The sequence below is a fragment of the Lipophrys pholis genome (genome assembly GCF_963383615.2).
Source record: "Lipophrys pholis genome assembly, chromosome: 15".
Taxonomy (NCBI): domain Eukaryota; kingdom Metazoa; phylum Chordata; class Actinopteri; order Blenniiformes; family Blenniidae; genus Lipophrys; species Lipophrys pholis.
The window spans coordinates 5383920-5455462 of NC_137642.1; the positions used below are offsets into that span (position 1 = coordinate 5383920).

At 43.3% G+C, this 71543-nt stretch overlaps 4 protein-coding genes across 4 annotated transcripts; 2 read left to right on the forward strand and 2 right to left on the reverse strand.

Annotated features, from left to right (window-relative positions):
- The first annotated feature begins 253 nt into the window (after window positions 1-253).
- Window positions 254-1857, forward strand: borcs7 (BLOC-1 related complex subunit 7). The gene is made up of 5 exons (XM_080481545.1): window positions 254-389; window positions 1142-1204; window positions 1340-1383; window positions 1535-1555; window positions 1652-1857. The coding sequence occupies exons 1-5, from the start codon at window positions 258-260 to the stop codon at window positions 1701-1703; spliced, it is 312 nt and encodes a 103-aa protein (XP_080337671.1). The 5' UTR covers window positions 254-257; the 3' UTR covers window positions 1704-1857.
- Window positions 1858-11258: 9401 nt separating this feature from the next.
- LOC308120733 (uncharacterized protein) lies at window positions 11259-27922 on the reverse strand. The gene is made up of 8 exons (XM_080481516.1): window positions 27685-27922; window positions 17255-17400; window positions 16617-17169; window positions 15293-15836; window positions 14438-14499; window positions 14279-14366; window positions 14075-14193; window positions 11259-12181 (listed from the first exon to the last, which is right to left on the reverse strand). Exons 1-8 carry the CDS (start codon window positions 27835-27837, stop codon window positions 11645-11647), a joined length of 2202 nt encoding a protein of 733 aa, XP_080337642.1. The 5' UTR covers window positions 27838-27922; the 3' UTR covers window positions 11259-11644.
- Window positions 27923-28858: 936 nt separating this feature from the next.
- On the reverse strand, window positions 28859-48080 carry fam98a (family with sequence similarity 98 member A). Its single transcript, XM_080481525.1, has 8 exons — window positions 47950-48080; window positions 44535-44683; window positions 42136-42270; window positions 37871-38052; window positions 34883-34963; window positions 34677-34793; window positions 33298-33465; window positions 28859-31204 (listed from the first exon to the last, which is right to left on the reverse strand). Exons 1-8 carry the CDS (start codon window positions 47985-47987, stop codon window positions 30566-30568), a joined length of 1509 nt encoding a protein of 502 aa, XP_080337651.1. The 5' UTR covers window positions 47988-48080; the 3' UTR covers window positions 28859-30565.
- Window positions 48081-57990: 9910 nt separating this feature from the next.
- On the forward strand, window positions 57991-59608 carry LOC308120382 (E3 ubiquitin-protein ligase TRIM21-like; the record flags this gene model as incomplete). The annotated part of the gene is made up of 2 exons (XM_080480980.1): window positions 57991-58005; window positions 58055-59608. 2 exons carry the CDS (start codon window positions 57991-57993, stop codon window positions 59606-59608), a joined length of 1569 nt encoding a protein of 522 aa, XP_080337106.1.
- Between the last annotated feature and the right edge of the window lie 11935 nt (window positions 59609-71543).

Below are 71543 nucleotides of genomic sequence, written 5' to 3' on the forward strand. Positions count from 1 at the left end.
TGATCATTTTGTTATATATCACATTTTTTGGCTTTACTGTGGAGGCATATCTTAAATCAATTCAAAATATAAGGTATCTTTGAGTGAGCTCTCAGTATTACTGAGTATCTTGAGGCCGTGTACTCTGTTTTAATAATAGAAACGCGGCCGGATTGGAAACTTTGCTGTTCGGTTTTTGGCTAAATCTGTGTTTTTGCGCTTCGCGGGAGGAGCTACTTTTTGTCCTTGGCCACTCGCCGTCCCTGTCCGGACCCAAAATGGCTGCCGTAGAAAGCCAGTCGCGCTTCGGTCAGTCCGTCAAAGGTCTGCTGTCCGACAAGGTGGGCTCTTGCAGCGGGGACGTGATGGCTCTCACCCGGCAAGTGCTGAAGGGCTCGCGCAGCCAGGAGGTAAACGGGTCATCAGGGCGGAGGGAGCGCCGTGCTGCGGCCCCTCCGCCGCGGCTCCCCTCCTGAGGTGGAGGTGCTTCACTTCATCACAGCCTTTAATGTCAGGGACGGATTTTACTTTAAAATAAACCGTCACCAAAAATATGTGTCGCATATCCCCGATTTTACTTGCGGTGATGAATCTCTTGGTGACTGACAATGGATCTAGATAGAAAAAGGAATTCAACATCAACTCATTTGTGATGTTTCATATTAGTCCATCTTCTACTGCAACTGTAGTTATTATTTATAAAAAAACAGTAGTTTTGTACAATTCACAGTCCTGACATGATCCCACTGAGTGTGAATGCAGGTTCACACACACACACACACACACACACACACACACACACACACACACACACACACACACACACACACACACACACACACACACACACACACTTAAATGATAAGTACATTGTTGTGAATGTGACAAACCACGGTATTGGTGCATATGTAGCATAATAATAATAAGAATTAATGTGAAAATGTACAAACTCTGTTGTAATTTCTTAGATTGATTTTGCAGCCACAGATGAATTATATTTAGAGCTGACTTGGTAAAAACGGTTGTTTGACTCCTGAAGGTCTTCTCAGAGTGTCTGTCGTGTCCCTCTGGTGGGTGTCGCTGTGTCCTCTTCTTTATGTCTCTAACCGTTACTCAGCCTGAAGAGGATGAAGTCAGTCTCACTGCTGACATTGTGTTGCAGCTCCTGGGTCAGGCAGCGAGGAACATGGTGCTTCAGGAGGACGCAATCCTGCACTCAGAGGACGTGAGTACAGCTGCTCAGCAACAGCTCACAGTTTTTGTTGTTGTTGTTGTTGTTTTTTTTAAGTCTGACACAAACTACAACAAGACACCACTGGTTACTGATGAAGTTTTCTGAACTCATCCTCCTCTGTTCCAGAGTCTCAGGAAAATGTCTATCATCACTACACACCTACAATACCAGTGAGTATCAGTCAGTTCGAGTTCAGTCAGTGTTCCATGAGCTCTAAAGACTGTGTGTGTGTGTGTGTGTGTGTGTGTGTGTGTGTGTGTGTGTGTGTGTGTGTGTGTGTGTGTGTGTGTGTGTGTGTGTGTGTGTGTGTGTGTGATGCAGACAGGAAGCCATCCAGAAGAAGTGAGTCTAAACACCTCAATCTAGCAGCAGCCGACACATGAAGCCATAACAAACCCTGCTGACGTGCTCTGTGTCTGTGCCGTGTCCCTCCTGCAGCGTGGAACACTCCAGAAACCTGCAGGAGCAGCTGAAACACCTGCTGAAGTGAGCAGGACGCCTCAGCTCTTCTCTTCTATGCCCGTCTTTATTTGTTATTCCCAAAAGAAGTCCTGTTGAGATATGAAGATTGGTCTTTTTTCTTCCTTTTTTTTCTTTTTTCATTTCTGTGATATATTTTGAGATCTATTAAACAATATTTATAGAACAAATTGACCCGGTGTGTTCCATGAGAAACTAGTGATGCAGACTGAGATCTTCTGTGACAAATCGGACCGCCAGCATGACGTCTCACTCTCCTGCAGGACAAACCCAGGAATGAGACGCACTCTTGCTTAAAGCTAAGACTTCTTGTGGGAAAGTCAGAGTGTCCAACATGCAGCCTGTGGGCTGAAAATGAAGCCCCAGATGATCCAATTGGGCCCGCAGGATATTACAAAGTGTTATATCAATATTTCACTCAACATTTCTTTCAACAATAAAACCTCGAATATAAACACAAACTGCAGCAGGTGCTAATGAAGCTACGTCAGCCTGAGTTTGCAGTGTGAAGAGAGTCGGTGAGACGATCGAGCCTGAGAAGAGACGGGTTTAACTTTAACAATGAAAATAATGTATGTGTATGTATTCATTTAGTTTCATTGGATAAAGTCTTCAACAGTTATACAGCTTAAAAACTCAACAAATGCTCCTGAACTTCATAAAATCATGAGCCGGTTGTAGTAAATGCAGCAACAGTATATGAACAACTTTAATGAGTCGGGCTAAAATGAATAAAAACTAATCTGCTATTAAAGAGGAAAAACAATTCAATGTAAAAAAAAAAAAGTCTGCTGTTCAGATTTAAATCCATGAAACGTCAAAAAAATCTGGGCTACAGCTTTTGTAATTAGAGCAAATCTGTGTCTTAAGTTGAATTCTTTTTTTGTGATCAAATTATTTTTTATTGATTGAGTCAGATTAAACAAGATACAACAATTATTTTACATAACACAAAAACAATAATTATCTTAAATTCAGCAGCATATGGTGAAAACAAGTACACAGAGCGTTAAGTTGAATTCTAAATGTTTTGGCTCCAGATCAACTGAATTTGTTTGAAAAGTTTGAAAACAGCTCTCAGTTATCAAAGTTTCAGTTTTCTGTTCGATAAATCTGCTGTTTTAATCAGTGGTGCCTGGCCAGTAGAGGGCGCTAGCCCCTCTATCCCCCCACCCAGAAACAGAAGAAAGTTACAAAAGAATGAATAAACTGTGATCATGTCCGATATGTTAATGCCATGGCGGGGTATAGATTATCTACCATCAAGGAACAGATCTCTGTGTGTATAAATGGCCTGGGGCTGGAGAAAGCGCCCCCAGGAGGTGGGCTTCAGTAGTGGTTTCACCAATTACTGATTAACAATATGACTTAATGATATAAAATTAAACCAATCATTTGATGTCCGTGGCTCGGGACGACGTTTGAATCCTTCGTTGTTATTTTTAAACCCACACAAACAGAAGTATCTTCAGAATTGAGCAAACATGCGCAGGTTTGTTATGGTTCCTAAATGTTTATATATTCAGTCATATTTATTAATGACAGAAAATCGAAGCATAAAAAAAGCGGCGTTTAGTCTGCGAGTCTTTTTTGAGGTTCAATCCTAAAATCCTTTGAGTGATGGATTGACGTGTTTGTGGAAATATACCTGAGGTTGGTTTGAGTTTTCATTTCAGGTAAACCAGCACCAAAACACATTTAGTTTTCTAAAGAGCATCAATAATGAAGCATCTGCTTGTGTTTGTTTACAAGTATGTTAATAAAAGTTTTATCTTAATAAGTGTTTTCTATTCACTGCTTAAAAAGTATAATACTTGTCATCACTGGGGGGTGTCTCTCAATCTGAAAAAAAAAGAAGAAGCAAGCTTGGCAACACTTCTAGTTTTATAAAAACTCTGTATTCACACTCAACAAATCAACTCCCGGCCGCCGCTGGCTTCAATTTATTCCTTTCTTTCTTCCTTTCGTTAAGTCCACGAGGCCTGAAATCCTTCAAACATGAACACGATGCTGCTCTTTAGTTTGTGAGCGAACAGTTCATTTCCAATTACCATTCCAATAAATTTCACACGTGACTGAAATGAAGAAAATGTGCAGGTTGCGGCAGGAACACGGCGTCCACGGATCTGCCTCAAGGCCCGAAGCTCAGAAACGTGATCCAAGTAGCTGCTGAAGCCCGAGAGGACAGAGGGAGGAAGTTATCAGCAGGCAGAAGGCCAACAGCTGCTTGACCCTGAGTCCGGCCCTGAGGCCGCCGTCTCACCATTGCCACGCAAACAAGAACAAAACTGTGTGGAAAGTGAAGCTGCAGATCCTGATTGGCTCAAGAGAGACATGAAAAGTCTTTGTTTAGTTTTTTTCTCTCCATTGGAAACACTACAAATGTATTTACAATCCCGTGGAGAGCGGCTTCAGCCAGGAATGCAAACAGAGGCACAGCCCGTTATCGTGAACCTGACCGAGGAACGTCACGACGGTTGTTGTTCTTTCCCTCTTTTATTACGCTGATATTTGTAGAAATGATTGGTGTCGCCCTCACAGTGAGAGATTCCCTGCTTCAGTCGCTTCAACGAGGCCAAAATCACATTTCTATATAAAAATGCTCGTAACGCTCAACAGAAATCTTCCTCCTCACAAAGGCTTCTGATGGATTCAGGTCGGTTTGATGGAAGTAGTGCTGAATCTTCCAGCATCTCGGGGTCCTTTTCATGTAGAGCAGGTCCCCACCAGACTGTCCATTCTAATAATATTCACTCAATGAGCAACGGACTCATGGCTTCTGACTGTGAGGAGCTCCAAGACAGTTCCTCAGTTATGTGGCGTCGCATCGTACTGTTATTTAAATTATATAGGTCATGTTATAGGCCACAACGCCACACAATTCATTGATTTGATAATTAACTTGAGCAGTGGTTTGCTTGTAATGTTTTTTTAAATTGGGAGAAAATAATTCTAATTTCAGAGGATTGTGTGTATTTGAAAGAGGTAGTGCGGGACCCAACGTTAAATATAGATGTGTCTCCTTTCTGGGACTCATTTTATGGAATGGACTTAGCGACAACTTAAAATTGTATAAATCTTTGTTGAACGTCAAAAAAAACATTGAAAAGTAAAATAATTAATGGCTACGATGAAAAATGACTTCTGTTACTTTTGTGTGTTTTTTTCTTTTGTATTACTTTTGTTATGTTCTATTTATCTGTATTATTTTCTCTCTTTCGTATTACTTCTGTTATGCTTAGTGTTTTATTTTTTGATTATCTTGTATCACTGGTGCCCTTGGTAACTTTCTGGGTTGTTAAGGGATAGGCAATAATAAGCCTTGGCTTCTGCCTGGACCCATTTCGGCTACAGATATTGTGAGAACAAAAGAAAACATGTGCGTGAACTTCAACGCACCATAAACATCGTAAAGATGTTTAAAAGTCACATCTTATGCAAAATTCACTTTATAATAGTTTATAACAGTAATAAATGTCCCCATGTCCTTGTATGAGGCCCCAGAAGTGAGGATTTGCTTGCTCCACCTTTTAGCGGCTGTGTGCTCCTGCAGGTGAATCAGGGATTTCCACAGGCGGAGGTGTCCAGTTGATGTCTTATTGACTTCCAGCAGTTTCACCAAAACAATGCACCACCTGAGCCCAGCGGGGCCCGGATGTTTTCCCATCATGCTCCCACGCTGCCGAGGGACGGAGGACGCTCGGCCTGTTCCGTGTTGGACAGCTGGGACAGACGGAGGAGCTGGGTCTTGAGAGCGGGTCCCGTAGCAGTCCCATCACCCTGCGACTGGTGATGGAGGCATCCAGTGCTGCAACAACATGAAAGTGTTTTGTGTCATCCACTGTAATCAGCAGGGATGGAACTGTACTTCAGCATGCCGGCTCATGTTGCCAAAACTCTGGCAATTTGACAGAAGCAGCACATTCTGAATAAACCATCAAGGAACAAATGGCAAAAACAAAAACAAAAAAACGAGCCCAAATCACAACCTCTGTCATGTTGAAAGCGTAAAACTATCATAAAGAACTACGTCATGAGCACACAACTGCAGGTAATAGACAAAACCTGCCTAATCTGGTAACACTGTCTGGCTTGGGACAAACACAGCTCAGAAACACACACACAAACAGTCCGTTGTCAACGGCAACCACCAGTGGGACTTTTTGACTGGCTGGAATTCAGGGACAAGACACTTTTTGCACAACTTCTGTTTTCTGTTTTTTGGGGGGGAGTGGGGGGGTGACATCACTTTCATCTTCTTTTTTCCACTTCAGTCAAAAGTTTATTTACACCTTCGTTAACCCTTCCTGTTCAGTCTCCAGACCGAGGCAGGGAGACACAGGAGAGACTAACTTCTGCTCGGGGACCGAAGCGGTCCTCGGCTTCAGGGTTCACACACACACACACACACACACACACACACACACACACACACACACACACACACACACACACACACACACACACACACACACACACACACACACACTGATAACACCTGCCTTCTAATGATGTATCACTGCCCCAAGTGGTGGGAAGCGGCATTGCGGTCCCACGGCCCACAGGAGTAGAGTGGAAAGTTTTTCGCACCCCAGTAGTTGGTGCTCGCGGCGAATCATTACCTTACAGCACAGGGGGGGTCATGGACTGGGGGAGCTGAGACTGGAAGACCTGGGTGTGGGACTAGAGACTGGTGGACCTGGGTCTATGGAACTAGAGACTGGTGGACCTGGGTCTATGGAACTAGAGACTGGTGGGTGTGGGTCTGTGGAGTCAGGGATGAGAGGACTTGGGTCCGTGGAGTGGTTCTGCCGACCCTGGCCCTTCTCTCTGGGCTGGTGGGTTAGGGTCAGAGTGGTTTGTGCTCTTATGAAACGTAAACAGAACGAGGCTAAGAGGTGGTGGCTTTCTGCTCTGGTCATGCTTTTTGTTTCTGCTGTTTTCTACATATATAACCTGTTGAAACATGAAATCAATGAAATAATCAATGAAATTGTAAAATGTTTTAATCAGACAAAGGTGAAAACATCTAAATAAATTCTGGAATTTGCAAATTGAGCATGTACAGTATACCTTTTTCCAACCAGGATAAATGATTAACTTTAGTATGATCCTGCCTGATTTCTGAGGTTTTGTATTCAGTCCTGAGTCTAAATAACGTTCTTTCCTTGAAAGCATGAAATCTTATCCAACGTCTGCAATGAACAGGTCCAAGGCCAGCCGCTCTCCAGGAAACATCTTCAAGAGTGTCCTCAGGACTGCAGGCTGTGCAGGATGATGGTAATCCCCTGAATAACTCAGGTCTGTTCAGCGAGTGACCCAGAACCAACGCCCCAGCGGGGCCCAGCCTGTGGTCCAGCCAAAGGGTAGCCGAGTAGCCGAGGCTAGCAGTGAATTATTTTGAAGACAGCCTGCTGGGGGTCTGAACTACAGTTATGTAATATCTACTAGATACTGAGTTTAAAACAAGTCCTTTTTGACACTGACATTGAAGATGAAAACCAGCAGTTGGATCATGTCTGCACAGTCAGGTACTTGTTCATTTCAACTCTAAACCCCCGTGTTTGAGTTGCCATGAGTGTGGCTGTGCTAAAGTCTGGAGGCTCGAGATGGAAAACATTGGACCTTCAGGACGAATGTCCCAGAGGACTCTCAGCCACAAAAGTGCATTCTCTAACCTGAGCGGATATGCACAGCTCAAGAGAGAGCGACAACTGCGTTTTTCCTGGATTTTAGTGAAAAAAAAAAAAAAAAGGCCATTTATCGACTCTGAAACCGTGGAAGCTTTTCTGCTGGCCGTTGTGGATGAAGTCATAAATGAACGAGCGGCGGTATGACGGTAAATGAGTCCACAGACAGAACTAATGCTGCACATTGAAAAAGAATCTTAAGAGAAAATGTCAACATTTTCCAAGACAACAGCTGGAGATGGGGCGTGTGCATTCTTGTGACCGATGGGGCTCCATCCATTGCAGGGAAAGTAAGCGGCGTCTGATAAATAGATTTGTTCCTCATGAAGTCTTCAAGGGAGCCTATCCTGCAAACTGCTGTCAGAAATATCTGCTGAGCACCATGGCCTGCCGCTGCGTAAAGACACCAGGTGGCTGTCCAAAGGTAAAGCAACGGAGCATTTACAAATGACAACTTTTCACTTAAAACACAAAGTGGATGACAACTTCATGTCCAACACCTGTTTTCTTTGTCACATATTGTAGTGATTTCTACAATTGTGCACATTTTATTTCTATGCACTTTGAGAGACGGCAGCGTGTGACCAAAGTGACTATTAACAGTATTTATTTCTTATTATAATACTTTATGTTTGAGTGAGGAGGCATTTGTTCTACCTCAGGTTCTGTTCAGTTCCAGCTCCTACTGTGTTTTATGCATGTACCTTTGGTATGTTACCAAATCCCAAACGGAGAATATTATTAAAAAAGTTGAAATTTGAGGACAGTGAACATATGTGCCCCGTCTACATTTCTTGAGTTCAACATTTGTCCCAAATAAATTTCACCTGAAAAGCCCTGGCATGATGTGTGGTTATAAAGCTCTTCTGCTAAGCCAGTCGGTGTTCAGCGTGAAGTGAAGGATATATTATTATGGTGGAATCGGTGTTCCAGAGGTGTGTTGTGGCTCCCTGAAGCCTTTAGAGAGCAACACTTTCAAGGGTTTTGGAGCAGGATTGAAAACCCATGTATTTGGTGATTCAGAAATGCCAGAGAAGGTTTGTTTTTGTTTTGTTTATTTTGCTTTCCTTTCAGATTGTGGTGATCTGATCATTGGACTATTTCCTCCCCCAAAGTGCTGAATGCTGAATGCTCGATGTTCCATTTCAGGAGGAAATCAGGATTAACAGTGGTTTCCTACAGTGTCAGCGTCCTCTGCTGGAGGCCTCTTGAGGCAGGAGGTGAATCATTGAGACTGGCCGTGACCTATTAATAGAACAGGCACTAATATTCACTACAGAGCCACTATCTCACAGACTCACTTTCAGAAATCGCTGACTCATGTCTTTATTTGTTTACATGACTGCAAACAGTTGTTCTTGCTTGTTGACTGTATGTTTCTAAATGTGGATCTAAATATTTTGGTCTTATTTTCTGTGCAGTGCGTCACTTATTACAGTTAAGAAAGTAAAAAGAGAGTGCGAAGACAACTTTGTAGAACGTGTGTGAACGACAGGATGAACTGTTTTCTTGTTGCATTGAACTGATGCACTGATCAGGGCCTGACGCAGAGGTTCTCCTTCTGCAGGGCCTCTGGTCTGGATCAGACCCAAGATAAAGTCGCACGGTGGCGCAGTGGTGAGCTCGCTCGCCTCAAAGCGAGAACTTCAAATACTGCCCAGGGATATTCTGTGTGGAGTTTGCATGTTTTCCCTGCGTGTGAGTGGGTTTCGTCCAGGTACTCCGGTTTCCGCTCCACAGTCCTAAAAACATGCAGCGTGGGTCGCTGAGCAAGACCCTCGGTCCCCTCCAGCTCCCGCTGTGCGCTGCTCTGTCTGGCTGCTGCCGATGGGTCAATTCGGTGAAAGAAATTTCCCCTCTGGGGATTAATAAAGTATGATGAAATAAAAATAAAAATACCAAAAAAAAACAACCAAACCCTTTACTTACCATTACCTCGTTAACTTACGTGTCATTTCCGTAAGTATGGCGGCCATCTTGACAAATGCAACCGGCAACCTCTCACTTAACCTGGAGTCTGCCCTGAAGCTAGATCAACCTGTGCCCACTGTAAGGTGCTTGATCAAGCAGCTTTTGGAAGTCATGCAGAAGTCTTACATTGACCATGTTGGTCAATCTGACACCCAGAAATATCCCTGATAATAACATTGTCTAGATCGCCCCAGAAGATCGTCCATTCATTTTACAAACGATTATAGACCCAGTAAAAATTACAAGACACAGCAGCCCATTAAAAAATAAAATTGTTCATGCAAAATGTGTCTCGAGGCCCCCTCAACACACACACACACACACACACACACACACACACACACACACACACACACACACACACACACACACACACACACACACACACACACACACACACACACACACACACACACACACACACACACACACACACACACACAAAGAAGAATAGAACGTATTAATCCCCTTGGGGAAATTTCTTCACTGAATTGACCCACACAGTTTATATATATATATATATATATATATATATATATATGTGTATGTGTGTGTGTATATTACAGTATATTATTGCCACTTTGTTCATGTAAGTAATAACTTTGTTTCTGGAAATATTCAAATTCTCAAAGTGTTCTCTAACAAAACCCAGACTTATGTTAGATGTTTATTAATTAATTAACTTGTTTGTATTATTTTGCTAATCTAGGAGAGAAACTGTTTCATCAAAAGCTAAAAGGACATTATAAAAATATCAATTTAAATATAGTCTGTGACATTAATTCTTGGATTTCCCTGAATAAATATTCATAAGAAGCTTCAGTCTTCAGTAGAAAAACAAAGCAATTAATCGCCATTAATTGCAGAAAATTGTGCAATTACAAAAAAATGTTTTTAGCGATTGACAGCACAAATATACTGTATATATATATATATATATATATATATATATATATATATATCTGGGTGAGGAGTACAAACACAAGTGTCTTTCTACAGTCTAACACGGTGGCGGGAGCATCATGGTCTTGGGCTGTCGTCACTGGGAATCTTCAGTTCATTGAGGGAACCATGAATTCCAACGTGAACCGTGACATTCTGAAGCAGAACATGAGCCTCTGGCTTCACAACCTGGGAGAGGTTTCTGGTGCAGTACCGTTGGAAAGATATTCACAGGTTTGGGAAACTGGGAAACTGTAGCGAGTGGACCTGCAACCAACCGTTGGACTCACGCTTACATGACTTACTGTTTTAAAGGATAACAAGGGATGATTTGAACATATCGTTTTAAAATATTATTTTTATTAACTTGGTTGTTTAGACTTGCATTTGAACACATCGTGTAATTCCCATACTTGTTCCCATACTTAGGTAATATTACCAGGTAAAATATTAATGGAATCATATGTTGTAGTCTTTCGATTTCTAAAAGAGAGTTTAAAATTTTGGTAAGAGACGAGGATAATTTGGGAGGAAGCATATTTCTATTTATTTCATACAATAAAATTTAATTGAGTAAAAATAAAAGATGAACACACATAAAAAGTGAGTTAGCTTGACTCCTGCAGTAAAATCTGTGGTCTCCCCTCCTGAGGGACTGAGACGAACCCAGAGGACACAGTGGAGTCAGGAAGAATCTCCACACCAGATTCCAAAACAAACATTAAATTCTCAAACTAAAATGCATGAATGAGGAGCTGTAGTTTCTAAGTTGAACCAATGCAGTAAATCAAACATTAAACCTTTTACAACACAATCAGTATTATTGTACACGTCTCAGTATTTGTTTTCCCAACAATGTTCTCAAAACAAACTGAATGTAACGCTGAATAAAAAAACAAGATCAATTGAAAAATAATACAGATGAACACTGATGTTGGTTCTCAGAAAAATACCCAAACTATAATTGAATTGACAAGAAAAAGTCTTTATTCTGCCTTTGAAAGAAAAGCATGAAATCAGGATGTAAGGACACACATTCGGTTACATGTACAAATAAAGAAACCACACGCTTGTGTCGTCTGTGTTCATCCAGCTGAGAAAAGCATCGGATGCATTTTTATGTTAGTGAAGCGTCGGACTCAACTGGAAACAGCCTTGTTGTTGACAAAAGATGAAAACCTGCATAAGTACGACTGGACTCTGTACAAAACAAACGTGATCTCCTCGTACCAAAGGACAAACCGTGAACTCTTTCAACTGTCAGAACGAGGAGAAATTAATGGGCAGAAACGAGGACAGTGTGGCTTCATGGAAAAGCTTCTGTCTCAATGACATTTTAATACAACACTTACGACTTATCCCTTTTCTCCTTCTTCTCTTTCTTCTTCTTTTTCTCCTTCTTCTTCTTCTTCTTACTGCGTTTGGATTTGGGGGACTTCTCATTGTTGTCGTCGCTGCTGTCGCTGCTATGAGTTTTATCTTTAATATCTCTGCTCTCCTCGCACGACTTATCTTTGTGTTTTGGTTCTTCTACTTTGACAGCGCCGTGGTTTCCACCAACCCGCTCCCTGGACACTTGGTCGTTGATACCAGAGGCTGGAGGAGGCCGTCCACGAGGCACCGTGATCAACATCCTCTCTTTCTTCATTTCCTCTTTTAAAGAGATGCTCTCCTTCGAGGCTTGGTGGTCAGTGTTGTAACATTTCCCTCTGTGGTCTCGCTCGTGGGTCCGGTTGTTTTCATAGAACGCGCTGTTCCTTTGCTCTTCTGAACTTTTATGGTAGTCATAACCCTTGTGGTCTCTCCTCTCGGAGACCTGAGAGTGTTTGTGATTCTGCGAGTTCCGTTCACTCTCCTTTCCATCCTTGTTCATCTGTGGTTTTTGCTAAAACAAATAATATAAACATATTTTTTTAGTCAACTGGCATCGTCAGTAATAAAAAGCTGAAGGAAACAAGGGACGAGGTCACACCGATCAAGCCTAACCTATGCAAGAACAAAACAAGAAAATCCCTTTGATAGATTATAGTTTTCAGAATGAATCAGTCTAAAAACAATCTACAATGATGTTACTAATATATTCATGTTCTACTGAACACAGTCATTAAACCGTTTTAAGAAACAATTCTAACAGCAACTGATAGCAAATAAATTAAACCCGATCAATCCAACTCCAGCTGTCACAAAGTCATTCTCAACCCTTCTGACGGTTACCAGGCCACAATTATGGATAAAAACACTCCTGCAGGTTCCTGACCATCGCCAGCAAGAGGGACGGAGGTGGATAAAAACACTAAACTTAATCAAACAGAAGGATGGCAGGTCTGATAAAGTTTCTGACAAAGAAGGCAGAGAGTCGGAGTCTGTAGTGAAACATGTGCTGAAGCCCAAATCAGATATCTTTGGTTTAAGGCAGTACTCTTGCTCACTTCAGAGTGTGTATAGGTCAGGGGTCGGCAACCTGCGGCGGGCTGAGACAGTACGGTAAGGCAAAGCGCACCCAGACCCAGTTCTGTAGCGGGTGCGAATAAAATGTAGGTGGAGTTGTGAACGACGCAGGTATGTAACGTCATTACGCAACGGTACTCAGGACGTAGACTCGCGGGACCAACACGGAGGTTGTGGCAGTCCGAGTGACGGCATTGCCAGACTGAGAGAGTTGAACAATCTTTCTTCGTCACAGCCTCTCACACTGCACGAGTAGAATCTAAATAATCATTAAAAGCATTCTAAGTTAGCATCTCCTGCTGTGGTCTTTCATTTTCCAACAAAACACACTCTGTGTAAACCAAACAGTTTGCTTTGTGCAGCTCACAGCAGCAGCTGCCGCTTTGACTCCCTAAATATCAGACACAATCCGATAGAGGTCGCAGGCTTCCGACCGGACCCTTGGCCGTCCCACACCCGAGCACAAAGCCCGGCCGATTTGAGCCGCGACCGTGGATTTTACTCACGATTCTCCCACGATCCAATCTTTTATCTCAAGCCGAACGAAAATCACACTGTTTGTGTCGTATGTAAACAATAACGGGAAGGTTTACGGCCGATGAGATATTTTAACATTGCAGGCGTGTCCAGATGTTCTGTTCAGTAGGAAACGGGTCCAAAAAGCTCTGAGTGTTGAAGGTTGCCGACCCCCGATATAAGTAAATAGCAATTCTAGCAAGAGAGGACTGAAACTGACAACGTCGCACCTTTGAATAGATTTTCTTGGAATTGGACATTTCCTTTCACAAGGAAACAGGCCCATGTACAGCGATGAAGTGAAAGTAACACACAGTGACGGCTACTGGTCAGAAATCAACTGGAAGGAACTACTGCCCGATTTCAAATGAGGTTCAAGGTTTCACTAAACCCTCCCAATGGTATTCCAGCCCTTTGTAACTCATCGTGTAAAGCCTGTTGAGCTTCCCGAAGCTGTACAAATGAATCCCAATAACCAAAGCCCATTTATTCGAAGCGACTGGAAGACTTTTGATACGGGTTTTCTTCTCCAGCACTGTGAACTTATAATGGCTGTTTCATAGAGACTCAATGTCTCCAGGTCCAGTGGAGTGAATTTATGAGAACTTCCCACTGTGCTCATTTAGAATGTGACGTTCCACAGACCAGGCTCGAGGTGAGCAGCTCTGTACATGAATGAAAACAAACTCATTTACCAAATTTGTGATGTTTGAGTCGCTGACAAGCAAGGGGTCGGGCATTTAATGAAATAGCCGGCAAATGGTTACCAGATCTATAACTTATCCACACTGAGAAAAAGACAGTAGATACTCACACTACTAGAATTGCTGCATTTGTGGATGGTGGAATGTTTTTCAGCAGCATTAAAATCTCCAATGAACTCCTCACATTTCTGGCAATAAAATCCAATGACTGGTGTCAAAAAACTCAGTCCTGCAAACAAACAGAGTGACAAAGTGAAGCACGTTGAGAGGGGTGAACATTCTAAAGGAAACATAAGAATCTAAACAGGAGTTACCCTCTTGTTTTAACAAATCCTCTAGTTCCTTTTCCATAGACGCCATTTTCTTCATTCTGTCTGGTTTCCGTTGCTCGTTGTCGCCTGCCTGAGAAAACAAGTCGCAGTTTGAAAATCACGGCCCTTCGTTTTCATGTGTCCTACCTGGAAATCTCTCACCTTGTATTCGTCAGATGATGTTTGAGAAAGGCCTTCACTTTTGACCCGTTTGTCTTTTGTGGCTAGGAAAGAATAATAAAAAAACAAAGAGAGTTTTCACCCAAAATATTGAAAACAAGTTTAAAAAAATAAAGAAAAGTCACAAAAAAGGAAAGAACACCCATGAGTCCTTTAACATTTACAACTTTATAGATTGTTCTCTACTCCACTAGTTCCATCATTTTTTTTTCCATTATGAAGAGTGAATGAAATACAGTAGAACCTCTGGCAAGGGGACTCCGGATGAGTGGATGCCCTGTACTGAGCGGCTGAGTCGACAGGCTTTTACCTGTTAACACACCTAAATGAGCAGACAACATGCCAAACACACACAATGGACAGGAGCTGACACCAAAACCTTTCAATGTCCGTCTTACTGATGTCCGCCATCATATTGTTGCAATGTTAAGGGTTATGATGTTGTGTTGGTTCTGATTCTTTTGTGTCACCTGAATGCATCGTTAGAGCCAGCTGGCCTGTGATTGGCTGAGAGTCGAGAAGGGGGCGAGTCAGGTGACCGTGCAGAGACGGACTCTGTGTGTGTGTTGGTGTGTGTCTCCGGTTGGAGGAGAAAGGAGTGGCCCGGTTCTATTGAGTAATACAGCGGCTTTACAGACAACAAAATCGTCTTCCTTTGCAACGTCCGGCGGGACGGTACAAAAGTAACACACAGTGACTTGGAGAAATAACTTGAATCCGATTACTGGTTTGGCAATAGTAATAGTATACCGGAGGTTGGAAAATGAAAAACGTAGAGCTCAATGATTATAAATACCGTATGAAACTGTTTGGTTCAGTTTTTGAGAAGCAGCTTACCTTTGATGAGAGACTGCAGAGACTCCAGAGCTTGCCGCACGTCGGGGTTTCCCAGTGCCGGTAACGCCAGGCAGGCTGCAGCGTCTGAACTGAGGCGGCCAGCGCACGGCTCCTTCGGCCTCTGCTCCTTCCCTGTGGGCTCGCACACGTCCGACAACGTGCCGAGGCCTTTTAATATGTTCTTCACTTTCTCAAACTCCATGCTGTCCAGGCAAGAGGAGGCTGACGCTAATAAGCGTGTGTGAAAGGGCTGCTTGTGATGCAGCAGGCTCTCGAAGCTCATGACCGGGGGCTGGAGCTGCTGGCTTTGAGAGCACAGCGGATTCCCATACAGGAACGACTCCTCTTCCTCCAGCTCCTTTGCTTTTTGGACTGAGGCGTCCTCTTCGCTCTGGCCTTGGAGCCAGGAAAAGTCACTACCCACTCTTTCATGGGGAAGCAGCATGTTGTCATTTTCCTGTGTGGACAAGTGCTCCTCTGTGGCAGCCTGAAGACTTTTGGATTCACGAGACAAACTCTGCACCTTTGTGCTTTTATCTGAGGCCTGCGCAGGAAGAAACAGACAATAATCACAGCAAGCTCATCCTCATGTTACTTGAGCGATTGTGGTTTCAAACATGCAAATACACCCCACGTAAAGTTAGTTCAGTGCTTGAATCATGTATATGACGTCTAAAGAAATTCCTTAAATTCAATTGTTTGTGTCTGACACAAATAAGCTTTGTAAACAAATTAACATTGCACATTATGGTATCGTGTTAAAATGAGCGAGTGTGTGTGTGTGTGTGTGTGTGTGTGTGTGTATAAAAATCAACTGGTGAATCAGGCTGAAGTAGGCTAAAACTACAGTTTTTATAAAAACAGTAGTTTTCTAACTCCTGAACATTTCCAAGGCATTGTGTGCAAAAGATCCTGTTTGTACACTCGATGTTGCACGATCTCGATTTGCAACTGGAGAAACGATCAACGATCAGTTTCACAACATTTTGGACTATTCTGGTCTGTTTTTTTCATTTCGGGCTGAATCGGTCAAATTGAGTTGATATGTTTGGTGGAGCGGCCGCGAAGCCATCTTTGATATCGCGGAAACCAGGTTTCCCAAGATGACTTCAGTTTGCGAAACATAAACACAGTTTGATGGATAAAAATGATATTTTAAAGATTTCTTTTGGTAGGGTAGCTTTAACATTCATGATCAAGAGAGAAACTTTAGTGACTTTACAGAAAAATACTTTAGTTGTATAATAGAACAGCTTTATGGCATAACGTCCAAAACACACAGTGGGATCGACAGTAGCTGACAGATTGATTAGATTCGCCCTACCTTAGTATTCAGGATGGCGTTTTTGAGACAGGGCAACCGCTCCTCCAGATCTTTACTGCTCATGATCATCTTCAGCCCCTCCAACAGACTATTTGCTGTGGAGTTATAGATGCTGCTCACACTGCTGCTGCCACTGTGGCTCCTCTTCCTCTTTTTGACTTCGCTGCAGCTGGTCTCACTGCTACTGCGGGATCTGGACCGTCGAGCTCGGCTCTTGCTCCGTGCTCGGCTTCTTTTCCTGCTCCGACTCCGACTCCTGGCCCTGCTTCTCGCCCGACTCTTGCCCCGAACGCGACTTTTGCTCCGCGCTCTGCTTCGGCTGCGTGCTCTGCTTTTGGCTCGAGATCTGCCTCGGCTCTTGCCGTGGCTGCGGCTTCGGCTCTTGCTCCTGGCCTTTTGCTTTTGGAAATCAGGGTTTGACTTCACTGCCTCTTTTAGGATACTTGCCGACTTTAAAGCCTCAGCCAGGTCAAAAGCCATGTTCTTTTTCAGATAGTCTGGGAGAGGTTTGTTGTCTGCAATGCATCTCAGAAATTCCTCACCAGCTTTTTCACTGTAAGTTAAGGAAATGGAGGTTTTAAAGAGCAGAAAAAGCTCAATTTAGATAACCGCTTCAGAAAACAAACAAATAAATATACCTGCTGTCAGGAGGAGAATGCTCCAGAGGAGTGGGAGTCCAATGTGGGACCTGAAGGTGTACTACTTCTGCTGGAGGAATGGTCTGCTGGCTCCCTCCCAAAGCAATTGCTGTATTACGGGCTACGGAGAAGCTGTTACAGGGGGGCTGAGAGGATTCAGAGTTCATGTTTACGTGCTTGACAAAACGGAACTCGTAGAGCACAGCAATACCCTTTGTGTGGGATTCAGCTTTTACCAATTAAAAAGAAATGAACATTTTAGGTATGGTAACAGAATACTTTCCATTGCAAAAAGTGACCCAAATAACGACCGATTAAACTCTTTCGATATTATTTGGAATACATGTGAAAATTTCAAAGAAAAAATGTTGTATTTTAATGCTTGTCTATGACATTATATTTACTTCTATGATGTCCTAATGTGGACGTCACAAACACCATGAAAAGGTTCAAATTATTCAGTATTTAAATACATTCAGTAAAGTGAGGAACATGACTAGATAAAAAAAATAAGTATTTCAGGGATGCAGATGTAAAGCTGGAGCCTCTCAGATGTAAAGATGGACAGAGGTTCACCAATCAGCAACAGACTGTATCTACAAATGGGAACAATTTCAGAAAAATGTTCTCCAATGTAAATTGGGCTGACTTTGAAGAGTCCACCATATAACATTGCCCAAAGACACAGACATTTAGGAGAAATCTCTGTACATACAGGACAAGGACGGAGCTTCAAACGGAATACTGGTGATCTTGCGGCCCCGAGGCTTACTAAATATCACTGCACGGTCTCAGGGACACTTCCAGAAATGTTTGTCTAAATTCAAGCTGTATCATGCAAAGAAAAAGACATTTGTGAACACAATCTAGATTTTAGAAAGAAGCGAGAATGCTGAAGAATGGTAAACATGTCCAAACTTTTCTGAGATTTACTGTTCTTTTTTGTATTTTTGAAAAAAACAACAAATGCACATTAAGAAAGCTTAAATTTGGCAAAAAGCATGGAAAAAATAAATCAATAATTAAAATGAATAAGAATAATTAACAATGTTTTCTCATGAAACACAAGATAAATATTGTGTATATTATATTGTATGTAGTTGATTGCAAAAGTATTCACACCTCTTGAATATTTTAATCCACATTACATTACGTACCTCAAATGTAAATGTATTTAATGCAACAGACCAACACAACGCGACACATAATTGTGAACTGGAAGGAAAATAATACAGTACATCAGTGTTTTAGACAGTCAGCCGTCATTTTGACGGTCAATTTTTGAAAAAGACGACCAAAACAATAGCGCACAGGTTGTTGTACAATGGCCATCACTACTTGTAACCATCTAATTTTGTTAAATACATCTTTTTTTGTCAAAATATAGCAAATTATTGTCTCGAGTACACAATGAGCAACCAGCTTCCATTTTTGCATTACGCCCAGTACCGATCAACGTGACTGGTCAATTGATACCAGGTGGTATATACCTTTTGAAAGGCGGCCTCTGATTGGTCCATAATTCTCTCACTCATCTTGATGCCTTCAAATGCTGAAGCAGAGGAATCGAATCGAATCAAATCAAATCAAGACACTCTGTTGCCTCTTATCAAAGAGACTTGATCAGCTAAATCGACTTGCATACGGGAGAATCCCATTGGGGGAGTTTCCCTTCCAAGATGCTGTGGAATTAAAAATGCAGAATCAACACAGGTGGTATTTTAATTAATCCTTGAGATTAGGATGGATATGGAGCACATCAGGACATACAAAAACGTCATGACAACCATACTCGAAACCCAGCGGGAAGTCCACCATTGGACTTTAACAATAAAACGTATTGAACTCTAACAGGGTAAATCCAAGAGACCTAACATTTGGCCTGTATATACAACAGTCCATGGCAGCTTACCAAAAATGTGATGTTTTACCTTGAAACAAGTAGTGTGCAACTGTGCTACACACTGCAAAGAGCCTGAAACATTGATATGCTTGATCAAATCCATATGCCAATATCCATTCCCAGACAGTGACTTTTCATCAAAGGGCACATCTGAACTTTGTGTTGGGTCTGACAGACGCTGTGTGAGCCACACAATTTGACATTTTTGACACATTCCCACATGTCCATCGCACTCTGACGTGCACCAAATCTCAACATGCACCACGTTCCAATGTGCCTGGGTACGCGAGGACCCGTTCAATGCTGCTTGCACCATTAATTAAGAATCTAACTCTGCTTCAATGGCACAATCGGTCTGATATTCCTATCCTCTCGATCGTGCAGACACACACACAGATACAGAGAAATCCCTCTCCCACTCTGCTAGAAGTGTCCTGTGTTTAGCTTTATACTCTCACTTGACCACACGTTTCTTCCCTTCCATTATCTGTGTTAAAGTAGGACTACTGGCGTCCTCTCACCTGCCATGCAGCACTTGTCTCTCTCTCGCTCCACTTACACCCGTTACATTTCTTAAAGGGCTACACGCACTCATAACTGAAAGGAAAGAAGCCGAATGTTTTATGACAACATGAAACTGAGTGACGGGGTGACCTAACCTTGGTAGGATTCTTGATAGTAGCTGGCTCACTGGTAATGTCGTGGTGGTGTTCTCACAGGGGGCTTGGGTTCGACTCTTGATCAGCTATACACCCCGTTAATGGACTGAAGAGCTGCACACTGACAGGCAAAGAGCTGGCTGGCCATATAAAATCCCAATAAAATGCATTTTCATTTGTGGTTGTAATGTGACAAAATGTGGAAAAGTTCAAGAGGTATCAATACTTCTACAAGCCACTATATATTGTCAGGTGTGTCTTGAAACTTTAGGATTTTTCACACTGGCAAAACCCCTCATAGTTTCAGTTGAGATAAGAGCAAAACGAAATGCTTTCTCAGTAAACTGATTAGGAAAATCTGACAAAACAGACCAGGAAAAAGAAAGACAGTGAACAGGTTTTCTTTACCTCTGTGAAATATTGTGTAAATTGGTGAGGTTGCTCTGGTGACATAGCACAAAACACAACACACACAAAAAAGCTTCAAAGAAACATTGAGAAATACATTCAGAATTTGTGGCACTATTACATGAAATCTTCTAATTATCTACTCATTTATTATTGTGCTGCTAATGTCAGACAGCATCAGCTCAGTTTAATCCCTAAACAGTGATTTTATTTCAACAAGAAACTCAAAATGTAAAAAAATCAATATTAAACAATTGGCTATAAACAATAGTAAAAGATAAACAGAACACAGCCTTTTGTCCTTCAGTTAACTGGTGTATCATCTGTTTTCACTTTGACAATCACACTGAACAAAAATAGAAACACACCACTTTTGTTTTTGCTCCCATTTTTCATGAGCTGAACTTAAAAATCTAATACTTTTTCTATGTACACAAAAGGCTAATTTCTCTCCAAAATTGTTCACAAATTTGTCTAAATCTCTGTTAATGAGTGCTTCCCCTTTGCTGCTGATGAGACACAATCTCAGTCTGAAATGACTTTAAATGATTCTTCCTGACACCACAGGGACTTGTACTCTGGCTGGAGAATGTGCTAAGAAAGGACCTGCTGAAGAAAAGACAGGACAATATTGAATTAGAAATCCACCACTATTTTCTTATTTGAGTACAATCTTGGTAACATCTTTTTGTTTGTCAAAAACTGTGTCAAAGAAAATAAAGCTTTAAGAAAGGTGTGTAAAAATAACTTGTATCTGTGCTTGATTTATAAATGAGCTACAATGCATCTGGCTGAACAGTTAATAAAGCATTTGCTAAATATTTAATTTGATTGCTTCCAGTTATTTTGGTCGGGGATAGTTTCCAGCATGTCAGCAACAACATAGTTAAATCATAGGCGCTGATGCTGGAGAACCCACTGAAAAAGTTTGGCATCCAATGGTGGATAGCTGAACCCCCCCCCTGAAAAAACAAACAAACAAAAAAAACTAAACATAAGGGAATTGAACTCCAGACCTTCTAGGCTAGCAACAATAAACGGCCACTCTAAAATGTGTAGTTTTACCATATTGTGGGGGTCAGAAAGCCACTCAGTATCTGGTGTGACTACCATTTGCCCAATGCACTGCAAAAACACCTCCTTTGCATAGACTTGATCATGTTGTTGATTGTGGCTGTGCCAAGTTGCTGGACAACGTTTCACGTGACAACACCTAATCCACTAAATAAAAGCAGTGTGTTTACACTGCAGCAGCGGACACAGAGACAACGGTGTAGTTAGTATGCCGGGCCACTGGAGGGCGCTGTTGCTTGATTTTGTAATGAAACTACACAAACGTGTGCAGAGAACAATACACTATAAACGTGAAGAAAATGAAGACCACCCGACATCCGCATGGACTGATGATGCATCGGATGCTGACGAACTACTGATCTGGACGATAAAACTAGAATATGGACCGCGAGTCATACCACTACGCGGCCGCCATGTTTGTTTACAACTGAATGAGCAGGAGGGAGTGAGAGATGTGCATGCACAGTAGCAGGCTCTGTAGCCTTCATCAGTCTCCGCAGAAGGGATTTGCGCCGTGAAAGAATCTTTCCACCTTGGGAGCTGGATACAGTGCATCCGCAAACTGGTGCCATGTAAACGGACCCCCCAAAAGTGAAGAAAGTTTTGCAGATACACTCAAATTTGTTGTTGCGCAAACGGGGCCTGAGACATTTATTAGTGGCCGAGATGCTGGATGTGGAGGCTGGTGTGGTTCCACGTGGCCTGGGCATCTGAGGATGTACTGCCAAATTCTCTGAAATGTCACTAGAGACAGCTTGTGGTAGAGAAATGAATATTCAGTTCAGCATTCCAATTCCGCACTCCCACAAAACTTGCAACATCTGTGACAATGTGCTGTGTGATAAAACTGCATCTTCTAGAGTGAACCTTTATTGTGTCCAGCCAAAGACACACCTGTACAATAATCATGCTGTTTAATCAACATCTTGATACAACATCTTGATATGCCACAGCAAAGTGATCACTAACACAGATTTAGACAAATATGTGCACAATATTTGAGAGAAGTAGACCTTTAGTGTACATAGATATACATACATTCAGCTCATGATGACAAATGGGAGCAAAAACAAAAGCATTTATATTTTTGTTCAGTCTAAGTTTTGTGTATACTCTTCTGACAAAAACAGTGAATGTTCAAGAGGGTTTCAATCTAAATATGAGCACTGATAAGATAAGCATTTTCTTTTTTGTGAATCTTCAGGATTCTTCAACCTCCTTCAGCAAAAACACCTCTGGTCCTGTACACAGCCAATCATTTAACATTTATAATCCATCCATCCATTTTCTTCCGCTTATCCGTTTCCGGGTCGCGGGGGTGGCAGTCTGAGCACTGTCACCCAGATCACATTGCACCCATTTATAATATAACCTGCAAGTAATGGGAAACAGTCAAAAACGATGCTTCTGAACAATAATAACCAGAGGTAAGACCTATTCATAGTCCAAAAGGAAGAAGAACAAAGTTCACTTCTTGATGTCCCTTTTGTCGGGACATTTCATTCTGTGAGAAAAAACTGGGAGTCCTCTGGCAACTTTTCAGTTGCACAGCTTGTTTTCATCCTCAAATGTTTTCAGACATGCATTTCACTCAACTGTTTCAGTAATAAGAGAGAACCCTTGTGTCTGAGCGACCATGTTGGAGCAGACAGTCCCCGAGACGCGTTTGCCCAATCAGGTGCACAGGGGTGACTGGTCATAAGGGGCAGGTGGGGCTGAGCTCTACCTGGTGTCAACAGTAAGGACTGCATGCACAGTATGTTGTTAATTCTTTAAGATTATCTACAATATTTTCTTATCTGAATAAAACTTCCTATAGAGCACAGAATTACTGTGTGAGGACTGTACTTCCTGGTTATTGGTCTCCTCTTGCTGCTTCAGGTTGTTTCCTCCTGATCCACACTGATGGTACATTAGTGAAGCTCGCCCCTCTCTCACCATGCAGTGTGTATTGCATGCAGTAAAGTGTGAGTGCTCAAGCTGTGGCTCCGTTCATTCAGATCACATGATTTTGATGCCTTGTTGGGCTTGAAGCCTGATGCCCCACTAACAACGTCATTTATAAGCTCAGAGCTGATTGGCTGGCACTGATGGAGGCTCTGCTGCACAGAACCGGAGCGAGTCCAACAAATACTAGCTTGTTAGCAGCTAAAGCTAACAAACACTTAAGAATCGAAAGAAATTAGGTTGATTATTGACGAGTACAAGTACGAGTTTGAAACTTTTACTTTAGTGGAGAAACTGAAGGTAACTCATGGTAAAATGAGTGACGACGTGACCAACAGTTTCTAAGAATCTCACAAATTTGCAGCTTTACTGGCGTTCCAGCGGTAGAATTTTTGTCTTTGAAACAGCATGGCCTAGTTCAGGGGTGTCAAACTCAGATCCTCGTGGGCCACAGCCCTGCACGTTTTCAATGTCTCCCTCCCCTGAATGTCCTGATGGTTCATCACCACATTCAGCACAAAGCCAGATAACGAGCTGCTCATTGCAATCAGCTGTGTTGAAGCTGGGAGACATGCAAAACGTGCAGGGCTGCGGCCCTCGAGGCCTGCGGCCCTCGAGGCCTGGAGTTCGACACGTGTGGCCTAGTTCGATTCCTGTCATTGACTGTTTTTCTTGTCGGCCATTACCAAGGCTCAACATTTTTACGGGATGAGCGCCTTTATGGTTTCTATGGTTTATGGTTTCAGATGCGTGCAGAAAAAAAATGACAATGGCGTAGAGAGTGGTGCATGAGTTGATAAAAGACGAGAGGAGGTAGATAAACAGGTCTGAAGCTGAGGAAGATTTGGTATTGAGACATGCTATAGCAGAGCAAATGAAGAAGAAGAAGCGACGGAGGTGGCATCAATTTTGCCTCGTGAATGCAAAAGTAAGCAAGAAAAATGAGACCAAACAACAGTTTGGCCAAACAACTTGGCCGCAGATGAGGGAGCAAGGTGGTCGAACGTTTTACCGACAGACGAAGCTGAACGAAAACATTACGTCACTTGTTCTACCAAAACCCCCGAATGTCAGAATTCTCTTCGTCCTTCTCCTGGAGTATGAATAGGCCTTAAGAAAGGTTGCATCGCAAGACAATAGAAAACGGATACAAAACTAATCTTCAAAGAAAAAATAATGACAATCAAATGATGTGTTTAAAGTTGTCATATTTAGCTTGGAAAAAACTGCTACCTAACAACCTAGCTGCTGTTTTTTAAAAAATATTTATTAAAAATGACCATTCGACTTACCTTCGATGAAATGATGTGACGGATCTTCATGAATCCAAAGTCACAGGTCTTGAACAGAAGGAACTCAAATGTGTTGAAAAGGAATGTTTCTGGAGAAGTTTCTCTGTCAACTAAGTCAAAACTTTTAATTAGGATTAGTCCAACAGCACCCCCAACCCCCTTTAAAAAAAAAGAACGTGTTTGTGTTTCAAGAATTTTAAGACACAATTTAATGCCCAAGTCGTCGCCCCCAATAGAATCTGTGTCCCCTGCTGCAGAGCAGGCATGCATTGGCAAGAGTGGAGCCACAATTACGTGTTTATATATCAGCTTCACTTATTAAGAAAACACAATGTGGATCGTTAATATCAAGATGTTTGATCATGTAATGTGACATTTCTAGCTAAATAAATGCTTTGCTATTCCGTATGTTCGCTGCATGGTAATGTCTAATCCGGCTCCTTCTGGTCATAAAGTGAAACATAGGCTAAATACTCTGTAGGTACTAGATTCAAACGTGCAGTACTTCAATCTTTAGCGTCAATCTGTCAAACTCCTGAGACGGTAAAGTCAACACCACTGAGCATTTTAACACAATGACAGACTCAAGTGCACCTTTGTAAAGGAATCATTGATAAACTTACTGCAGCACCGTCTTTAATCCCCCTCTGTTGATCATCATAACTTCATAGCAATGATTCAGAAGTTCTCAACACAGATGAATGAAGATACAGGACTATGGACTGTCTTGCATAAAAAAGGTAATACACTTTAATAGTGTAAAGTTAAAACAATGACGGCACCTCTGAAAAGTACTTATCTACCAACCATTTATAGTAATAACAATGACTTACCAGTTGTGATCGTGTTGGGTGACTTATTCTATAGATACAGTATTTCTGATCATGCATAACAAAACTTGTGAGTTTTTACGAGTTTAATCAATCACAGCTGACTGTGTTATTAATAACAATGATTAGTAAGATAAGTACTTTTCAGAGGTACTTCTACTGTTTTAACTGAATAGTATAAAAGTGTATTACCTTTTTTCAGCAAGATGGTCTATAGTCCTGTATGTTCATTTAGTAAATGTGTTAAAGTCATGATGATCATGAGCGATATGAAGACTATTAACATGAGAAACACGTAACGTACAGAATAGCAAAAGTGCTTATTTGGCTGGAAAGTTCCCATGTCACATCACCAAACATCTTTGACAAGGAAAGCAGGATCGTAACCATCCACATTTTGTAGAATTAATATTTTAAGTTGCAGCTCCAGTCTTATGAATGCTGCAGCAGCAGCAGGCGGTGCAGGACACCCACTGGCAAAAGGAGCAACACAGAACCTCTGCTTTTAGGCTCGGCGTAGATCCAAATGCCATCCGGCTGTGGATTTCTGTAGCTGCTGCTGGACATGGCGTGCCGCCTGGTTACCGGACGAACCCGACGCCGTCGCCAACACAGAGATGACAGGAGTTTGTTGTTTAGCTTCAAGTTATGTTTCCACGACTGCTCGCGTCACTTCAACGTCTTGATTCCCATTAATCAAGTTGAATTGATTTCTTGCACGAGGTGCAGCTTCTAACACGTTCCTCTCTACTGCTGTCAACCACGTCGAGGATGATTTATATTTTTATCCAACCAGGCATTATTACATTTGCACTGAACTATGTGATTAAAAAAAAAACTGGTGGTGTGATAGCGGGAGTCCAACAAAGCGCACTAATGGATCTGAGCAACAGACAAATAATCAGGAAGGCCAATGCTCCTCTCTGTCAGCTCCCATCCCGACACACTGAGTTTCAGTTCTTACCTTCTGGTTTTATGCTCAGACTTCCTCGCATGAAGGGCAACAGGTGTAAGAACTATTTCATCTCTAAAGCCATTTCCCTCCTGGATTTGGAACAGGTCCGATTGGTGGCATGATCTTATTCTGGGATGGTATTTTTACAACCTCGATTTCAAGTTGTTATTGTTTAGGAGCCTAAACTGTTTTTAGTTCATTCCAATTCAGTTCTACTGATGTGTTGTTGTTTTTTTAGGCGCACTGTCTTATTTCTTGGATTTTTTTTTTTTATATTATACATCATGTATGTATGTTTGTAAGTGTGTTATTCGTGTGTGTTTTTCACTTGCTGCAACACAAATCGCCCTATACAGACACAATAAAAATTAACTGAACTCCCCATGCATTTTGCTTGCAGTGAGTTCCATAAGGTTTCCTAAATCAGCTTTCTCAGGCAATTCGCACGTGCTGAATGTGCGCTCTGCCAACAGAGATGCTTGACTGAAGATATACGATTCCCTCCCACAGCTGACCGCAGAGTTAAGTCACAAAGTAGTAACGATGTTGAGTGTTACGCCAGAACGACTGATGCGTGGTCAAGCAGAATGGCCGACCGTGTCTCAGTATTACTGTGCGTTTTATTAACGACGACTTTGGGTTCAACAGTCGCTGCCTGCAGGCGGCAAACTTTCCCACTGATCCCGAGAGAATAATGGTCTGGGACTGAGTGTCGGTCGAGCTGGGGTCTGAAAGAAGAAGATCAGACGTGCATCGCAACTGACAATGGAGCAAACACCATTGAATCTGTGCAAATTAATCAGTGGATCAGACTTCAATGTTTTGGCCACAGGCTGCATCTTGAGATTGTTAAGTGTTCGTGTGTGTGTTCGTGTGTGTGTGTGTGTGTGTGTGTGTGTGTGTGTGTGTGTGTGTGTGTGTGTGTGTGTGTGTGTGTGTATTTGATGATAGAGCTCCTTCCTCTCACTAACTGATGCAACTTTTAATATCCACATTATAGAGCTTCTTCCTCTGACTAACTAATGTTTAATTTAGTTTGGTATATTTCATTCATTGACAAAGGAAAAAAAAAACAAATTCTGCCATACAAAACAAACAAAAAATGACATACTATGCCTAACAAAAAAAAACGTGTTTTTTTCAAAGTTATGAATGAAAGGAAGCAGAATTTAAATATGAACTTCAGATAACATCCAGGACAGGAATGGGCAGTATTTCTAATACATATATTAAATAAAATGACCTTGTCCAACAGTGTGATCATTCTATAACCCAGCTACAAACACAGCAACATGTAAACATTTTAATACAGGTTTATTAGGCAGATTATGTCCTACTATCCGGTGCCAACTGGGTACATACCGTGAAGTGAGGCGGCGGAGGCCGGCCCAGCGGGAAGAGGCTGTCCGGAGCGGAGTGCACGAAGGGCCCGCTGAAAGGAGCTCCGTGCTGAGGTGGAGGAACGTACATAGGCGGCGGAGGCCGGCCGTGCACAGCTTTATCCGGCCGGTACATGATTTAAGAGGAAAACAACGAGCGAGTGTTGAGTTAAAGACGCTAACAGACCTGTTTATGCTCCGCACGGAACTTACTCGAGAACAACATCCGGGTCAAATATTTTCAAAATAAAGCCCCAACACGGAAACGATCCGATTCAAGAGGAGCAAAAAAATGTTCATTGTTGTTTAAAGGTACACTTTTCGTGTACGAGTAATTGGTATTATTGACATGTTTAAAGAAAAATATACATGCAAAATCTGTGTAACAACAGTCTAACAAAAAGCAGATTTATTTCATGGACAATATCGCACACTTCCTGTTGAGAGGTACTTGTTGAAAACAAACGCACGGTGTCGCTGTGTACAAGGGACACAAAGCACCGATTTGATTTTTTTTTCTTTTTCTTTAAAGAATCTGATTGAGAAAAAATATGCCTGAATCTTGTGTTGCTTCTTATGGAGCCCGTGAGGGGCCATAGAGGAAAAAAATACTATCACAAGGTAGCAACTAACGACATGTGGGAACGCGACAAGTTCTTACATTAATATCTTGTGGTCTCAAATTAAATTACCTCATTAGTTATAAAGGATTGGCTGTTCTACGTAGCTCCATTTTTGAAATATTGACCTTTAAACTTTTAATTTGGTGCATATTGTAAGTCCTATACCTCACTGAAACACAAGCATGAAATGAAGTGTTATACAAAGCTCCTGACCTAGTCTACCCTGTGGGCTGTGGATTGGCACGCTCATCCAGAGGGGGCGTCACAAAACATGATAAAAATCGGATTTCCCCTATTTGTTAATGTCAATTTACAACTTCTAAGCAAACAGCTGTATTTCTTCCCCAACCAACCCTCTCAGGACACCACAACTTATATATTGCACATCCCCATTTATGAGAAACAGCCGTTTAAAAAACAAAAAAAAACTAACTACAATTCCCTAAAGCTCCTCAAGTCTGTGACAGCAGAGACTGTGAAATATGTAGTTCTTCTGGTATATACAATGTTCACAAAATATTAATGCTCGTTATTGTGGATGCACACATCTTTATTGGGAACTTTATAGTCATTAGACTGACAATACAGTAAAATTAATGATTATAGGGAGAAAAGAAAGAAAAAGCATGACCCAGACACAAAAGACTATGAAATGTATTAGTTTGAAACTAAAAGGGTGCAAAACGTGTCACTGAACACAAATCAATAGATCAAGTTTTGTGACCATTTGATGATCTGCTGTGAGACTGGGTTGATTATTAAAATGACGAGTGTTTTTTTCTTTGAGATGAAGTGAGATTAACTCCCAGCATACACAGAGAGAAGGTGCAAACCAAGTCTGGAGTCAAACTTGAGTTTCCTCACTGCACGGACCTGCAGCCATTGAGCCAACAACCACATGGATCCCACTTATTTAGTTGCATTTGAGAGCTGATATCAGTTAAGTTTACATTTTTGTCATGTCATAATATAAAAGTAATTAATTCCAAATGTAAAAGACTGTACATTGTTAAATCATATCTGCAACAAGTATTGCTGAACCTTTTACGTACTATTAAAGACACTTCGCGCTTAGATGTTTTGCTTCTTTGGTTCGGCTGCACTGCCAATTACAACTATAGAAAGACAAAATAAACCACATTAATTTCTCCATACTTGCTCTTATGTACGGCAATGAGGGGCAACTGCTCACTGCCAACGCTACATAAAGGTCGTCTCATTAATGTTGGCAATGAACGAGATGGATTTTACTTCATCGCAGTTAAAATTAAACAAGATTCAATAGGATGACTGAATAAAAGCAGACACCACCGTGGTTTCAGCTTTTATTGGTCACACACACATGCAAACCATAAGTCCAAATATCTCTATACACAATCTCAAAAAGGTCAGCAGGCACCGTTTGTCAAGTTGAGCAAAATCAAGACTTGAAAAAAGAAAAATTCTAACAAGTGTTTGAATCTTATTTTATTTTTTTCATTGAGGAAAAAAAAAAAAAAGAACAATTCCATCCTTCATTAACATCCTGATGGCTGCAGTCCGGGCTGCGCTAACACACACAATCATGCACACACTCAATCACATGAACAGACAATTCAGACTTATTTGCCAATTAACCAGCCCAGCATGTGACTTTACTCTGGAGGGTCAGCAGGAGTACCAACAGGCTCAGGGAGAACATGTCTGCTCAGATTCCTAACCTGCAACCTCCTCATTCCAGATCCTGTAAATACTGAAAAGTAAGTAGTGCTTTTGTCTTTCACTGATTAAATGTAGGCAAAAGTGTTTAATCACTTGATCTTTTGATTGGAGAAGTGCACACTTCACTCCATCAAACAGAGACACTGAACTGAGACACAATGGCGCCTCTAGTCAAACCAAAATGAACAAAGTGGAAATTGTTTTTTTTTTTTTGTTTTCTTTAGCAACGAAAGTTGATAAACTTAGATACAATAAGGTGCACTGCTCCCGTCAGACGTACAGAGAGTGTGCCACTGCTGAAATGGATCAGAAATAAGGCAAAGTGCACATGAAGCTGAGGTCAAAGCAGCAGCGCAAACAGCTGCTTTCTGCCGCGACACCAGGGTAGTACAACAGAGAGGTACTTTACAACTGAACAGTGTTGTACTGCAGTAACAGCGGGTCTGAGGTGAATGTGTTGTTATGACAGTTTTAGATGTGCTGAGACTTTGCGGTTTGTACTTGATGTGAACTCTGGTGCGATACCCCCACCCTGCGTCTTCAGCTGGTGTAGTGTCGGCCCTGGTTGAAGCCGGCCTGGCTGTAGTGCTGCCCGCCATGCTGGAAGAACTGTTCAAACTGTCCTTGGTTGAGATTCTGACCACCTCTGCCTCCCCAACCGCCTCCCCGACCTCCTCGTCCTCTCCCTCCTCGGCCGCCCCTGCCTCCACTTTGGTGGTAGTTGTCGTGGTAACCGCCTCCGCCGCCGCCTCCTCCTCCTCCTCCGCCGCCTCCTCCTCCTCCTCCGTGGTAACTGGAATCCTGGAAGCCTCCGTGGTTGTTTCCTCCTCCGTAGCCACCTCTCCCTCCTCCGCCCTGATGGCCTCCATCTTGATAGTGGCCCTGGTTATAATTGCCTCGCCCTCCTCCATCTACCCACCCTCCTTGCACCTTCCCCCCTCTGCCCCCTCCTCCTCTACCTCCTCTGTCCCCGTGTCCTCCTCTCTCGTAGCCACCACGTCCACCTTGGGAGTGGTGGTCGTAGCCTCCCCTGCCACCCCCACTGTGGCCGCCACCTCCTCCGTAGTGCGTCCCTCCTTGGGGAGTGTCTTGACGCTTCTGCCAGGAGGGCATCTCTGGAGGAGGAGGCTCAATCTCACAGGGTCGGCCCCCCCGGTCTGGTACTCGACCCATCAGAACCTGTGGAAGACGCATGAATTTCAACGCACTTAAGTTGGAATGCTTCCTCCCAACAAGTGTATTTATGGTTGCCAATAGATAATTGCATGCAGACATGATGGAAACAAGTTCAAAGTGAGCATGAGAATGAGAAGAAAGGTGATTTAAGTGACTTTGAACATTCATGGTTGTTGATGTCAGATGAGCTGGTCTATACGTTCACACAACAATCTCTGGGGTTTATTTTAGACAAAGGGCAGAAACAGAATCTATGCATCAAGTGGCGGCTTTCAGAGGAGAATGTTCAATCTGGTTTGGCCTGATAGAAAGACAACAGGAACTCAAAGAAGCACTGGTTCCAGTCTGCAGTGTAGAGAATAGAATCTAGGAGGTGAAGCTTGAAGCTGATGAAGACCACCGAAGGTGTCGCTGCAGTGAGCTACAGTTCACACAGGCCCGGGTCAAGCCCGTTTCTAATGCAAAGCAGCATTAAGTTCTTATTTTGGCCTTGTCCCTGATCAGATTCCTCTTGATTCTCTGAGGCTCCATTTACAAGAAAATCTTTTCAAGTGAAAACACCACAATTCTAAAATATTCAGAAGCCGATTGCCTGAAGTCCCACAGTCCAGGATATGTTAAGGACCAATGGGAGAGGGAGGGGAATCTATTAAAATCCCAAGAGGGTTATCTTGACATTTGCCAACTCATGTGTGACCAGAGATCGGGTGGAAGTGTATTGTCCGTATCTTCATTACACCAAAACAAAAGGACTATTTTTGTGAAGTTGAAGCTTCGTGCTGGAGACGGTGCGGCAGGCGGGAAGCCAATCGCTGCCCGGTGACCAAATCCTTCTGGATAGAGCTTCACTAAGTATTAAGAGGGATATTTAACATCAACCTACCAATGCAACTTTCACATTATTCTTTAGCAAATTTAGTTTTACAGGTCAGACAAGCTAATGAACATTTATTTAGTATTTTGATCATTTCTGGTTAAAAATAAATCAATCAATTACAAGGTATTGATTGCTTCCTAACTCACTCAGAATGCATGAGCTGATATACATAGTAAATGATATTTAACTTATGGAAAGGATTACCTTCTCCCTTCGCCTTCAGAAAAATGCATTTACTAAACTTTGGACCAAATGGGTATGTTAGTCCCCTACAGAAGGAAGTACTAAATAAATGATAATGTAATGCTGTTTTTACATTTTATTGATAAAATACAAGTAATACAAGACTAATTGTTCAGGCCCACAGAATATCTATCTCAAAACTCCTGGAAAGACCTTTTTTCCCCCTCATTGGCTCTTTTGTACCCGATTGATTTCCCAATGTGTTCAGTTGATGCGTTAGATTTTCTGTAATTTGGTTCTTATTTTCGTACAAAATAAATCAACTTAAACTGTGAGCGGCAGAAGTACATGTATGCATGTACAGTAAGCACTGTATTTATTGTATTATGATTTCACAAAATAAAAAAGTAAAAACTTTCACTGAAAATGCTCCGTCTCCGTGGAAACGGGAAAACGCAACTTTCTGAAAACGCCCCACGTAGATGGCGGAAACGCTGCTACTGTGCGTCACAGCCGTAGTGAACAGTCCTACTGCACATGCGTGAGGAGACGGTTCACGTTGCCTCCATGGTGTCATGACTCCATATTCTACTGCTACTCGGTAGTTTTATAGTTGAATCGCCTGTAACAGTGACTGAACTTGGTTGTCTGTTCATGTATTCGCCATTATTATTGTTTATAGCACATTGTTCTCTGTGTGCGTGTAGTTTCATTCCACTGTTTCTGCCATTAACCCTATAATCAGACAAAGGAGAATGTGGTGAAAGAGAACACAGAACTACACTGAGGAACATTTTTCTAGAATCGTTTTGATTTTTTTTTTTTTTTTAACTATTCTAAACTATTGTCATAATCTCCCCCAGTTGAAGGAAGTTGCTCCCATCACATTTTTAAATATTCCATTAAAATAGTAGAAATGTCTCCGTTGTGCTTCATTAGATTGGGAGTTTGTGTCCCACCTTTTGGGGACAGGATTTTTCCATTCCAGTGATACAAAACAGACCACACAGACGAGCCTTTCGAGTGACAAACGCACCTTATTGATGGCGCACGCCGTCTTCTCTCTTATCCGGCCGCTGCTGGTGCGCAGGATCTTGGAGAAGTCTTGCCGAGCAGCCAGAAGGTGAGAAACAGAGATTTTACTTTTGGTGAGGAGAGCAGAGCGCAGTGGCTGGTAAACTTTGGCCAACTTCTCAGTATGCGTCTGCAGTCCAAAACAAACACACAAATCAAGTATAATAGTCAGAACATTTGGCTCAAGTTGTGCAACAAAAACATCTGCAGAGAGAAAATTTTATTTGTGGCGTCTATAGACGCCATCTTCAGAGCTTTGGTATTACTCTAATGCAGTGTTCTCCAAACAACAAGTCGAAACCTAAAGAGGGTCACAGTTCTGAAAAATCATTGTGGATTCTGCAGATATAATTCCACATCATCTTGGAGAGGAAATCCCTCCTCCCCACCTCAGCATTTGAACACATCAGAATGAGTCAGAGAATTACGAGCCAATCAGAGGCCGCCTTACAAAAGGTATATATCACATGGTTTCAATAGACCAATCACGTTGCTCGTTACTGGGCGTAATACACAACCGGAAGTCAGGTGCGAGTTGTGTACTGGAGACGATAATTTGCTATATTTCAGCGAAAGAAATATGGATTTAGACAAAATTAGACGGTGACAAGTAGTGATGGACATTATATACATATTTTAGACGGCGTTGAGCAACCTGTCAGCTATTTGTTTGGTCGTCTTTTCCAAAATTTGATCGTCCAATTGACGGCTGGCTGCCAAAGACCATGTTGCAGAGTGATCAGACTTGGTGACGATGAGCCCGTTGGAGGAAAAGATCTTTTCTTTTGTATTTCAAAGACGTTATGACAAAAACAAAATCTACTGTGCAAATTCAAAGTGAAATTATAGGAAATTAAATGTAATCCATTATGCAATTAAATGAGCACATTTGCTTCCATTACAAACTCAGTCATATTGAATCCTGCTTGATTACCGTTACACCAAGTTACAGCCTTTTGAAATACTGATTGAATAGTCTCCATATATAAAAAAATAAAAAGTATTTCTACTTCCATTGAGACTCCTTCATACATTTCATAAGCAGTCAGCAAGTTCTTCCCTCCACATGAACCCAATGTGTTGTTTTTACCTCAAGGCACAGAATTGTTGAAGTGGCAGAATTAGATCACAGTTGCTGTTAAGCTTTGCTCCCATGTTTTATTCCCACATTAAAATGGTCAGAATGGAAACAAAACAAACTTTTGTTTTATTTTCATTTTGGTCCAGAACAGAGGATAGTAAGGACACTTTACATGTGTCTCTCTGTGATGGACAGATGACATGTTTGTGGCTGCAAGTCGCCGTCTCTCCTGTGCTGGCGTGGGTGTTGCTGCCACATACCTTCGCTCTGTCAGACCAACCAAATGACTGCACTGTCACATCCAGACGTTTCAACAACATCTTCCTTCGCACTTCGTACTCATTGACCAGGGCTTGGTTTATCGCTTCAATCTTTTCCTGAAAGAAATGGAGACAAAAGCAAATAAAACTAAATATAAGTCATTGACTGGAGCCATGTTCCCAACCTGTGCCTTTTCTATATTTACCAAGTGCACCGGTCCAAGTGTCTTTGCCATCAAAGGCTCGCCAACATGAGTTGGCGGCACCCGACTTAAGGCCTCTTTCAGCTGAGGGAAAGAAAAGGAAAACAAACATGTGTATGAGCAGTTAGTGAGAGGACAAAAGATCCAAGCCGTCACTACACAGCACGCATGTTTGAATATAAAGAGTGGAGATGGCATTTAGAGATGGTTCAAAAGTTTCAATGCACAGTACAGCTGTTCCACAATACCTTCAGCCGTGATTCAAACATGCTTGCACAGTCGGATTTAAAAAAGAATTATTTACCGGTATCTTACCAGGCAAGTTAGTTGAGAACCAGTTCTCATTTTCAATAATGACCTGTTGGCTCTTTTATAAAACACTGCATAGGATTCATACTAAAAGTGTACGTGCATCCAAAAGCTGAAGATGGCATGTGTCCAAAAAATAACCAGATTTATAAAACCTTGCGCATGCACACCTGCATGCACTTTTCCCTTCATAAATCAGTCCAGCTAGAAGGTTATGCAGTTTATATCCCACCCTCTAAACACCCACATTCTACCATGAATGGTCAAAACAAAGTACCTCAGGAATATTTTTGCATTTAAATAAGCCTGCTGATCGATGGCATCTTACAATCAACCACTCAGAAGACAAGGACAAAGAGTGTAATACGGCTGGGGGGCAGGGAAATTAGATCATTATTTGGCCAAGTCAAGTCCTTTAATTGTCACAAACAAATATACACAGGATAGTGTGTCGCCAAATGTTTATACTAGTTCCACACTGAAACAACAAACTTAATAGTAACAGTAGAAAAGTAATAACTTAAAGCACACAATAATGTTCTAATTATGAAAATTAAAGACCGCCTGCCTTGCCTTGTCCTGCCCTTCGTGCCTGTCTGTCTTCTGGGTCGACCCCAACATGGCAACAGCTTTGGGCCCTTCCATAATTTCGCATTGCGTGTCCGCAGACTGTGTGCACACCGAGGGTGCATTCACACTACACTTCTGGATTCACTCTGGTGCCACGTTCCATAATGTAACATAACGATCCCCAACATATCTCCACCTCTGCTGCCCGGCGTTCTCCTCCTCTCCTAAAGAAGTTTAGGAGGCTCCAGGAGTTCTGAGACGTCTGGTTATCTTTATTTGCTTCCAAATTGTGATTGCTCAGACAGGGAGAAGGCGGACCTCCTCACACAAGTGCCCAGCAGCTCTGGCGCATGCGCAGTCGAAGCACACAGTCCGCGCAGTCACGACATTTGGGCTGCGTGTGGTCGACTGTAGAGGGGTCGGCGTAGATCCTAGTGCATAGGGGCGGTGACTATTTTAACGTCGTGAGGACTCTGTGCACACGTGGACGAAGAAAGAATGGGGGGGGGCCTCAAAAAGGCAGCTCCCCAACACAGAGTGAGGGGCTGTCCACCGTTTTTGGCCGATCATCCACACAAGGCGGCGTTTTAGAAGCATGGGTCCCGGAGTGGGGAAATTCTAAAACCCCGGCTGGGTGAGGTGTGGACGTCAAAGACGATCATCTGTGAAAAAAGATGACGTAATCGCCCCGCCTCTCCTCCCCACCGCGGTCCGCAATGTCATCCAATAACCAAAACAATGGCGGACTACATGCTCCAGGTCCACTGTCAGAAGCTACTGACACTAGCAGGAGCAGGAGCATAGACTTATATAACTCAGTTATATGGAAGTCTATGATCAACAGTCTATTTCTAAATTTCTATGTGTTCCGTGTCTTCTGCGTTTTTGGTGTATTTGGGGAGTCACAGCGCCCCTACAGGCCTGGCATATCTATTACATCTCCTTAAGCCTCGTGTTAAGCCGCGTTCATATTATGGCGACCGTGGCTCAGTTGTAGAGTGGGTCATCCATTCAAATCCCGCTCTATCCAAGTCACTACTGTTGTGTCCTTGGGCAAGGCACTTCACCCACATTGCCTCGTATGAATGGGTGTAAATGGTGCAGGAGTGTTGGTGGTGGTGGTCGGAGTGGCCGTAGGCACGAAATGGCAGCATGCCCAGGGCAACTGTGGCCACAATGTAGCTTACCACCACCGATGTGAGAGAATAATGGTTTTTGTTTGCGCTTTGAGTCACCTCGGAAAAAGCGCTACATAAATCCAAGCCATTATTATGACGTGTGGATGGAATTTTTTTTTTGAGAACTCCCAGGGACAAAAAAGATCATTTGCTTTTTGGAAAGTTTATGTTTAGAAATCCCGTATGCATGGGAAGTGGCACGTGCATTTTTCTGGCCCCGTTTTGTGCAGGAGCAACATTTAAAATATGAGGCCGCTGGTCAAGAGGAGCGTCTCACTGCTTGAGATGAATTTGATTGTAAAGTTGGGTGCAGGCCACTTTATTAGATTACCGTCAGTGATCACAAGGTTAAACATAGCCGCCAATACTGAAAAGAGAAAGTGTCGGATTCTTGGATACATTTCAGTAAAGTCTGAATGGGAGTTCTTTAAGATTGATTCTTTCACGAGCAGTTTCGTTTGTGATTTAAATGTGGCAGCAAAGTGCTGATTCACAATCCATTCAGTGTGTTGGATCTCACTGTTCGGCAGTGCGGCACACTTTCTTTTTGCAAAGTCGACATTTAAAATGTTTAAGCACTGTGATGCATTTCTAAGCGCACCTCCAGGCTGACCGATGTTATGAGGCATTGTTTACATAAAAATGTAGAATTTGAAAAGAGCAGCACCGCAAACTCTCTGGATCTCCCATCATTATTGTCGTCAATGTAGCTGCAAATGTGAAGAACTAGATAGAAGAACTGTAATCTGCCTGTGCACGTCCCATAGCAACTTCATAACAACACTGAGATAAAACTACAACTATTTCCTGACCAAAGTGCCGCGGATACCGAGATCACAGTTGTTCTCAGTTACTGGCATGTTACTACCAGAAGTGGCGGTTATGCGTTGCTCGACATAGCACCCCACTTTCGGGCCCCATTCAGTCCACTGACCTTCTTTTCGATCCCGCTGAAGAACTGGAACATGGTGATGTTGGCTGGAGGCTTGGACATGCCCAGTGTCATGCAGATCCCTTTAAGTTCCTGGAACACCGGGCTGCCGGGCTCCTGGGCTTTCTTCTGAGGCTTGTTCACCAGGATCATCCTCGATGCCTCCAACTCAGACACCAGGAAGCCTGAGACAGAGGAGTTGGAGTCATAACTTTGTAACATGAGCTTGCCTACACCAAGTTTTTTTGGTATATATTTTAGCTCATTTACATTTCTTGAGGCTCACAGAGCACTGAAACAATCTGAACACCAGGAAAGCAGATGGACCAGACAAGCCGGATCCTTTGTTTTTGAAGCTGGCTGCTGATTTTATTTCTGAACATATATTATGCATTTTTAGCTTAAGACTTTGTACCAACACAATTCCTAAAGTCTGGAAAATGTCGACTCTTTTGTCATCAATTTAGGCAAAAACATATTTTATATTGTTTATAACTGATTTTGTTTTTATCACACACAAAAGCGAGTAGCACTTTTTCATAATAAACATGCTATAACAAATGTAAAGGGCAAATAACTGTATATACTGTTCATATGCTTGTAATCGGGATAAAATAAATATCTGTTCAGTATTTAAGGTAAAATTACTTGATTGTGTTGAACTAAAAAAACATAAATTCTTTTTTTTTTTTTAAAGGAAAAAAATGAGTTTGAAACGGCAAATGGGTGAGAGAGGAGAGCGAGAGAGAAAAGGCTGAGATTAAAGAGAGAATTTCAGCACAAATACTGAGAATTTTATTGTATTTTATCGTTTATTTGCTAATTGTGGCTCTGAGGACGAATGCTTTCCTCTGAGGATGATCCACTGTCCTAATGAGGTCAGGAAGACGGAGATAAGAAGCAGAGGCGTTCAAAACAGTGCAGATAAAGACAGAAGTAGCAGAGAGCAAAATAAATGTAAGCACTCCGATATATAATCTGTTTTTAAAGAGATGGCGCAAAGAAATCAAAGAAGCAAAGTATTGCACATGGAGAGAAGTAGAGACCACCAAAAGTAGAACCAAAAAGAACACAGATGCAGCATAAGGAGATGAGTAGGACAAAGGCAACAAAAGTACTGCGACGTATGACGTTCAGAGAATGCCAAGAGAGAAGAAGAAACACACAGCAAATGATGCATCAATCTGGGGTCAAACTGTATAATGTTTAGACCCGTTGTTATTATCGCAAACAGTTTCATATCAGGAATAACATTTCAGCCTCACAAATACGTTGTTGCTTTAACCTCTGTGATATTAGCTGGAAATAAGTGAAACAGGAGTTAAAAGACAGAAAATACTAGAGCATGGGGACAAGCAGGAGCCACAGATACAGCTGAGAGGAGAAAAGAGAAGATTTCAGTAAACTGTTGATCTAAGGTATGACCGGGACAATGTAAGACATATAGTTAGGCTCATACATACTATCCTCCCCTAAGTGTATAATTCCCATCCATGGGAAATAGGAGGGGCAGGGGGGATTCCCCCTATTTTGGAAAATGAAATTCAAACACTGCTTAAGATGTCAAAATAGCCATTAAATTACTTTAAATGTTTTGAATGAGAACAAGGCACATGTTAAAATAACCAACTTGAAATTAGAGTGCAAACCTGGCCGAGCGAATGTGGAATCTTTATCAGTATACATCCGTGCAAAAAAACCCACAGGCTGCATAAGCATAACTAAAATAAATTTGGTTCTTATACTATAAGGCGTGCAACCCACTTATCACACTGGAGGCACCATGACAGGGTTCTTTAGAGAAACAGGAATATAACAGGGAGACACTGGGAGTAAACCATGTCCATAGTGATTAAACATGCTGAGCACCGCTTTCTTTATGCGGTTCTGGATGAAGTCTGACGTTGAAGCCAGGTCTTTAAACCGGTGAGTCTGGCCACTGGGCAGGGTGCAAAGAGTGGAGTGGCAGGAAAGATTCATTTAAACGCAACATAGGGGCAGGATTGAAACTCCCTGTTCACGGGAGCGAAGGCGGCTCGTTCTTTAGCCACCTTTGGTGAAGTCCGGAGAGATGGAAGCCCTGCTCCCGTTGTACTGAAGCGGAAACAGCTGACTGGCCCGGCGCTGGATTTGGTTGCAGACCTGGAAGACGTTTACCAGGATAACAAGTGACGCTCCCTGGGTCACTCCAAATAGGCTTATCGTCCAACCAGAGTAAGTCCATGAGGAATTGGAACTAATTGGGTTGGGACACTCCGTGCCCTCGGATGAGACCACCAGCCGCACATCACTCCACCTGGAGCGCCCCCTCCAGGTCCTCGTGCTTTTTCTTCAAACTTGAGTAGTTCGCTTGGCAGCCGTCCCCTGAAGGTCGGCTAACTGACCAGCATGATTGTCAGCGGAGAGCTCGAGGTCCGCAACGGTCTCACCCTGAGCGTCAAGTTCACTCTTCAACTGCCCCAAAACAACAGATAGCTCCCTCTTTGTGGTTGCAGAGATCACAGAGGCAAACTTGGAGACGATATCGGCACACATCTTGTCCATCATCATTTTGATATTTGCCAGCAGGACCTAGTTGGTGTCCGACGCCCGGGGAGAGTCGGGCTCAGGGGACAGCCGGGGCTTATCACGGCCCGTCTTAGCCAGGTCTGATTTTGCTCAGCGAGCCATTCTCGTTAAGAGCTGAGCAGCAAAAATCCCCAGAGTCAAATATAAGCAGGTATACAGTACAGGCTAACATCAGTGAATGGTCCAAATTTATGAAAAATTACACTATTAAAAAGTCATATTTCAAGGAGCCACACTTCTTTCTTAACTATTTACTTTGTAACGTGTCACTGAAGGTATCAAAACTATAAATCAACGCGTGGAATAATGGAGTTAACAAAAAAGTTTGTTTTACGTTTTACTCTTCAAAGTTGACACTCTTTGCTGACGGTGCTGCAAACCTTCTCTCAACCAGCTTCATGAGGTCGTCACCTGGAATGGTCTTCACTTCACAGGTCTGCTTTGTCAGGGTTCATTTGTGTAATTTCTTGTTGCCACAATGGGGTTAGGGTTCAGTTAGGGCCATCAGTTGTGCTGTGCAGAAGTCAGGTTGTTACACAGCTGACAGACCTATTCGACAATGTTAGAATTCGTATTATGGCGAGAACCAGTCAGCTAAGTCAGGCACAAAAAAAAAACAAAAAAAAAAAAAACTCCAGTCCTCGAGGGCCGGCGTCCTGCAAGTTGGCTAGATGGCTCCCTGCTTCAACATACCTAAATCTAATGTTGACGTCATCAAGCTTGTTGAAGAGCCCAATAACGAGCCTCCCATTGCAATCAGGTGTGCTGAAACTGGGAGAGACCTAAAACATGCACGATGGCGGGCCTCAAAGACCAGCGCCAAGAAAAGAGAAATGATAGTCCATCATTACTTAAAGAACTCAGGCAGTCTGGAAAATTGCAAAAATTTGAATGTGTCCCCAAGTGCAGTCGCAAAAACCATCATGCACTACATTGAAACCGGCCCAGAAAAAAAGGAAAACCAAGAATCTCCGGCTGAGGATGAGTCCAGCCTCAGAAATCACAAGTTGACAGCACAGTAGCAGTCTGCTCTTTTTGAGATGGTTATTAGTACTCGTAAGCCCAGGACGAGTCATCTATCCCCACCGGACCCGACCTGACCTCTCCTCTCTGGGCCATATAAACTGCTTATCTATTGGGATTTCGACAGCAGCAGGAAACAAATGAATATTTACCATTGTATTTCAGGCTGCTGCTGCTGGTGGAATGTTAGAATGCAACTTCAAATGTTATGAGCTGACCTTTTATCTTTTTTCATCCCATCTGTAGAATTTAGTGCACGAGTTGATTTTTCCTCTATTTCACAGGAGAAGAGCATTATGGTGCACGATAAGGTTTTCCTTTAGCTGTCCATCAGTTTTTTCCCCATTCATTGTGAGATGTGGAAACCGTTAAATGATGTGTGAATTTCTGCCCTCTGGATCTGCTGGTGATTCTTTTCCCCATGTATGATGTCCATTCTCTGTGCCGGTCACTATATTTGGCCAAAATACAGGATCACTCAAATCAAGTGTCTGATCAGTCTTTGATCAGCCTGCTCAGAAACTAGGCTGTAAAGCTCCAGAACACGTGTGGCACACCTTGCCTTGTTATATATACGTTATATGTATTCCTCGTTGCATTCACACCATTTTGCCCACTATTAAAATAAAGTGCCAAGCTTCCAGGTTAAAGGTATTAAAAAAGTGTTATTCTCTTACTGAGGAGCAACAAACAGTCGGTCCTGTTGAGGAATCTCTGGACAATGTCCCCGCTGGTGAGGACGGAGAATGGACAGGAGAGCTCGGACAGCAGGCCGCTCATCTCCAGCTGGAAGCTCTCAGCTTCACTCGGACCTGGTCAGGAAAAAGGACAAAAACATGAAGTCCTTCAGAGTCTCCCCTAAATTTAAAACACCTTCTGCTCATCACATTGTCATGACTTCCAAAATGTTTGCATTTGAATGATCATAGACAGATAAACATCTGGAGCAGCTTGAAAAAACAAAACCAAAAACCAAATGCCACACGAAACACACAGCATGTCCCCAGCAGGTAGAGGTGAGAAAAAGGATCTGAAACCTTTAAAATCTCATTGTTTTCAAAACAAATCTGTCATGAAATTTGATATCTGTAATACGATATATTAAATCTGCATATATCGCAATTTCCAGACTATAAGCTGCTACTTTTTCACATGCTTTGAACCCTGCGACTTAAACAATAACACGTTTAATTTATGGATTTTTACAAAGCTTCATGCCGCTGATTCATGGGTGATGTGTTCAGGTGCATCACATAAATCCAAACTTTCTTTTTAAATGCAGTGGGTACGGCTTATATTCAGGTGTGCTCAATAGTCCGATAATTACGGTACATGACCAACTGTTCCCGTGCTGGAAAAAGAAAACTGAGGTGTGGACAGACAAATGTGGGTTAATTGTTGGGGAGGAGTATTAAGCAACATACTGTAAATAGCACACCCTTCAGGTGTTGCGATCCCAACTATAAATGCAAACTTAAATCTCCTGCATAACATCTTATATCCTATACAAACATCTTAAAAATAGCAGGAAAAAAAGCAAAACTGTTTAGAAAACAGATACAAAACGTCGTTGCTCCTTCTTGTGGCCAAAAGACGCTATAACTCCTTGTGTTTTGGTTAATTTAATCTTTTCTGTATATTAGTGACATTAAGCCTTGTACATATCAATATTTCAAATTACTTATTTCATTTCTATCCCGTCTTCTTTGATATTCTACTTTCTATGTATGTATTCTGTGTGGAGTTTTTGTACTTCAGTCAAAGTATTTCATTCACCCAGAATGTTAAATACTAACTTTTCCAAAACAATACTGAATTACTGTGAAAACAAAAAAAGGAGAAATGAAAACTATTTTACACTTTCGCCACCTCTGAGCCAGGTTCGGTAGATTTCTTCCGATTGAAAAGTTTTTCCTTTTCACAGTTGCTGATCCTTGCTAATGTGGAATGGCAGCGTGTTTTTCAGTAAAAGCACATTGAAATGACCGAGGTGATTTACCGGCATTTCACCGCAACAAACATCTAAAACACATAGCAACTTTAATCTAAATTGTCTGGAAGAACTCTCGCAAAATCAGGGACTTTGGCCCACAACAAAGGCTCTGGAAATCCTGGGGGCACTGAAATAGGATGAGAAGAGCAAAATAGAGGTTATAGATGACGTAGGCAGCGTCATGATTTAAGGGCTACTTGACTTCCTCAGTGCCAGGATCATTTGCAATCACGAAGGAAAGATGTACTTTTGAGTGTGACCTTCAGGGTAATGTCACAGACTCTTCACCAGGTCAAACTCAGTAGAAGTTGGCTGATGCCAGAGGAGAATAAGTCAAAACATGCAAGTGAATTAAGTCATTTTGATGTTTCTTTTTCTCCTTTTAAATCTCTCAAATGTACTATTTTGTTTGGGGGGGTCGGGCGGAGTCAGGAAAATAGTTGTATTCCACTTGATCTTATGCACTGAACATATAATGGAGACTGTCACATTTAAAGAATATGCCTAATGCGTCTAGCATTTTCTGCAAATATCCCAATTTCAGTATAGACCACGACAACAGGAGAGAAAATGCTTTGCCCAAAATCAATGGAGGAACATATGCAATGTGGGGCATATTTGAACTATAAATTACACAATACAACACATTTATTTAAAACATAAAACCAAAGATATTTTTAATTTAAATACATTTTTCCTAAGATTGACTAGAAATCTCTCCATAAAATTGGAAACTCAATTTCTATGAACTTCAGTGCCCTTTAAGGGATAAATGGAAATATGTTTGATTACAGACTTCAGTGCCACTCAAAGTGCTTTTTCTGTTTCTGCTTAATCAGACATGCACTTCCTACAGGAAGATGATATTGGTTTAAATGAAAGATGTCTGACGTGCAGGCAGGGATAATTACCCAACACAGAAGAAAACAGCTCTTGTTGTAAAGTTAAGGAAAATGGATAGAAGGGCTGGACTGAAGAGCAATTTCTGTGCTCCCAATAATCCAGCCCAGTTAATGTCAAATATCCTAATTACTGCTTCATGCCTGATGGGCAACTCTGTGTGAATTAATGTAATGTTCTTACAGTTAGTGGCATGCACGTTTTCTTCTAATGTGCAGTAGAGTCTGAGCTCAGAGACGATCCAGGCACAGAGCTTTGTGAATTCCGGTGAGGCCGCTCCAGAGCTGGCTGCGGAGTCCAGGGCTCCATCCTCCAACAAGGGGCCTTGATACCTGCGGTAACACACACATCATTACAAATACAGGTCAGAGCTCACAGTTCGCTCTGGTTCAGGTCACTCTAGACTAGGCCAGGGACGATAATCAATAAATCAATTAATCGCACCATAAATTAAATGAAATTAACATTTTGCCGGCCCGGATATATCTCCATATCACCAGGTCTCTCACCTCCAAACAGGCTGGATGACAAGAGGGTTCACTCTGCACAATGGCTCCTCGCTCCTAGGAAAATTAGTTTCATAGCAGAATGAAGGGAGTGAACCCTCTTGTCATTCATCCTCGTCTCTGTGGAGGGAGGCAGGGATCACAGAGCGCAGTGTGAGCCTCGCATGAGCTTCATGAGGAGCAACGCATGTAAGAAATGAGGAGAAAAAAGATGGTTGCAAAGTCGAGCGCCACGACCCCGGTGTGGGATTACATGGGCCTCAGACTGAATGAGCACGGTGAGCCCATGAACAGAATTTGTGCAAACGCGGTGGCAACACAACAAACTTGCTCAGCTAAAGCACAACCACTCAACACAGTTTTCCCAACTGGGAGTTTATCCTTATTATTAGATGTTTTGAGTGTGTGGGGTTTTAAATGGGAGGGTTTCTTTGTTTTTAGACAGGGTCTAACTTATTGTTGGTGGTCGTGATTTGTTTTATTTGTGCAGTGTTTTTGCTTGTTTCTTTTGTTTAAATTATTATTAAGTTCTCAAAATCACAATGGTAAAAGACGAAAAATAAAAGTTGATTGCATTTGAAAAAAGTATACTTACGATACATATACGATAAGTATACTTACGATACATTATCTTCACATTTGTAGTTAATTTGTTCTCAAAGAAATGTCGACAGTAATATCGTTCCTCGGCAATAATTCATGGGACAATATATCGTCCAGCTAAATTTGTTATGGTCACAGGCCTACACTAGAACATGTTCAAGTGAAGCGGCTACAAGTTAAAACCCTCTGTCACGGGTGGCCAACCCTCGGTTCTTCGGCTGTCAGTGTGCAGCTCTTCGATCCATAAACAGGGGTATAGCCAATCAGAAAAAAAAAAGCAGTCATCAGGCGTCGAAACCAAATATCACACAAATTGTGTGATTCAAAAGAATTACATTCTGAATTTTTTTTTAAGGAATAATATTACCATAACTATTAAACCATTAACAAACATTCCATACTCTGTTAATGCGACCCAGGTAAGTAATATAGTTATATTTTCACATTTGGACTTGATTGAACTAAGTTTGTGTCTGTAATTTGAGAGAGGGAGAGACTCTCTCTTGCTGGGTGTGTGTGTGTGTCTATTCATGGGTATTTTTGTGTGTGTGTGATAAAGAAATATGGCTTAGAAATGTAAAATGTATGGACGTCCATTTTATGTAGTTTCGTGTTTGTGTGAGAGAGGGAGTTGGTGTGTAAGCCCACATGTGTCTGCTCCTTGTTGTACAACGGTCATTGTTGTGGCTCGGTCTCTGACTGGTTGGCCATCCCTGATCTATGTCCTCTGTTCATCCCTCTTTCTAATCCCTAACCCCAACTGGAACAGCAGATAGTCTCTGGTTCCACAGAGAGACTCCATTTCTGATTCTAAGTCTGTAGAAAATCTCTTGTCTGGTTCTCCAGAAAGTCACCTCCTCTAAAGGACGATTCATACTCCATAAGATTAAGCAGAAAGCTCGGCAGTCCGGGGTCCAGCAAAATGACATAATTTCCTTCTGCCAGTTCCATCCGGCCAAAGAAATTTGGTTAGGCTGTGCCAACCATCTGGGTCGAAGTCTGTCGGTGCCACACTGCCGAAACTTTGGCGCTGTCATGTGCTGCGCATGCACGTTCCAGCTCGCCAATGACTGACAGTCATATTTGAATCCTGTTTAGCATTAAGCCTCAATACTGTATGAGCCTTGCAGCTCGTTGACATGTCGGAAAAAGCACTTATGTGATTTCCCTGAACGCATCAATCAAAGCTGTCAGCTCCTGCAGTTAAAAGCGGACCAACATGGCGGCTCGGACACAAACTTTCTCTTTTATTACTGACAACGGGTCAGTGAAATGTATTTCTGAAAACATTAGAAGCGAGAAATAAGCCATGCAGTTTAAAACACTGTCCTTGAATTGGTAATGAAACCACACTGACGTGTGCAGAGAACGTAAAGAAAATGGAGAGAACCTAACATCTGTATGGAACGATGAGGCATCGGATGCCATCAGGGGAGAGTCTCAATTATTAAACTACTGATGTGGACGACAAAACTAGAATACAGACCACGAGTGATACCACTACGGGTCGGCCATGTTTGTTTACAAGTGGATGAGCAGAAGGAAGAGGAGGGAGGGGGAGAGATGTGCGCATGCACATTAAGAGTGCTTTTAGCCTCCGGCCGTCTCTGTAGGAGGGCATAGCAACCGTGAAAGAATCTTTCCACCTTGGGAGCCGGGATAAAACCTTAGCGGTTACAGTGGATGCGCACACCGGTGTCGTGTAAACGGACCATCCAAAAGTGAAGAAAGTTTTGCAGATACACTCATATTCATGTAAAATGGGCCTCATTCGACAGTTGGCTGAAGTCACAGCTAAACTTTCTTCTTGTTCTTAAGGCGTATCAATTGGCCTTTATGGGAGTGTGCAGGAGTCTGGTTCTGTAGAAATCCTCCACTTCTGAGTAAGGTTCTGCCAAGATTTCAACTCCTTAAAATGGCATTCTTCCTTTTCATAGGGTTTTAAGCATGCTCACGTGGAATTGTTTTCTTCTGTAAAAATGCCTTGAAATGACTGTGTTGCATTTGACGTCAAAGGAAGTAAATTTAATTAAATTCATACATCGGCAATGACAAGAGCCAAAACTGATGCTTGGTTTATTTAACATAGTAAAGTCATTTGATAAAAAAACAAAAAACAAAACAGTATTGGACATAAATAACCCAGATTATCTGAGGACGTGTGGCTCATTGAAAGCTTTTAGAGAGGAGACACTGACCCGTACAGGGCAGTGCTGCAATGGTTAACTTAGAGGAATGAGGTGGAGTTCTCCTGATAGATGACGGAGTGGCTTGTGCTGACGCGGCTGGTGATACAAAGTGTGTAAAAACACTCCACGGGTCTATTTCCAGCTCTGCCCACTCCCACAGCACATGAAGCGGCCATAAAAAGGACAGAATACCGAGGGTTAGCCGGCTAGCTACTGTCAGTTCTCCTGCACTGAGCTGGCCGACAGCACTCTGGAACACGAGTTCATACGGCGGCGGTTACCGAATGTCCCTTTACTTACCCCAAATCTTCGAGTGAGACGACAATGTCGTTTTCCATCTCAGTTTTCAGTAGTTATACTCGAAAACTGTTTCAAAGAGCTCTGTCATACACGTTTTACTTCCTGTTTCTTCTTCGGCTTCGTCACCGGGCGCTAAGACAGCTGTCAAAGCGCTCTATCGCCCCCCGCCGGAGTGGTGGCGTGCAGTAACATACGGAGACGCCTCATTGACTATGGAGGACTAAATGTGCCAGAATTAATCGAATAAATACACCATTAAATAATCAATTACATGTGTTATTAATTCATTACAATAACAATTCGTTTTAAATGAAAAAAAACCCAGATATAATTATTTCACTATTTAATTTATTATTTCATGGCCCGTTGTTGCACTGCTTCATGAAATTATTTTACCTGTAAAGTTATCTGTCAAAATCAGTGGGCGGATCCTTACACCTGATTGGTTCCCCCTGCACATCAAGTCAGAACAGATGGATCCCAGATAATAAATCGATACAGAGCTAGTGAACATATTCTGATACACTGGGTTATGTTAAAGTCTGCACCTCACTGACATTAGAACTTCAGACTCATCTTGTTTCCGCCCGACAGGTATATAACTTTTATTTCCTCACTTCTGCAAGTGAGGTTACATACAGCTTGGTTGGGTATCCCAGGTGTCGCTCACTAACGCGTCGCTGTACCACCACATAACTAACAATACTTCATAAAGATACAACACACATCTATAGGTCGGTTTGGATACTTTATTTATCAAAACTTTATTTGCAACTGACAAAAACCAAGGTGAATGTGTCCTGCTAGTTAAACACCTCAGTGGTGAGAGATATTTTATACTCTAAAACATCTCTCACCAAGTTCCTCGAAAGTTCTTGCAGATCCTCTGGTAACGTGTCCGCCATATTTTGAAACTGTAGAATCCAATCTAGTTGTTCACTTGGTGACATTTGTCATGCAGATCCTCCGTTAATGGAGCCTTCATGATTTGAAACTTCAGACCAAAGTAATGGGTTGACTCGTCAGCGTTAGCCCCACCCACTGACTTTGACAGGTGAGTTTGACAGATGAAATAAATTCAGGACCTGCTGGCTGTGACTAGTGACATGGTTCATGCTGCAACGTCACTTTCCAAAATAAGAGTCCAAACACATTTGTAATAAAATAAAATAGAATAGCATGAACTTTCAAGTTTTTAACCCTATGTGTTTTCATACACAAATGAAATCTTAGATTATGATAGTATTTATTTATCATTACAGTGTTTCTGTAATTTTTAATCATTTACTTATTGTATTTTTTATTGGCTGTTTTTATTAACACGCTTCTATTTACTGAGGGCTTTCTAAACCTGTGTTACATATACATTAAAATGAAAAAATATTTCCGAACATTATACTTCAAAAATAAGCAATCCTCTTTGTAGTTAAAGTCTGTCTGCTGTAATTTCTGTTGTTACCTATTTATCTTTCTGTGTGTTTTTGTACAAGTAACATTTAACAATGATTTTGACTTCACAAGCATCAGTTCATAAGTGAGCGGGCTTATATGAGTTATAGCTTTCTTTTGGGGGAGGACTTGTTTTGGGAAATGGACTTGCCCAACTGCTACTTGTAATTATTAAAATATTTGTTGATATTACTATGACACTGACAATTAGCAATGGGTTGTTTTCCATAGATGAACCAAAAGGATCACTCAATACCTGCTGTTGATTAGAGATGCTGCTATTCAGCACTTTTCAGTTGTATTATAATAAATATTATTAGTGCTTCCAGCTGAACTAAAAATCACTAAATTATGAAGTTTTGTTTGATGAAACTGTCAGCCCACATCTATAATCCCCATCAAGATGCTGGTCCGCATCATAACCGCTTCACATTTAGCAACGAACCATTTCAGAAAACGCTGGGGATCGTCATGTGACGCCACCAGGAGGACACCATCATCTGCAAAGAGCAGAGACGTCACCCTCCGACCTCCCACATAATGCTCCCGTGACCTTGGCTTCCCCTCGACACCCTGTCCATCAAAATCAGGAGCAGAAGGGGTGACGGATCCCAACGCCCACCCTGAACAACTCTGTCCTAATGCCGAGGATACGGACGCAGCTCTCACACCCAGAGTACAAAGACCGGATATCCCGCGGCAGCAGTTCCGGCACTCTCTACTCCCTTTGTGCCTTCCACTAGTGGTGTAAAGGAACGAAGTAAAAATACTTTGTTACTGTACTTAAGTAGTTTTTCTTAGTTTCTGTACTTTACTTGAGTTTTTATATTTATTGCGACTTTCACTTTTACCTCGCTACATTAAAAAGAAAAAAAATGAAACTTTTACTTCGCTACATTTATACTGGACACGTTACTCGTTACAAAATAAAATGTGAATATAATTGTCTCATCACGTTTGGAGTATCCAGACTGTGCGTATTCTCGTGCGAACACCTGGCACCTCTCTTAATAAGAGGCAAAGCACAACGAGTACCAGCTAGACAGGTGTTTACATAGGCGTAGAAACCGGGGGGGACGTGTCACCTCCAATAATGGAGACTTGTGCAATTGTCCCACCCCCAATAATCAAACCGCAGAGGAGAAAGATATTTGATGTTTACATTTTTAATTCGCGTTCTTTTATTTTGATGGTGCAGCACAGGGTTCTGTCAGAGCCCCGCCCCCCTCCCTGAGCAGCTCTGAGTGTTTCTGGGAGACAGCAGCGGGATTTTTAATTACAGGACTTCTTTTGAACGAGGTAAAACGGTCTGTAGAGACTGCTGCAAAGAATATCGCTCATTTATTACGTCATGTTGTTCATTTACATTCATATTTAGGAACAAAATATGTTGAATGAGATCTTAATCCTGGGATGGTCATTGGCCCTTTATTTAACTGCTAACTTTGTCAGTGTTTCTGAGTGTCATGATATGAGGCAAGAAGCAGTCGTAAGTCTTTGTCAAACTGCTTTTATTTAGCCACAGCACAAGCACCACAACAGCGGTGCATTGCGCGGGACCAGACTTCACTAGCTATCCAGCAGTGTCACGTGACTTAACGACAGTAACTCCGTTTGGACAATAAACAGTTTCACATCTCCCCCCTTTGAAAGCTAGAGCATCTGCTTAGCAATTCACATAAACGAAATACATCCATTACAATTTAGCTTCACTCAATTAGTTAAGTGTCTTTTCCGTTTAGTTACTCAGTGATATACTTCAGTTTCACAAAACATTTTTTCCTTTTTATATTTAAAGTTTTCGAAAACACTCAAACTTGCAACAGTGCAGGACATCACAGGGGTAGAATGCCCTCAGTCCTGAAAGAGATTATTTTGCCCTCAGAGGTATTTTGATCTCACAGCCCCTGGAAGTTGTTCTCACTGCAGTCAATGGTTGAAGAGAAGATTCTTGAAAAGAGTCTGCTGGCGTTTGGTTCATTGGTGGTTCAGGTAGCGTATCCACCTCTGTAGCCGGGGAACTGGAATCCTGCTGACGCGCTGTAGGCTCAGAATACTGCTGTTCTGCAGGACTCTCAGACCCAGGAACCTACTGGAGGTGACGTCTGTTGCGACGAGCTATGTTCCCATTGGTCATCTCCATGAGGGAGGATCTCGGCTCCTTGGACTTGCCGATGACTTTGGCAGGAGTTGTCCATCCTTTCTCGCTGCCAAGCTTCACTCTAACACTTTGACCTGGACGAAGCTCAGGGAGTGCACGTGCTGCATGTCTACGGATGTAGAAGAATCTGTACGAGTCTTTTGCAACACTGTCCTTCCTGTAAACTTGGTCTGGGTTGACTGGAGATGGCAATAATGTCTTTTCCACAACAGGGACAGTAGTGCGTATTTGTTGACCAGTCATAAGCTGTTCTGGACTCGCTCCCGTTGCGGCTATTGGAGTGGAGCGGTCACTCATAAGGGCTAAACAGGGGTCAGGCTGTTTGAGGATATACTTGGCAGTCTGAACAGCCCTTTCTGCAGCTCCATTTGACTGTGGGTAATGGAGACTAGAGGTGGTGTGAGTAAAACCATACCTCCGCTTGAACGCTTGGAACTCCGCTGAGGTGAACTGCGTCCTGTTGTCACTGACCAGTTCTAGCGGAATGCCCCATCTCACTAACGTGATTGATCTTGTCGATAACCTGTTTGCTGGTGGTAGTGGTGAGGCAAGCAATTTCATTGTCCCTAGAACAATAATCAACAGCAACAAGATAACTCTTACCCTCTAACTCAAACAGGTCAACTGCATTTCGTTGCCATGGACCACTGGGCAGGGGAGTTGTTACCAGCAGTTCCCGTCTCTGAGTAGATTTGTGCACTCTGCAAAAGTCACATGACCTTAATTTGCTTGTGATTTCTGCTCCGATGTTTGGCCACCATACTGTTAACTTAGTGCGCTCCCTACACTTGGTAAGGCCCTGGTGACCTTCATGCAGTTGGTCCAAGTCGTCAGCTCTGAGTGCTGCTGGAACAACAATACAATCGTGATAAAGGACAAAACTGTCAGGATTCGGTGGGTCCGGTCCTGTCAGTTTTATGGTTTGCGTTCTGTTTGTTTTGGTGGGTGTGGTCTTTCTGTTCTGTGTGTAGTGTTCCTTCCTCCCCCTCGCATTTGGACAGCAAAGCAGGCGCAGCCTTGCGAGAGGACAACTTGTTTCACCTGTGGCTCATCAGCGGCTCCACCCTTAAAAGCCTGGAGCTGCCAGCTGGTAGTGGCCAGTCCGTACTCCTGCGATGGTAATCGTTTGGTCCAGCTCTCTTCAGAGTTTCTTCGCTAGTGGTGACCCCGGAGCTCGCAAGTCATAGCATTGAGCCAAGACTAATCAATACTGGTTTTTGTGCCCTTGGATTTTTGTTAATCTTCGGCTTTCCCCCTTCCCTGATTTTGCAGCATTTCCTGTTTCCCTGCGGACTCGACCTCGTTATCCTCTCCCATCCTGCGCTGTGGAGAAGCTTCGCCGCGGTGGTTGACTGGGAGCTGAAGGATCCCCCTTTTCAATAAACTTTTGATTTTTTTTCCCATCAAATCTGTCGAACGTTGTATCGTGTGTTCTGCATCTTGGGTCTGCCCCACGGAACCATGACACAAAACCATCTGACTCTGATAGGTGGTTTCTGGCAGCATGATATTGGTGCAGTGGTGAGCTCTGGCATTTTCCGAGGCCTCCCTTTTTGGATGAAAGTGATTACTTTTTGAAGTTCAGCATCACTCTGTGTGACTCCCCATAGAGTACAGAAGCGAGTTCACCTACACTCGCCGCTCTCCTTGTCAAGTTTTGATGCAACTCTGAACAGGGAGAATCTCTGCCGCCATGTTGTCCAATCTGCCGGCTGAGTGAAATCGAACGGCTCCGGAGGTCCTAACTTCGCCATCTCTGTCTCAATGTTGACGTGAATTTCTTAATTCTGACACCATGTCATGATATGAGGCAAGACGCAGGCGTAAGTCTTCATCAAACTGCTTTTATTTAGCCACAGCACAACAGCAGTGCATTGCACAGGACCAGACTTCCTGAGCTATCCTGCAGTGCCCTCCAGTGGTCACATGACTTAACTACGGTAACGCCGTTTGGACAATAAACATTTTCACAACACTGAGTATCATCAACAATGGACTAAATAGTTTGTCATCTTATTTCAGTTCAACGCCACAGAAGAAAAGGCTGAAATTGCAACAGGAGTTGTTTCTTTTTAAGAGTAATGTCAGTGTTGAGTAATGTTATACTACACAAGGAGAACAACCAAATCACTCCAACATTTATCAACATGTATGACTTTATATTAGATATTATGTGTAAAATGTCTCATCAGGAGAACGATAGAACTTAGAGCAGTGAAGCAGGTGGAGAGACCGAGGAAGCTCAGTTCAGGTCTTAAATTGATGAGTGAAATGTGGATTAGCTCCTAATACTTTTGAAACAAACTTTTTTATTATGAGATGAACTGTAATCCATCCAGGTAAGAGACAGGAGAGGAGGTGGAGCTTCAGGGTGTGAGGTAAAATTTAAAAACCAATGCGGGCTGTGCATTTCAGACCTAGGCCTTCACTAGTGCTGGTCTAACTAAATCCACTGCTCAAAAACTTTCTTATGGCTACGAAAACCATGGTCCCATGCAGAAATGCAGTATAAAAAGCCTTTGCATTACAGATAGATACTCATGTAGCCAGAATAAATGCCTTTATGAATGAAAAAAATCCAAGTTCAGGCTGAGTGCTGAAGTGCATTCAATGACCTCTTGGAAAAGTCGGTCTTGAAAATTGTTTTGACGAAAAATCTGCAACCAAATGTCTTTATCTTCTCCTTTAGTCATTGTAGGTTGATAAAACCGCTATTAAATAAAACACAACTATATTTTTGTTCTTGCAGCTTGCTACAGATGCGGTCAGCTGGCGCTGGAGAGTGAACTCTGATGATCCAATCAGAGGGCTTGAATCATAATAGGCCTTCTCGGACGCCCTGAGTCGCCAATTATTAAAATCTGATTGGTTGAAGCAGCAGCGAGACCAACACTTGTTTTACACTGCAGATGCCTGAAGAATTGAAAGTGAGGGCTCAGGCAGATTTCTTTACCTGGCAACAAAAGATGGCTGAAATATGATTGGTTAAAAGCTTTAATATGGAAGGGCATGTCTGGAAGCAGCGCAGCCGTGGGAGAAGCTATGAGAAGAAGCGGACAGACCATTTGGAATTATTTAAGAAGTATTCATTGACAAAATATAATCAACATCAGTCTGTGATTCATATCTTTTTCTTAGGTCTTGAGAAGGCCTTGCAGGCCTTGACGGCCCGCCACTGATTGATTATAATAGATCCAGAAAGGAGAACAGGTGAGGACTGATGTCAAGTTGATTTTTATTTAAAGATACATTTTTAATAATTATTTCATTATATCACGGTACTATAAAGGTTTGGGTTAGGTTTTGATTAGCAGCAATTCCCCACCAGTGTTCTGAATATCTATATGGTGAGATGCTCCATCAGGACCAATGAGTGATTTATTTTTCTCAGTTTAGTTTTGAAATAGTACACATTTATGTTGCACATTAGATCTGTATCTCTGAAGACATTCTGTATGTTCAGTAGCAGGAAGGAGACAGGAGACGGAGAGGACGGCACAGGGCTGGAGGGGAGGTCTTAAAATAAAGTAGGGAAATATTTCACTGTAAAGGTTAAGCTATGCTGTTAAATAAGTCAAATGCTGTTACATTGCTATATGTAATGTTGTCTATTGTAAATACATGAATGTCATGCAGGGACATCAAGGGCTAGAGGCAGTGAATCAAAGCGAGAGAGGGACAGGAGCAGAACAACAGGTAAGAGAGAATAACATATAACAGCAGATGTTTTATAAAAGTTCACTAAAAAGTAAAAGACTGGAGTTGGTTGCTCATTGAAAGTTTAAACTTATTGAACTTTATTGGAGCCTTATTGGACAAGAAGTCAATATGTGAGCAATTTATGGCTGCAGATGACAGGAGGAAGAAACATTTAGTCTCTCTGGCTCAGGCCAGTGTGTTTCAACCTTTTGTGTGTCGGTTTATGTTTGACACTGAAGAAATCCTCTGACATGCAGATTATTGAATGCAGGGCTGTAAAGTGCAGCAGCAGATTGAGTGTCAGTGAGGCACTAAGCTTGTCTATTAGATGTGAGAGGTATCACTTTAATTTATTTTTGATGGCCAGACTTTTGCACTGAACCATATGAGTTATTGGAAAAGAACAAATCTTGTTTATTTATGAGACTTTATTTTCATTGTCCAAATTTGCTGTATTGAGTTTCAAACTGAGGTCTATTTTGCTATCTATTGTTTTACTTAAGGTGATAGTAAGAGGCATAACATTAAAAAGTATAATTATATAATATCAAAACTGATAATTTGAGCATTTTAATCATCTGATATTCAGAAGTGAATAACTTTTGTCACATTATTCGTCTTTTTTTTTTTTTATCAGAAAGTTGTTAATGAAAGAAAAAGTTCAATTGCCAGACTACCAATAAATGCATTTTTTACCACAATCAAATGGATTTTCACCAAAATAAACATATTATAACGTGCACCTGTGTGTGCTACTAAAATTGTATTTGTGCGACTGAAATATTTAGCTTGTTAGTAAGCGTACAGTCCTGTGATGACATAATCATTATGCTTAAAGTGTCAAGCCATTTTGTTGTGGAGAAAGAGGGAGAAGCAAGTTTTTCTGAGTGGTTTGCAATGTAGTTCATTTTTGACATTTCTGCTTAAACTATTCATGGATCTGTCAGGTTTCCAACATGTGTCCCCCCCAATGTCTAACGCATTCCGACGCCCTTGGCTGTTTAATTTCATTTTTTCTTCTTCCACCGTATTTTTGGGCGTGTAAATAGTCCCACTGTTGGGAGCACAGACAGAAAAAGCACATCATGTGTGGAAAGTTCAGGAATAGTGCGCTACAACTTTTGTTGACCATTTGGCTAATCACTTCCGAATAAATCATGAAAAACTGCAAAACTATATTCCATTCAAAGCAGATGGGAGAGGCACCTCATGGAGGAGTTCAAAGGAGATGTAAGGATGATGTCATCCTTTCATCTCCATCTTTGATCTCTCATCCATAACACAGACTGCTTTGGAGTTGAGAGTCAGTTGCCGAAGTGATTTACTGCAGTAAGAAGTCTTACCAGCTTCACAGTACTGAAAACCCAACGTTTACCCTGAAGTTACCTGGATAAGAGAATATACAGAGTCACAGCACTAGCCCCTCAAGTCTTTCAAATACTGGTGAGTACAGCACCTCTCATTTACGCTGAGTTTCAAGCACATTGAAGGCAAAGTCCACAAACTTTCAAGGAAAAGTAGAAACGTACTGACTCTGTGATGTAGCTCAGGCAGAAAATTAGCTTTTGAAGGGTTTTAAAGGGTGTTTATTGACTGGGAGAGCGAACACAACTACCAGACTTTATGATTTCTGAAGTTTATTTATCAACAGAGAAAATCAGAACAACTTAAAGTCTGAGGAAAGCAGGAATAAGTCTGAGCTCATCCCATGACACAAAGTCCTGCTATTCATGATTAAATGTGTTTGTGTTGCGCAGCTCGAATTAAATCGAAAGTAAAAGAGTTGCAGCTTAAACGTTAAAACAACTGGAGTGAGTCAGCCACAGTCAATATTCTAGAATGATGGAGAGAAGCTTTCTCCATATTAACTTTCTTTATTAACACCAACCGGCAGAATGAAGTCACAGCAAACATCCATAACATGTGTGTTTTTGCTCTTCCCTGCGGCAGACATAATATAGGTAGACGTGCCACAATCAATCCGTGCTACAGAGTAAACCAGCGTCACCGCCATATTGAACGGGGCATCTCACTGTCAACAAGCACCAGTCAACTGGAGCAGAATGAACAAGTTTTTCCGTGGTTTGTTCAGAAGAGCCAGAAAGAAATTTCACAAGAGTCGACCAGAGGACCTTTCGCAGGATGTCCCTGATGTGAGTCTGTCTATTTGATATGTCCCAAACAGCTGTGTGATCTTAAGAAATAATTTCTCAAATTAAAAAAATGGAGTTGCTTTTCTCCGTGTGTCCACTGGGGGCGCACTGTTTAAGTCCAACTAGAAATCATAGCACAGCACTGAGCCAGACCAGTGACGATGCAGTGAAAGGGAGTTTCTTTATTGATGCAGAAAAGCATCAGCATTAAAGACAAACCATGAGGGAGAGTTTGTGAAAACACCCTGATGGCTGCAGAAGTCCTGAGTTCTGAGAATTGACAGCTGAGTCTGAAGAGAAGCGTTGTTCCAGCTCACATTTCACATTGAACTTTGTTTTCCTGTCAGACCATTTCAGCTTGTTCATCATAGATTTTATAAAAATGTCAAAATTTTAGGATGGAGTCCTAATTTCTGGAGCTGGAGTTATTAATTTCTCTGCCCATTGTAGTCTTTTCTTTTCTTTTTTTATCCTTCTCTTCTGCTTTTAGCTGGTGTTGTTTACAATGTTGTCAATATGATTAATGTCTCTCTCAGTACAACTCTTCTATTTCTGTGGACATTTGTCAACATTGTTATCATGAGTAAGATCACTGTCTGTTCTGTTGTTTCTGTTTTGTTCACTCTCTGTTTTTTATCCTCAGAGTGTGAAGTTTCAGTGCTCCATCTGTCAGGACATGCTCACTGATCCAGTCAGCACACCATGTGGACACAACTTCTGCAAGACGTGCATCTCTCAGCACTGGAGCACCCAGATTAGATGTGACTGTCCCCTGTGTGGAAAGGTTTTCAAAAGGAGACCTCTGGCGATGGTCAACGTTTTGCTCTCTGAGCTTATTGCTCAGTTCAGACCTGCTATCAAACCAGGAGAAGTTCCCTGTGACATCTGCACTGGAACCAAAATGAAGGCCGTCAAGTCCTGCGAGGTGTGCATGGTCTCCTACTGTCAGACTCACCTGGAGCCTCATCTGACAGTATCAGTCCTAAAGAAACATCTGCTGATTGAGCCTGTGGAGGACCTGGAAGCCAGGATGTGTCCGAAGCACCAGAAACCGATGGAGATGTTCTGTGTTAGCGAGCAGACGTCTGTCTGCGTGATGTGTGCTGTTTTAGAGCACAGGACTCACATGGTTGTTCTTCTGAGTGAATATGAAGAACAGAAGATGGAGCTGAGGAAGACAGAGGCTGAAATCCAGAAGAGACGAGAGAAGATGGAGGAGATCAGAAAGTGTCAGGAGAAGAGTAAAGCTGCTGCAGACAGAGAGAAAGCAGAAGGTGTTGCGGTGTTGACTGCTCTGATGGAGAGTGTTGAGGGAGCTCTGACCCAGCAGAAGGAGAGGATTGAAGAGGAAGAAGAAGCCAGAGCGATACAGGCTGAAGGTTTCCTCAAAGATCTGGAAGACGAGATCTGTGAGCTGACGAAGAGGAGCTCAGAGGTGCAGCAGCTCCTTCACTCTGACGACAGCTTCCTCGAAAGTTTCTCCTCCCTGAAAGCTGCTCCACCCACCAAGGACTGGACGGAGGTCAGCGTCCTTCCATCATCATATGAGGAGACTGTGGCGAGAGCTGTGGCTGAGCTGGAGGAGACTTTCAGCAAAAAGATGAAGAAGTTGTCTGAAGCTGAGCTGGCGAAGAAGCAGCAGTTTGCAGTGGATGTGACTTTTGATCCTGATACAGCACATCCTTATCTCATCGTGTCTGATGATGGAAAACAAGTGAGATTTGGTGACGTGACGAAGAAGCTTCCAGATACCCCAGAGAGATTTTCTCCTTGTTTGATTGTGTCAGGCCGACAGAGTTTCTCTTCTGGTAAATTTTACTTTGAGGTTCAGGTTGAAGGAAAGACTGAGTGGGATATAGGAGTGAGCAAAGAGTCCATCAACAAGAAGGGAATGATCATACTGAGGCCTGATAAAGGTTGCTGGACAATAACGTTGAGAAATGGATGTCACTACCATGCTGCTACTGCCCTTCCAGTGCCTCTCTCTCTGAGGTTTGTTCCTGAGAAGGTGGGGGTGTTTGTGGATTATGAGGAGGGTCTAGTCTCTTTTTATGACGTAGATAATGCAGCTCTGATCTACTCCTTCACTGGCTGCTGCTTCACTGACAAACTCATCCCATTCTTCAATCCCGGTATGAATGATGGTGGAATTAACACTGCACCTCTGATCATCTGTCCTATCAATCAGACTGTTTGATCTGTTTTCACCTTTAAACACAACCCTGTCTCACTGCACATTGTCTGTTACGGCGGAGGGACAGAGGCTCAAGTGCAGAAAGTCACCAGAACAGAGATGAATTGAACCAAGGACTTTATTTAACACAAGCATAAATAATTTTCAGAGTTCTCCTCCAAAAGGGATAAAGTCTTTGGGGAGAGTGGCTCACGGGTCAGGTTAGCGTTGGCGACGTCGCTTCTTGTGGATTTATAGTCCCGCATCGAGTGGCGTGAGGAGCCCAGTTAAATAGTGAAGCTTCTCATCCTGAAACCACCTCCACCTGGTAACTGCAGCTGCGCCCAATCCAGATAATTACCCAGCCGGCTCTCCCCTCTGTACACAACCGCCTGGCACGCCCACCTGAAACACGCAGCAGAGAAGAGGGAAACCACACCTGCAGCCAATAACCCCTCCCCCTAATGGGCTGCAGGAGAGCCGATCATGACAGTACCCCCCCCCTTACGTGCGCCTCCTGGCGTACGATTGAGTTGCCCCGGGTTCAGGCGGTGGAACTCCCGGATGAGTTCCCGATCCATAATGCGACTTCGGGGCACCCAGGAACGTTCCTCCGGACCATAACCCTCCCAGTCCACCAGGTACTGGAGACCACGCCCCCGGCGACGAACGTTCAACAATCTCCGCACGGTGTAGACAAGGCCACCATCCAACATCCTGGGTGGTGGAGGGGGGCGGGCCGGAGGGGACAGGTCACTCTCCTTCACCGGTTTGACCTGAGACACGTGGAAAGTGGGGTGAATACGCATTGAGGCAGGTAATTTCAACTGTACCGCACTCCGGTTGATGATCCTTTGGATCTCGAATGGACCCACGAAGCGTGGGGCGAGCTTCCATGATTCCACCCGCAGTGGAAGGTCCTTGGCCCTCAACCACACCTTCTGCCCAGGGATATAGCAAGGGGCCGGAGAGCGCTTCTTATTAGCCTGTCGTTCCATCTTGCGGGATGACTGGAGTAGCGCTGCCCGGGCCTGCCTCCAGATCCTACGGCATCGCCTGACATGGGCCTGTACAGAAGGAACCGCCAGTTCTTGTTCCTGGGACGGGCAGAGGGGGGGCTGGTAACCCAGGGAACATTGGAAGGGAGACAGGCCAGAAGATGAGTTGACCAACGAGTTATGTGCATACTCAACCCAGGCCAGATGGTCACTCCAGGCTGAGGGGTTCTCTGCAGTTACACATCTGAGAAGGGTCTCCATCTCCTGGTTGAGTCGCTCTGTCTGCCCATTTGACTGCGGATGGAAACCCGAAGACAGGCTCACCTTAGCTCCCAGTGCGGTGCAGAACGCCCTCCAAACCTCTGAAGTGAATTGAGGGCCTCGGTCCGACACAATGTCCAAGGGGATGCCATGCAAATGAAAAACCTCAGAAACCAGCAGGTCTGCCGTCTCCCTCGCAGTGGGTAGCTTGGGTAGGGCCACAAGGTGCGCTGCCTTTGAAAAGCGGTCAATAATAGACAAGATGGTGGTCTTACTCTTAGAAGTTGGCAGGCCAGTGACAAAATCCACTGCAATATGGGACCAGGGGCAGGTTGGGATGGGCAGTGGCTGGAGGAGACCGGAACTGGGTTGGCTAGAGGTCTTATTGCGGGCACAGATGGTGCAGGCCGCTACAAATTCCCGGGTGTCCCGATCCATGGTAGGCCACCAGAATCTTTGACGCACCACTCCCAAGGTGCGGTTGACGCCAGGGTGACAGGAGAACCGGGACGAGTGACCCCACTGCAGGACCTGGGAGCGTACAGGGACAGGAACAAACATTGTGTTAGCAGGTCCACCACCTGGGTCCGGTTGTAGCCGGAGGACCTCTTGGACCAAGGCCTCGATCTCCCAGGTGAGAGAGGCCACTGTGCAGGTCTTAGGCAGGATCGGGACAGGTTCAGATGGGGGTTCCTCAATGGAGAACTGACGGGACAAGGCATCCGGTTTGACATTGCGGGATCCTGGGCGATAGGTGAATGTGAACCGGAAACGCCCAAAAAACAGGGTCCAACGGGCCTGGCGAGAATTTAGTCTCTTGGCAGAGCGAATATATTCCAAGTTCTTATGATCCGTCCATACAATGAATGGCTGGTCAGCTCCCTCTAACCAGTGCCTCCATTCCTCCAGGGCCATCTTGACTGCCAATAGTTCCCGATTTCCAATGTCGTAATTGCGTTCTGCCGGTGAGAGGCGTCGAGAGAAGAATGCGCAGGGATGGAGCTTATTGTCTGACGCGGAACGCTGTGAGAGCACCGCTCCCACCCCCGAGTCTGAGGCGTCCACCTCCACCACAAACTGACGACCGGGATCTGGCTGGACGAGAATAGGCGCTGAGGTGAACCGGCGCTTGAGATTCTGAAAGGCCTGGGCTGCTTCACGAGTCCAAACAAATGGTCGAAGGGTTGAAGTCAGGGCGGTCAGGGGAGCAGCGGTCTTGCTGTAGTCCCGGATGAATCGTCTGTAGAAGTTGGCAAACCCGAGGAATCGCTGGAGCTGCTTCCGATTCTCAGGTTGCGGCCAATCCTGAACCGCCGAGACCTTGCTGGGATCCATCCTCACCTCCCCTGGCGAGATGATGTAGCCCAGGAATGACACCGTGGTCTTGTGGAACTCGCACTTCTCCGCCTTTACATAGAGCCGGTTCTTGAGGAGACGCACCAGGACTTGGTGGACATGTTGAGTGTGTTCCTTAACATTGCGGGAGTAGATAAGAATGTCATCCAGGTAGATGAAGACAAAGCGGTCAACCATGTCTCTGAGGATGTCGTTCATGAGACCTTGGAAAACTGCAGGGGCGTTAGTGAGTCCAAAGGGCATCACAAGGTACTCAAAGTGTCCCAGAGGTGTGTTGAACGCTGTCTTCCATTCATCCCCCTCACGGATGCGTACGAGGTGATAGGCGTTTCGAAGGTCCAGCTTGGTGAATATAGTGGCGCCGTGGAGGGGAGTGAACGCAGAGCTGAGCAGAGGTAAAGGGTACCGGTTCTTGATGGTGATGTCGTTGAGTCCCCGGAAGTCTATGCACGGTCGTAGTGAGCCGTCCTTCTTGCCCACAAAGAAGAACCCGGCTCCTACTGGAGAAGAAGATGGCCGAATGAGGCCTGCAGCCAGGGACTCCCGAATGTAGGTCTCCATGGCGGTGCGTTCAGGTCGGGACAGATTATACAGACGGCTGTGAGGCAGCGTGGCTCCTGGTAAGAGGTCAATAGGGCAGTCATATGGGCGATGTGGGGGCAACGAGAGAGCCTTGTCCTTATTGAACACTGGAGCCAGGTCACGATATGCCTCAGGGACCAGGGAGAGGTCCGTGGCATCCGGGGGTGCAGGCCTGGTGGGCGCAGACGGAGTCAGGGCCGACCGCAGACAGTGGTTCAGGCAGTCGGCGCTCCAGGAACTGACCTCCTCCCTCACCCAGTCGATCCGAGGGTTGTGAGGGCGCAACCAAGGGTACCCCAGAACCAGCGGGGGGCGAGAGTGGTCGATGAGGTGAAAGGAGAGGATCTCCTGGTGGTTACCTGCAAGCACCAGAGTGACGGGGACAGTCTTATGGGTGACCCGAGCCAGATGGAGACCGTTGAGAGACCGGGCTTCTAATTGGGATTCCAAGGGGACAGACGGGATGCTTAGTTGTTCTGCTAACTGGTAGTCCATGAAGTTCTCCTCCGTTCCGGAATCCACTAACGCAGAGACCATCAGAGTCTGGGTCTGGAAACAGAGCGTCCCGGATAATTGGAGTCGCTGGGGGGCATCAGAGAGGTTTTGGCTCACCAGTAACCCCCTTGCTACTGGCGAGCCGGTCCTTTTCCCGGGCGTGTAGGACAACGGGTGATGTAGTGTCCCAGTTCACCACAGTAGAGGCAAGCGTCATTGGACCGGCGTAGTTGTCTCTCCTGCGGGGTGAGCTGGGCATGTCCAATCTGCATGGCTTCTGGCTCGGAGATAGGACCTGGAGAATCTGCCCGCGGCTGTCTGGGGAGTGCAGGAGTCCAGTGCAGAGATCGCTCGCGGCGACGCTCCCTGCGACGGTTGTCGATCTGGATGCCAAGTTTAATCAGCTTGTCGAGGTCTTCAGTTCGGTCTCGGGTGGCAATCTCATCCTGGAGGTGATCCTGCAATCCCCGGTAGAATGCAGACTGGAGCGAACGGTCATTCCAACCACTACCCGCTGCTAGGGTCTGGAACTCGATTGCAAATTCAGCCACACTGCGGTTGCCCTGGCGGATGAGGGTGAGTCGGTCACTGGCCTCCCTTCCACGAACTGGGTGGTCAAATATCCGCTTCATTTCATCAGTGAACGTCTGGTACGAGCGACACTCAGGAGCCTGGCCCTCCCACAACGCTGTTCCCCATGTTCTGGCGGTTCCGGACAGGAGTCCAATAAGGTAGGCAATCCGGGCTCGGTCGGAGGAATAGGACTGGGGCTGTAGTTCAAACACCAGGCCCACCTGGGTCAGGAAGGCCTGGCATGATCCCAGATCACCTGCGTACCTCTCTGGAACGGGAGCAAAGGGTTCTCTGAAGTGGGCTGCAGGAGGTGGACCCAGGTCTGGCACTGAGACCGAAGGCTCAGGTAGCCGGAGGGCCGGGTTCTGCTGGACAGTCAGGCCGGCCACCTGGGAGGTCAGGCCGGCCACCTGGGAGGTCAGGCTGGCCACCTGGGAGGTCAACTGCGACACCTGGTCTAGAATAGCACGATTGTTGGCTACCAGGCTCTGCAGAAAGGCGTCATGCTGACCCAGTCTGGCATCTTGGCTGGAGAGGCACTGCTGGAGAGACTGGTCCACATCTGATCCTGGCTGGTGATCTGCTGAGCTCATCTTGGTGGGACTATACTGTTACGGCGGAGGGACAGAGGCTCAAGTGCAGAAAGTCACCAGAACAGAGATGAATTGAACCAAGGACTTTATTTAACACAAGCATAAATAATTTTCAGAGTTCTCCTCCAGAAGGGATAAAGTCTTTGGGGAGAGTGGCTCACGGGTCAGGTTAGCATTGGCGACGTCGCTTCTTGTGGATTTATAGTCCCACATCGAGTGGCGTGAGGAGCCCAGTTAAATAGTGAAGCTTCTCATCCTGAAACCACCTCCACCTGGTAACTGCAGCTGCGCCCAATCCAGATAATTACCCAGCCGGCTCTCCCCTCTATACACAACCGCCTGGCACGCCCACCTGAAACACGCAGCAGAGAAGAGGGAAACCACACCTGCAGCCAATAACCCCTCCCCCTAATGGGCTGCAGGAGAGCCGATCATGACATTGTCAAATGGTCACAAAACTTAATCTATTGATTTGTGTTCAGTGACACGTTTTGCACTCACATTGTGAAACAAGGCATCTTGTGCAGGAGATTTCTGAATAATTTGGGATATTCACATGTGTGATATATTGCTGATGTACACATGTACATAAATAAGTGTAATTGTATTTAGATTTTTTTTGTCTCAATCTGAATATCTGCTGAATATATTTTCATAGATCCTAGGTCTCCCTTCTACTCCCGCTGATTTGATGTGTTTGAGGAACCTGACGCTATTGTTCTTTGTTTACTCGCACGGAGACATTTCAATACAATAAATTGTTTATGGTTAATCTTTATGTATTATGGGAAGAGAGTTTAAGGGATTTCAAGATGGCACTGGATTTAGTTTGAACCGAATATCCTAGATGACTGCCTACAGGCCTCAAGCTGCACGAATAGCTGTTTGCTCTGCTTCACCCACTCTGAGTGGATAGCATGGTGACCAGCGCTTGCTGACGAACTGGGACCCGCGTGTAGCCCAGGTAGAAAATTTAGATTTTATATGATTGAGATTTATGATTGAGAACTGATGCAGTATTTTGCATTTTCGACATTTACACTTGATGTATCTGAGTTGAGTTTAATAGAAATGACCTTGTTTTTAGGTTAGGTTTTTTTGAACGGACGGGAATGTCCAAGAACCAGGACGAGATCCCGGTTGAGACTGATGGCGAGCTCGGAACTTTGAAGGAAGGAAGAAAAGGACATCAACAAGAAGAAATACGCGTACACACGCACATACAAGAACCTTTAAAAACAGGTGCACCTGCAACGATTTTAAATTCTTATCGGCCCACTTGACAATACTATTTTTATTTTGTTTGCACACATTTTTCTTTCCCATTTATTATGATTTGATTTGGGTAAATTGGGCATATTTTTGTTCTCAGTGGTCAATTATCCTGGTTCATTGTAACAATATAAGAGTGACTACACAAAAGTTATGTCTTTGTCTGCCTCATTGCTGTTGCTTATTCAAATAGCTCTTAAAGAATCTGGGTTTTCTGATACTAGTCCAACGTGTCATTACACTGTAATTCACTTTATCGTAGTTAAATTGGTTACACGTGTCTGCCTTCAAAAGGTGAATACTCCATCTTTGGACTTCAGTACGCCAGTACCCATTTATCAGAGCTGCTCAGTAAGCCGCTATGATGTCACCGGAAGTTTCCAAAGTCCTTCCTCATGTCGTCCGCTCAGGTCAAATTTAAAAAAAGATGAGGCGATATGATGCCTCGTCCGATCATCCCAGCTCCGTTTTCCGGTGTTCCCACTTTAATATCCTGGTGGTGGCGTTGTTCAGTTCTGTTCACCTAGATATCTCAAGAAAATGTCTCAGCTCTCTCCTGGTGGTCGGTACCGGAAATGCAATGACCTTTGCTTCGGCAGGACACACTTGGCCTTGACCAACCTGCTGGCCAAGGTAGAGGATAGCACCATTTCCAAAATCACATTTAGCAAGATTTAATGTTGAGGAGGCATTGGACAAGCATTTGAAAACCTCTCTCAAGGTAGCTATGTGGCTTGTTCAATCACCTGAATATACAATATCGTCCAGATATGCCTTGCATATCTCCCAATACTTTATTTGCTAACCTCTGAAAGGAAGCAGGAGCGTGGCACATTCCAAAGGGCATAACTGCACTGCAAGAAACTGTCAGGGGTGACACAGGAAGGGAGACACGTCAGACAAGACTCCTGTGTTGCTCAACCTCACTCCCTATGGCGTGGCAGTATACGTCAGCAACTCATCATGATCATCAGGAGAGCTGACCATCCCAATGGATGCCACTGGTGAGACCACAGCTCTATCCTTGACTGAGGACGACTCACTTTTTTCCTCACGAGAGTGTTACAGCTTCATCATGTTGACATGACACACTCTGTGGTCTGTTTCCTGTGATAAGGGGTTTTGTTTCACTGACTTTTTTTCTGTACAACATAAGGACCAGAAAATGTATTAGCGAGTGCAGAACCAGGTACTGGCAAAAACAGCAAAACCTTGTCACCTGGTGGAAATGAATGTACAGCAACCTTCTGGTCAAAGTGTTTCTTCATCTTTGCCTGAGTGAAGGTCTGAGCTTCTCTAGCCAAAGAACAGGCTCGGTGGAGATGGTCTTTGAGCTTGATGACGTACTCTGGAACACTTTTGACACTTTTATTTGTTGTTACCCGTTGTTCTTTAAGGACTTTCAAGGGACCCCATACCCTCATGTCCGAACACAAGTTCAGCTGGACTGAAACTTTGTGACTCCTGTACTCCTCCACAGACGACAAACAAAAGAAGTGGAACACCTTCATCCCAATCCTTCTGGGAGCCCTGATTGTGCTTCCTTAAAATTGACTTCATGGTCTGATGGAATCTTTCAAATGCTCCTTGGCTTTCAGGATAGTAGAGGTGACATGTCTAATACCTAATATTTTTAGCACTTGAGCAAATACTTTAGACTTGAAGTTTGTGCCTTGATCAGTCTGCATTACCTTTGGTAGACCAAACACTGAAAATAACTTTACAAGGGCTTTGGTAATCACGGGAGCAGTAATTTTCCGGAGTGGAATGGCTTCTGAGAACTCAGTGGAGGCACACATAGTTGTGAGCAGAAACTGATTTCTAGCTTTTGACTTCGGCAATGCTCCAACACAATCAATTATTACTTTTTCAAATGGCTCAAACATCACTGGAATGGGGAAGAGGGGAGCTGGGGGAATCACTTGATTTGGTTTTTCAGCAACCTGACACACATGGCAGGTATTACAGTACAGCACAACATCTGATTTGAGTCCTGGCTCAAAAAAATGTATAAGGACTCTTTCATATGTTTTTGTGATTACCATGTGTCCTGACCACATATGGTCATTAGCTGAGAACAATACTTGGGACTGATAGGCTGTAGGGACAACAACTTGGTAAATTGCACAGTCCACATCTTCTGAGACCTCACCACCCCAGCGACATATCAATAAGCCATCAACAAGTACATAGGCCACTTTCTTCTTCATCCTGGTTTGTGACAGTGGAATGACACTTTGAACGAGATTCATCACTGTGGCAATAGAGCATGCCACCGACGGGTTCTCCCACAGAGATGCAGAGTCAGAGCTTCCAGAGACCACTCTTTTCATGAAAGTAAAACAAAACCGAAACTCTCACACGAAGACTCTGCAGTCCTGCATATGTTTCTTCAGCCTGTCACCCCCGTGGGTCTGGCGGCTCCTCCTTTATGGGCAGAGAGTTGAGGCAGCACACCTTATTCCTATCAGGGCTTAATCACCGCACTGCCACATACCCCCATCGCCAAATTTAGGCCCACGGCTTAACCACTGTGCACTACCACTGTGCACTGCAACATTCCCCCCTGAATGTGTAGAAACCATGAACCTCATTATTAAGATGGTGAACAAAGTAATTGCAAACAGGTTAAACCACCGACAGTTTTATTCATTGTTAGAAGTCGACAGCGCATATTCAGAGTCCAGTGGCTGTCCAGGGGAGGGATGCTGAAATGCTTTGCTACCTGCTTGAAACATGTGAAAACCTTCTTGGAAAGCAAAGGCTTCAGCTATCTCCAATTAGGAGACGCCAATTGGCTGGCAAAGTTTTACTTCATGGTGGATATGACTAGTCACTTAAACATGCTGAATAAAAATCTTCAAGGAAAGGGAAGCACGGCCCTGCAGACGATATTTTGGCGTTTGATGACAGTGTAGGCCAGAGATGAACAGAAAGATGCTCTCTCTCGCTTCCCCTCCCTGCGATAGTTCAAAGAAGCAAGCAAACACATAAATTGTGATTATTTCAATTGTAAATTTATCGCAAGCTGCATTTGGAGAAAGATTCAGCGAGTTCAGAAAGGAAACAAACACTCTCTTCTTCCCTGTCACACCCCTGGACATTGACCCATCCACGCTGAACACATCTGCATTCACAGGGATGTGGAAGGGTGTCCAAATTGAAATGCCTGAGAGCGGATCTTGAAGAAGTTGCCCGTCAGAAGGCTACTCTCTCTAAAGAGCACAAATGGAGTGACATTGAAACCCGACAAACTTGTTTTGACACATAGAGTGCCATTCCTGACTTGTATCCGAACATGAAGAAATACGCTTGTGGAGTCCTGTCCATCTTTGGCTCAACATACCTGTGCGAGCAAGTTTTCTCAAGCATGAACTTCATAAAGTCCAAATAATCGCTCCCGTCTCACAAATGAGAGCCTGTAGTCTTGTGTGAAGATCAAAGTCACATTTTACAGCCCCGACATCGGAATGATCTGTAGTGAACTTCAGAAACAGAAGTCACGTTAAACAGGTGAGAACAATAGTATTTAATAGGCAATTCTTTTTCAGAAAAAAGCCCACAAACGTTTAGTTTAGATCCAGAGCTGATGTAGGTTTTTTTGTATCTTCAGGTGCTTCGATTGATTGATGGCTGAGAAAGAAACCAGAAGAGGATGAGAGCACACTGAAATGGATGTGTCAAACGTTCCTAAATTTATGTTTACTTTAAAAAAAAAAAAAAAAAAATTTATTGGGCTACTTTTCATTTTAATTTTACACAAATATAGGAAGGACTCAAAAAGGCCTGCATAGTTCACTGTTTAGTTTATTTCAAACCTGGCCTTCACATGCACACTGCATTTCAGTTTTTTATATTCTGTGGTTTTAACAGGTAAAATCTAAACAAACAATTTAACTTTTGTTTTGTGTTATGTGTTGCGGCTCCAGACTATTTTTCTTTGGCGGAAGAGAGGTCAAAATGGCTCTGTTGATAATAGATGTTGCTGACCCCTGAGGCCTGTACTACGAAGCTGGATTTTCTCTTCCCCAGATAACTTCAAGTATTAACCCTGGGTTTTCTGTACTACTACGACGCTAGTTCACTTCTCACCGGGATAAATCACCATGGCAACTGACGCTGAAAGTCTAACCTGCTCCGCAGCAGGATATGTTCTCGATAAGAGGTCAAAGCTCCGCCTCGTGTCCAATCAGATGTCTTGGAAATATGACCTTAATATTCTTAAATGATGGTGATTGGTGGGCAGGGTCAGCGCTGAGCTGCAGCGGAGCAGACATGAGAAAGTAATTCAGAACAATCTTTTTGACATAATAAAATAAATCCTGGTCAGTGAGGCTTTGAAGGATGTTTTTGTTCTTGACTTGTTCCAAGTCTGTTTATCTCCCCGAGGGCTGATCTGTAATAATGAGGTCAATGATCACACCTGACAGAACTGCAGAAACATGAATTTATGGAACGCAGAACTACTCGTGCCTTCGCGGTGATGAATTAATATTCCAACACAAAACAAACAAGACAAACTCAGCCTCAAAACAACTGGATGGTAAATATAAACTAAAATAAGATCATTGAGGAAGTTCAGCCCGACACGTTTCTGCTGTAATAAAGTGAAATTGATTGACCAGCAGATGTGCTGTCCGTTTATGTCACTGATAAATTAATATCGTATAATCTCACTAAGTCACACATCAACAAGTCAGGAATGTTCTGGCTTTGCCTGCAGCAGCAGTGTTGCTTTTAGCTGCTGGATGTGTTTGAATTCTTCATATTCTCTGAGAATAATCGCTCCTTCGGTAATCTGTAAACTGCACTGCAACATTTCTCCGTGTGTGCGATTCATCAGATGCTGCAAACTCCGCCCCTTTCACGTGAACCTGCAGACGTAGGTCTGGGTTTAACCAGAGAGTTCATAACCTGCTTTGTTGTAACGGTGATCAGGATCACGCACGTCTGGATAAGTCAACCCAGGAAACACAGAGAGATCCTGGATATGTTGATCACAGTTCGTTGTACAGGCCACAGAACTGAAACATACAGCCAGAGCCGTAATAGCCACCGCCACCATTCAGGCCGTCGACAACATGTGTCCTCCGCCGTGTTCCCCCACCGGGACAGCAGCGCACTGAGGAGGTCGACTTGCTTGGCCTTCTGCTGCAGGAGTTTGGAATCACAGGAGTGCTAAAATTAAAAGGAAATAAATGTAGAAATATAAAAAGAATCAATAATACAAAAAAATATATAAAAGGTAGTCATATTCTTTTTCTATCTTGTCTTTGCTTATTCCATTTTGTCAAAGCTTCTCCTGTTTTGTCTTTGTCTTTTCCATTTGCATTTTGTCATTGAATTTACTCGATGAGTCAAGCCGTCTGGAAAAGACAAAAGCAATACAATGCAAATCAGCAAGGGCTGTGGGGGGGTCTGTCTGTTCAGGGTGACTAGTCGATACCTGATCACACCATTCCTGCTTGCAGTGGCTGTGTAGTAGCAGGAAGTAGACGCATTTGCACGTTTATTTGAAGTAAAAGAGGGGAAGGTAAATATGACGGATGTGGACGAATTGAGAAGAGGCTACTACATAAACAACTCTGTCAGTGGTCTAGCGGTGGAATTTTTGTCTTTGAAACAGCCAACCCAAGTTTGATTACCTGCTTCACCTTTTTTTTTCAATTTAATTTCTTTTTAAATATTTAAATATAGAAACGCCACTGCGGCCGTGGTTGAACACAAAAAATTTGGACACAAATAATAAGCCCCTTCGGATGGCTAACGAAGGGGCTATGTTACGAATTTTAGCCCACTGATCTCTGCTTTCAATCTGCATAGGTCAGA

Excerpts from the sequence above, each read along its gene's own strand:
- borcs7 (XM_080481545.1), top strand. The coding sequence starts at position 258 with ATGGCTGCCGTAGAAAGCCAGTCGCGCTTCGGTCAGTCCGTCAAAGGT. Across the intron at positions 1,205-1,339 it reads CAATCCTGCACTCAGAGGAC|AGTCTCAGGAAAATGTCTAT; the intron begins GTGAGTACAGCT and ends CCTCTGTTCCAG. Across the intron at positions 1,556-1,651 it reads CAGGAAGCCATCCAGAAGAA|CGTGGAACACTCCAGAAACC; the intron begins GTGAGTCTAAAC and ends TCCCTCCTGCAG.
- LOC308120733 (XM_080481516.1), bottom strand. The coding sequence starts at position 27,837 with ATGTACCGGCCGGATAAAGCTGTGCACGGCCGGCCTCCGCCGCCTATG. Across the intron at positions 15,837-16,616 it reads ACGCCATCCTGAATACTAAG|GCCTCAGATAAAAGCACAAA; the intron begins GTAGGGCGAATC and ends CTTCCTGCGCAG. Across the intron at positions 12,182-14,074 it reads AATGCAGCAATTCTAGTAGT|CAAAAACCACAGATGAACAA; the intron begins GTGAGTATCTAC and ends TATTTGTTTTAG.
- fam98a (XM_080481525.1), bottom strand. The coding sequence starts at position 47,987 with ATGGAAAACGACATTGTCGTCTCACTCGAAGATTTGGG. Across the intron at positions 44,684-47,949 it reads GTCTCACTCGAAGATTTGGG|GTATCAAGGCCCCTTGTTGG; the intron begins GTAAGTAAAGGG and ends GTGTTACCGCAG. Across the intron at positions 42,271-44,534 it reads AAACGTGCATGCCACTAACT|GTCCGAGTGAAGCTGAGAGC; the intron begins GTAAGAACATTA and ends TTTCCTGACCAG.